This window comes from Magnolia sinica, chromosome 1, assembly GCF_029962835.1.
Source record: "Magnolia sinica isolate HGM2019 chromosome 1, MsV1, whole genome shotgun sequence".
Lineage (NCBI taxonomy): Eukaryota > Viridiplantae > Streptophyta > Magnoliopsida > Magnoliales > Magnoliaceae > Magnolia > Magnolia sinica.
Genome location: NC_080573.1, coordinates 122,552,582 through 122,624,670, shown reverse-complemented (window position 1 = coordinate 122,624,670; position 72,089 = coordinate 122,552,582). Strand labels below are relative to the sequence as shown.

The 72,089-nt window shown below is 38.2% G+C and overlaps 1 protein-coding gene and 2 long non-coding RNA genes across 4 annotated transcripts; 1 reads left to right on the top strand and 2 right to left on the bottom strand.

Moving 5' to 3' along the window:
* Positions 1–19,770: 19,770 nt before the first annotated feature.
* LOC131217436 (uncharacterized) lies at positions 19,771–29,530 on the bottom strand. 2 transcript variants are annotated; one of them, XR_009157254.1, is made up of 4 exons: positions 29,380–29,530; positions 28,105–28,291; positions 23,668–24,160; positions 19,771–19,920 (listed from the first exon to the last, which is right to left on the bottom strand). It is a non-coding gene; the product is annotated as an uncharacterized LOC131217436 (long non-coding RNA). The 2 variants fall into 2 exon arrangements; XR_009157261.1 differs by having other exon boundaries at positions 23,668–24,082.
* A 14,311-nt stretch (positions 29,531–43,841) lies between these two features.
* LOC131256563 (axial regulator YABBY 5-like) lies at positions 43,842–50,399 on the bottom strand. The gene is made up of 7 exons (XM_058257443.1): positions 50,126–50,399; positions 49,057–49,176; positions 47,036–47,156; positions 46,905–46,953; positions 46,724–46,799; positions 46,548–46,616; positions 43,842–44,181 (listed from the first exon to the last, which is right to left on the bottom strand). The coding sequence occupies exons 1-7, from the start codon at positions 50,198–50,200 to the stop codon at positions 44,134–44,136; spliced, it is 558 nt and encodes a 185-aa protein (XP_058113426.1). The 5' UTR covers positions 50,201–50,399; the 3' UTR covers positions 43,842–44,133.
* An 18,658-nt stretch (positions 50,400–69,057) lies between these two features.
* Positions 69,058–71,732, top strand: LOC131217383 (uncharacterized). Its single transcript, XR_009157250.1, has 4 exons — positions 69,058–69,143; positions 69,526–69,609; positions 71,383–71,442; positions 71,600–71,732. It is a non-coding gene; the product is annotated as an uncharacterized LOC131217383 (long non-coding RNA).
* The last annotated feature ends 357 nt before the right edge of the window (positions 71,733–72,089 follow it).

Sequence of the window (72,089 nt, the reverse complement as noted above, 5' to 3'; positions counted from 1 at the left end):
TGGCACACGAAACAATGGTGTGGGCCCACTTTGATTTATAAATTGTATATCCATATGGTCCATTTGTTAGGTGGATGATTTCTTAAGGATGTATAGGCTATTTTGTAGAATAACTAGAGGCTTAGATCCTGTTTCTCAAATATTTAAGCAAAATGATGAGATTTTTGGCACTTTTTCATTTTGATAGACACACACACAAGAAAGATATCATATGAATGCATGGTGGAATGGGCATTCTCATTCCTTTGTTAGCAAGGATACTTACATGCATTCTCATTCCTTTGGCATCCGAAAGGTCTCTGATAGCTACAGAAATTACGTTTCTTTCTTTTCTTTTCTTTTTTTTTTTTTTTTTTTTGTTTTTGTTTTGTTTTTAATGCATTGAAGGAATTTCATTAAAAAGACAAGCTCGAATCCAAGGTTACTTCAAACATGAGGAATTTTAATTCAGAAAAATATGGTTGCTTTGTGATTTTCTAAGTTTTGAATCAAATCTTAGTACAAAATGTCTTTAATATAATGGAATATCAGAGAAATGAAAAGATGACTATAGAAATTGTGAACTTCTCTGTCCTTCTGCATATGCCACTGCAGTCTCCTTCCTACTTCTGTATTTCCTTTTAAAATAACGCAAAACATATAGAAAGATAGAGCATATATACATAAGAGGAATTAGGGAAAAAAATAGAAAATAAATAAATAAATAAATACTGCTTTCAGTATTAATTTTAAGTTTTACTTGTACCAATGTAATTAGTCAACTTAGGAGTTGAACTATTGAATTAACAATGATAGACTCTCATAAGGTACTCAAATGCCCTATCATCAAATTAGTGACAGACATGAATCAATTAGTGATGGAAGGTAATGTCTAGTGGGCAGGGACGTTTTTAGAACTCTTGCCAATCTACCACTTAAAAGTCAACCTGAAATCGCTAGGAGAAAAGGCTAAGATGACAATGATGATTATGACTTTTCTTCTTCTTCTTCCACCTTTTTTACATTCTTTCAATATGGAAATCAAAGAAAGATAAGTACATGTCCAAAGAAATGAAGAATTTAGAAAGAAAAATACATTCGATATGAGTTTTGAATTTTAAACTATGCTACTCAACTCCAAAGTTAATTGTTTATGCTATAATTGTTTACTTCCTTTCTTTCTTTTCTTACTCAAGAATCATTAACATCCTTTCTTTCTTTTCTTACTCCATTTTTAGCATTGCTTTCAAGAGGTAATTGCTTGTGAGAGAACCTCATGTTAAAATCCAAGTTACCTCATTTAGTGTATGGAAACATGAAATCTAATTTTACTTTGGGTTTAAACTGAAATTACATGTATTGATAATGAAAATTGAGTGGTTATCAGATTTTTATTGGGAAATAATGCAGTGGAAAGGAACTGCAGTGTATTTCCAAGAGCAGGGGTTTCATACTATCCTTGCCCTATTCTTTCATTGGAGACCCTGGTTTTTTTGTTGTGTCCTTACATTACATTGTATAGAGCATGTTCTACTATAGGTTCCCGTCCTTCCTAACTTAAGTGTTTATTTTAGCTTTATAGATACAATGAAAGGTGGTGTGTGCTCCTACATTCTTCGAAAAAGCAAAGAAAGGAAGGAATTGTAAATTTGAAGCTCTCATGTTTGTGTTTTCTCTTAATTCATATCTTTTTGATATTCTGAACATGTTAGATGCCAAATAAATGGTACAGTGGGCCTTACGAGGATTTAAATGATGGATATCCAATCACTATTGTTTTCATGTGGTGTGGTCCACCTAATATTTATATACCTCTCATTTTTTGGGCCCCACCATGATGTATGTTTTATATCCGAACGCCCTACTCACGCACGCTCTCTCTCTCTCTCTCTGAAGCTCAGTTGAAGGCTAGCTCATTCACGATCGTGAGGAATTTCTCTCTCTCTCTCTCTCTCTCTCTCTCTCTCCCTCTTTCAATCTCTCTCAATCTCAATGCCGATTTAGGGATTTAGTAATTTGTGGATTCCTGATTCGATGTGGACCCTCATTTAGGGATTTGGAGATTCTTACAAATTTGAATGTGGACCCCGAATTGGGGTTTTTCTGATTTTACAAATTAGGGATTTTAGAATTTTGCACATGTGAGGCATTTGGTGAAATGGAAACCACATTTCCAAGAAATTTACAAAAACAAACGAAGTCCTTAATTTATATTTCAGCAAATCCAAACAGGCCCAAAATTTCAGTGGCATATAGTGATGACCCAGCACTCCAAAGACACATTTCCACTTTGTCCAATTGCCTCTGATTCAGTTGGAAACATCCTAATTTAATGATGATGATTACATTGAACTGTAATATGTCAATGTGGGTGATAATGGATAGATCTTTGATAAATGTATGATCTTTATGTTGTGTTATTAGTATATGGCTGTCTATGAATGTTCATATTTTCTACATCTTAGCTTATAAGATTTGTATGTGAAGAAGACACTCCCATCAAGCTCTTCATGCATTTGAATCTCCGTGTAAGCATTCTTCTTTCATTTTTTTTTTCCAAGGCTTTTAAATATGAGCTTAAAGACGAGCATCAAGTGAGATTTTATGAGGTATAGATCATTTTATGATATGAGAGAAAAAAAAATGAGGTATATCTAAATCTCAAGTGGACCACATTACAGGAAAAAGTGTTGGATGAACGTTGACCATTAAAAACGTTTTGGGGGCCATAAAAGTTTTGGATCAAGCTGATATTTATTATTTCCCTTCATCCTGGTCTTTATGACCTAATCAACATATTAGATTTCAAAAAAACACTATAGTGGGCCTTAGGAGGATTTTAATAGTGGATATCCAATCATTATTGATTTCCTGTGGTGTGGTCCACCTTAGATTTATATACACATCATTTTTTGTATAAAGCCCTAAAATGATCTCTAAAAATAGATGAACGGAATGGATGAAACACATACATCATGGTGGGGCTCACAGATGTACCCACCACCAGTAGCCAATCCGTCTCCCAAATTTGGGCGTGTGCTCAAAACAGAGCCACACCTAAAAAGGGGGTTATCTCTCTCTCTCTTTCTCTCTCTCTCTCTCTCTCTCTCTCTCTCTCTCTCTCTCTCTCTCTCTCTCTCTCTCTCCGTTCCTTGATCTCTCCGTTCCCTAATCCTCTCTCTCCCTCCTGATCTCTGCTCCATCTCTCTCATTCTCCTCCCTACAAAAGCTACGACGGAGACTGTTGATGCAGTAAGAACCGGAGCAGCTGCAATGAAAGCTATGCAGAAATCCACGTGAGTAGCTTCATTCTTTCTTTATCTTCAATGATTAATAAATATGCATTTGGAGATTCTTAGTTTTCCCGGATTCAGATTTACAAGGAATCCCTGATTCCGCTTAAGGTGAAGCGTGTTGCCTGCAAACCCTTTTTAAAGTTCGAATAGACCCTTCAAACCAATAAAGAAAACTTATGTTTTTAAACATATGAAGTTTTCTGATTTAGAATGTTGGCCACACATCTGTATGCGTTGAAAATAAACAGCGGTTGCCTTCCAAAATGAGGGATTTAAATAGCAACCAGGTAATCATGATCTGAACGCAATAGAAGGTAAAAGATGTGTGTGTGGTAGCATGAGATTTGATGGTAGCATGGATCTATGTACGGTGTATATAAGAAATGTTCAAACTTGGATGAGTTTAACTTTGTTAAAGTTTTTGTGGTTATTTAGGTATACGTAGGCATTGTTTTAATTTAAATAACTTATTGGTATTGTCCTAGAGGAATTTGTCTATGACAATGAAACTTAGGTGGCAATAGGTTACAAGTCAATGGGAATGGGAAAGTAGCATTATAGAATTCTACTCTTTGGAAAGCTTACTAAACACATAGAGTAGAAAGGATGGTTCATTTACTAGGGCAGAAGAAGAGAGTAGACAAGTACCAATTGTCTCTTTCAATCTCCATTGAAGGTATGTTCTATGTGTATATTAATTCAAGTATGCTTAGATGTATATTTAATTTGATTTTGCTTTGGCTTGTCAAGTGTAAACTCTTTCATGACATCTACTCTGTCCATTACTTGTGGCAACTCATGTTTAAATGTGAGCCCAAAAATCAGGTAGATCTAAAACTAAGTTGGCTACACCATAGGAAGCTACCGGGATGAAGATGCCCATCATTAAAACCTTTTGGGGCCTATTGAAGTTTTTTGGTAAGGCTAATATTTATATTTCCCCTTCATCCATGTGGAGCTCATTATTAAATAACTTTTTCCTTGCACACATTTATACTCCACACAGCCACGCATTCACATAACATTTGGATTTCACCACAATGGGTACTCAAACCCATGACCTCATGTTGAAACTATTGTGAGTCAACCATGAACCTATTAAATGGCTAAAAAGCTTCAAGAAGGTTTTAAAGGTGAGTGTTCCAACCATGGTTAAATACTCTTTCATGACGTCCACTCTGTCCATCAATTTTGCAAACTCATGCTTGAATACATGCCTAAAAATCAAGCAATTCCATAGGTCAAGTTGGCTATACCATGGGAAATAGTGGGAAGAGGGATGCCCACACCAAAAGCTTCTTGGGCCTCATGAAAGTTTGCAGTTAGGATGATATTTGTATTTTCCCTTACTCCATGTGAGACTATCTTAAGAATCGGTTGGATGGCATATAAACACAGCCCCTTTTCCCACCATGGCTAAAAAGACTCGGCCATTTAGACCCACTCATTCAGCCCTGTGTCGAGTCAAAACTTACCTGAACTGGGGCTAAATTGAGTCATGAGGGTGACTCATGGTAATGAACCTAATCGGGTCTAATCAAGCACGAGTCTACTTATGCAAGTCCATTATATTCGTCCTAATCTTAAAACCATAGTCCCCATCCCCTATTTCCTCCATTGTCCCCTTGAGTTTTGGATTTACTTAATTTTTTGGCGCACACAGTAATATGAATTGAAATAAGCATCCACTCTGGTACGAATACATTGTGTAAAAAATTACATGAGCAAAATCCTAAAAAGAAGCCTTTCAACATCCATAGAGAGAGAGAGAGAAAAAAAAGAAAAAAGAAAAAAAAGAGAGAGTTTAGAAAGGAAAAAACTAAAAGACAAAAACTACTTTATTTAAAAATAAGCAAAAGAAATGAGAAAATGCTTTTTACAAGTACTGTGCAGCTAAGCTTTTCTATACGAGAATGCTCCTTATTTACTAATTCTACTAACCTTACAATTTTAAGAAGTATTTATTTATTTATTTTTAATTTTTTTTAAATTTTTTTTTTTTTCCCACTTCTAGGCACATACTCACACACATCAGAATATGTGCTCCAACCCATGACCTTAGTGTTGACACTCTTATGAATAGGGACCCAAACTTTAAGATGTAAATTTACTAATTAATCACTTTTTATTTTGAGGCAACCAAAACATATTTAATAACTAAGTAATATAATTAAATTAGGACTTTTGCAGTAATTTTTAACATATGGAGCCACGGTAAGATGTATGTGGCGAAGCTTTCATGACCACAAGTACAAATCAATTGCTTCAATTGCTTCATAAGTGGGAAACAGGCCAAGACAGACCGTTCATCCTAGGATGAAATAGCGTCAACAAGTCAAACAAGGGTGGCAGAATGCTCAGTCCAAGGCGACTTTAGGTAACGTCACATTGGGAAGAATGGGGGAGAACGAACGACCTTGGCAAGAAGTTTGGCCACGTTCTTCTACGACTCCCGCACTCTCTATTTTTGAGTGGCCAACTCTGCGACTTTGTGATCAGCCAACAGACTTATCCGTTTGCACAATCCATGGTGGGTGGCCTTCCTGGAACCGATGGCTAGTGAGGAGAGAAGAGTTAGTGTGATATTGAAGCTGGGATTCCATTCTTCCTTCTCCAACGTGGAGGCTGGGGGTAAAATCTAGTTCTTTTATAGGTCCTTTTTAAATGTCTCAGTTCTCCATACATCCTCCCAGATGATTTCTTTTTCTGTGAAAGTTAACAACACTCCCATGCAATTCTATCTCTCCATAATTTATGCTAAATGTTCTAAGTTGCAGAGAAGAACACTGTAGACAGATATCTCGGTTTTATCTAGCACTCTCTTAGGTCCTTGGGTTATTGGAGGCGACTTCAACGTGGTCCTTTCAATCTCTGAAAGAAGAGGTAGCAAAACTTTTGACCAAAGGAGCTCTCTCGAATTCTCAGATGTCATTGAAAACGCGGCCCTCCTGGATGCGGGTTTCAATGGAAATAGATTTTCTTGGAGCAACAATGAGGTAGGCAACGCCCGTGTTTAGGCTAGGCTAGATAGATTTTTCTGTAATGGTGACTAGGTATCCAGATTCCCTCGCTTTCAGGTTGATCATCTGCCTCGGATTAACTCCGATCATGCTCCCTTACAGCTGAATTTTCCCAAAACCTATCCATCGATTGCAAAACCTTTTCACTTTCAGCGAATGTGGATGCTTCACCAAGGGTACAATCAACTGATCTATGACGCGGGCTAAGAACATCGCTGAGCAGCCTATGATCAACCTCCTCCTTAAGCTTCGAAAGCTGAAAGGTTGCTTGAAGGAGTAGAACAAAAACGTTTTCGAGAATGTGTTCAAGAATCTCAGAGCTGCCAAAGACAACCTATTACGGTTGGAAAATCAGGTTCAGCTAGGTTCGGCTGAGATCAGTCAGGCCTCTCTTGCTGAAGTTACCTCCATTTGGCGTAGATGGAGCTAGCAGAGGAAGTCTTCTGGAAGCAAAAAGCTCGAAACAACTAGCTAATTGATGGAGACTGCAACACTAAGTACTTATATTTCTCAGCCACGGAGAGATCCAGGCGGGCAAAAATCAGAGAGATTCAGCAGGATTCTGGCTCCTCCATCTTAGATTTAGCACAGATCAAGGAAGCAGCAGTGGAGTTCTTCCCCAATCTTTTTCAAGCAAAAAATCAGGCTCAATCAGATCATCTATTGACGTCCATTCCTTGTTTGATTTCTACTAAAGATAATAACGCTCTGATGAACTCCCCTTCCCTGGAGGAGGTCAGGGATGCGGTTTTAGCTATGTCCAAGGATGGGGTCCCTGGCTCGGACGGTTTCTCGGGAGCTTTCTTCACGGGCAGCTGGGAAATATTCGGAGCCGACATTCTCAGGGTAGTAAATCACCTTTTCCAGGGGGCATGTTTCCTAGAGGTTTTACCACCACTCTGATCTGTCTGATCCCAAAAGTGGAAGCCCCCAAGAAATTCTTTGATTTTAAGCCCGTTAGTCTTTACAATTACGTGTACAAGATCTTCGCAAAAGTTATCGCCTCCAGGCTTGCTCGTTTACTCCCAAAATTAATCTCCTTAGAATAAGGGGCGTTCGTGAAAGGGAGATACATTGCCGAGAGTATTGCGTTGGGCCAAGAGATTTTCAGAGATGTTAATTGCAAGGTTCGTGGAGGAAACATTATCCTCAAAATTAACACGGAGAAGGCATATGATAGAATCAATTCGGGCTTTCTCAAGAAAGTATTACATCATTTTGGATTCAGTTTGTCTTGGATCGGAATGGTCGAGAAATGCTGGAACAATAATTGGTTTTCTGTCTTGATAAACGGTGAAGGGGCTGGTTTCTTCAAGTCTTATCGAGGGTTACATCAGGGGGATCCACTGTCCCCGAGCTTATTTATCTTAGCCACAGAGGTCCTTAGCAGAGGTTTCTCAGATCTGATAGCTAACGATCGCTGTTCTCCCTACAAGCTAAAACTGGGTTGTAAACCAGTCTCACACCTTCTATATGTGGATGACATGGTCCTTTTTTCTCAACAGAGGTCGAGGTTCTGTTACTGCGGTGGCGGATTTCCTATCCTCATATCAAGTCGCATCAGGTTAGAAAATCAACCACTCAAAGAGCAGTTTCCATCACTCATCCTCCCTTTTCGTTAGCCGCATAAGAACAATAGAAAGAATACTAGCCATCCCCAGTTCTGCGTCTTCATTTACTTACCTTGGTGTTCCTCTCATTAGAGGCAGGTCCAGGAATGCTATCTTCCAACCGTTGATTGAAAAAATTGAAGTAAGGATCCTTGGCTGGAAGGCCAGGTATCTATCCCAGGTGGGTAAGCACACTCTGATAAATCATGTGCTATGTGGAATCCCGATTCATTCAATGGCGGCAGCTATGATCCCATCTCAACTCTTAGCGGTGATTGAATAAAAAATGGCAAATTTTTTCTAGGGGAGCATGAAGGTAGGAAAAAACTGCACTGATTGAAAAGGAACAGGATCGCCTTGCCTAGGGGGGAAGGTGGGCTTGACGTCAGAAGGCTGAAGGACGTGTTGAAAGCCCTTAGACTGAAGAAGGCTTGGTTAGTGCTTATTCGTGATGACTCTAGTCTATGGGCTGATTTTATGGTCTCCAAATATGGCCCTACTCGATTTGATGGAGCAGGTAACGTTTAGCCAGTGTGCGCATCCCCTCTATGGAAGCAGATAGTGAGGTTACATCCTGTTGTTGTCAGCAATGCCCAATGGCACGTTGAGCAAGGGGACATGAATTTCTGGCAATGTAACTGGACCGCAATTGGTCCTTTAGCAGCGTGCGTCTCGCTCCAGATCCCCCCAGATTTCCTTCGGCTCAAAGTTCAGGACGTGTTGCATAGCGAGGGCTTAAATCCGACTTCCCCAGCGATCTGCTTCCTTCCCAATGATGTAATAGATCATATCAGAGCAGGTGGTTTTTGCACGTCGTCTAGTCCAGACTATCTGTTCTGGCCACTCAATTAGACGGGTAATTTTTCGGTTAAGTTCGCTTGGAGTCTTTGCAGATCGAGAGGTATGGATACTCCTGGGGCGATCAAGATTTGAAATGATTTTTTCCCCCGAAAATTTCAATCTTCATCTGGCGGTTGGTTCATGGGACTATCCCTGTCGATGACAAGATCCCGAGCAAGGGCATTAGTCTAGCTTCTAAGTGTGTCTGTTGTGATACAGATGATTCCTTTTTCCCCCAGACTAAATCTATCTCACACCTTTTCATTAACGGAGCTTTAGTAGAAAAGGTTTGGACAATCTTCAAAGGCATCTTTAATTTTCACATTCTCCCCATCAGGGATCCATCATCGAGAGGCTACATTCATGGTGGAATATTCAGCTCCCATGTGACGGGTCTTCTAGCCTTCGGTGTCTTGCTCCTTGTTTAATTTTTTGGGAATTATGGCAGGCCAGGAACGCTGCTAGACATGATGGTATGAGTCCATCGGTGGATAGGGTAGTGGGCCGTATCAAATGGTGGCTGTCAAAATTAGGGAGTGCAATCCCTGGACCAAGGCCCAATAGCCGATCTGAGAGCGCATTGTTCCTCTGCCTAGGCATTCCAGCTCAGCCTATCAAACTGAAATCGGTGAAGATTATTTATTGGTCCAGACCAAGCATTGGTTGGGTGAAAGTGAATGTGGACGGCTCTGCGTTGGGCAATCCAGGTCCATCGGGCGGAGGCGAGATTTGCAAAGATTGTTCGGGCTCTTTTCTATTTGCATTCTTCTCTGGATATGGGGCTGGCTCAAACAACAGAGTTGAGTTATGGGCATTGTATGAAGCCATGACGCTTTGTGTGGGTCAAGGGTATGTTCAGGTCCAACTGGAATCCGATTCAAAATGTGTGGTGGACGCATTCAATGGGAAGTCCTCCCTTGCTTGGAAATGGAGATATTGGTGGTCTAGAATCACCTTCCTGAAAAATAGGGGAAGATTCACCATATCTTTAATCCCGAGAGAAGGGAACAGCCTCGCTGATGGCCTAGCGAAAATTGGTGCGGAGAATCAAACTCACTCGCTATTTCACTCTGTGAGGGACCTTCCGCTGGGCATCAGGGGCATGTATACATTAGACAAGATTGGAATGGGTGCTATTAGAGGAACCGTTACCAATTCTTAGTAGTGGGTTTTCCTTTCTTTTTTTTTTGGTTTTCATGTTGGGTTACGATAGGCTTTCCGGGGTGGATTTTGTTTCCTGGGTAGCCCGAATCATTGTACAAAATAGATAGCTCAGTCCTTATAATTCTCCCCACATGAAATGAAATTACAGATTCCAAAAAAAAAAAGGTAACTTCACATTATTTCCCTTGATGCCAAGGGTTACATTCTTGTGTTTGAAAATTTCCCCTTTCTTTTTCTGCATTTTTGGCAGCTGTTACATGTGTAACTCTTTAAAGTTTAAGCATGTCCCTTCTTTTAACTCCTAAATGTATAAAGCATGCTGTCTTTTTTTGTTCTTGCAGAAAGTGATTCTCATTGTCAGAGTGTGAAATATGCAATTTTTTTCATTGTAGGGCCTATCTTCGCAAGACCGAAGAAAAATTTTATTGGACATTACTGATGCCCTGGATGCAAATGAGAAGTTGATCACTGTTGAGAATGAAGCCGATGTTGCAGCTGCACAGCAGGCTGGATATGACAAATCATTACTATCGCGCTTGACTTTGAAGCCAGGAAAGGCAAGGCATATCAAAATTATTGAAGTTTGTCCAATGGATGACTTTTATATTTTGGATCCTATTACTCATGTCTAGATTTTCTCCTACATTGAAAAAATTTAATATTCTAATTTTTAAATTTGTTCCGTGTGGATGTTGTTCTAGAATGGTAATATTCTCTTTGTTTCTTGAAAGCTTTCTAGGTCATTTGGCTTTTTAAAGGATTGTGTTCTTTTCATCGAGTCCAATCTATATAAGTTTATTCTTTTGCAGATCTCAAGTCTGTCAAAATCCATCCGTGTACTTGTAGACATGGAAGAGCTTATTGGTTATGTTTTGAAGAGAATAGAGGTAAGGGGAATGGTTTGTTTAATCTTTCCTTCTCAATGTTATAAGTTTTGTGTCTCTTGATTGGCATTCTTCTAGAGTGAGGCTGCTTTAGAAACTACAAAATGGTTATAATCTAGATTAGCTCATATCCTTCTTCTTTTTTGCACTGGCCACCATTCTCTTTAAAATTCTCAAGTATAGCTTTGTATCCAGATTGTAGATGGGCTCGTATTAGAGAAGACATCATGTCCCTTGGGCGTTCTCCTGATTGTTTTTGAGTCTCGACCTGATGCACTTGTTCAGGTATGAAGATATGACTTGTTTTCAGTAGTTGAGCACTATAAGAATCCCACTCTTGCCCAAAAATTCTTCCATATGCTCCCAGTTGAGCTTTTCATTGTTTGTCTTTCCTGCTAAAAACATTTATTATTTATCTTTTGGCATGCTCTGTGCTTATTATAACTTGTAGGTTGAATAAGAGTTCAGACAAACTGATGGTCATCAACAGGACAGTCAGGACTGTTAGAGTGTGACTTGGCCTTGCTACATCCATAATGGGGTGTTCATGGAAATCCACACCCTATCAGTCATATGCCCCATCAAGGGTGATTCATATCCGAAAATCACACTAATTAGACAAATGTTAACCATCTGATTTTGCTCACTCAGTTTGACTTCTATCATTTTATCTGATGGCCATCGTAGGATGGTTAGGACTGGTCGAAATGTCATTCACATTAAGAGACTTGGCTCCTGATTGTAATTGTTTTACTCTTAAAGTTGGATTTGAACATGGAAGATATGTTTTATTTGAGGCTACTTGCTCAATATGAGTACTCAGAAACAACAGTAGGTTTTGTCATTTCTTCCTGATTAAACTCAATGTTCACAATACAATTCACATGTGCATCCAAACATGCATATGAGTTTAGAAGCTAAACAAATCTGTTTAAAATAGAAAGATGATTGATCATGTTCTTGCTTGCATGTATCCATATTGGTTGCTCTTAAAATTGAGTTTTGCTGTCATGGAGTCTTCATTGTTGTTATCTACTTTATGTGCCTCATGTCACTTTATGCAACCAATGGTGGTTTCCAATAGTTGAAAGCCTTTATTTAGGGTGCCACTTCTGTTTCAAAATTTCATGTTTTTGAGGAAATTCCATATGTAAATTTGCTTATCTTTGTTTTTTAGCTATCACTATCAGGCATTGTTGGTAAATAATGGGTTTACTCACATATGGATTGTAGGGTGGCGCTGAAAGGGAGTAAGGTCTACTTCAAATACTAACTAAGATGGATGGGTTCAAAGTTTCAACATCACAGGTATGCAATAAGAGCTATCCTTTAAGTTCTAGAGTAAATATAATCAAAATTTCTTTTAGAATGGTCGTTTTGACAAGATTATAAGGGTTGGTTTACCATCCAGGGATGGAAGGCTGGCCATATTACAGGTATCCTGTCGTGGGAGTTGGTAGTACAATTCACCATGTCATAGGGATGTAATATGAACAAATAATGACATGCCTTAAGGCATCTATCCCAACATCTTAGTCATAATCAACTCAAAATCAACCTAGTACATAGAAGGAATATAGATACACTAGTAATTCCCCTCAATATCTTCATATGAATGTTTCTTGCTTTACTTACCTTTATGTTCTTTTTAAATGTATTAGCTCGAAATTGATGGAGCAGACCCGGATGTGCGTCGGAGCTATCCGGATGTTGAGCAGGGGTCCCTGGAAGGTGGGAACCACTGTTATGACCATGATGAAGCTGTCCATTTTCTATGGATAGCATTGGAGTGACCTGACCATTTGGACAGGCCGTGTTTATGTATTTGCTCGAAATTGATGGAGCAGACATGGCTGTGCGTCGGAGCTATCCGGATATTGAGCGGGGGTCTCTTGAAAGTGGAAACCGTTGTTATGACCATGATGAAGCTGTCCATTTCCTATGGACAGCATTGGAGTGGCCTTACCATTTAGAAAGACCGTGTTTATGTATTAGCTCGTCCATGTTTATGTGTTTATGTATTGCAGACCCTAGTATAACCCTAAATCTAAACCTATACTTAAAACTAATACCTGAAACTAAACATCATGGTGGGGACAGTGCCCTCGACTGTTGATTCCTTCTTGGGACCCACCATGGTGGTTATTTGAGATTCAACCTATTGGTAAGTTCACACAGACCTAGACCTGAAGAAGGTATAACACAAATATCAGCTTGATCAAAAACTTTTGTGGCCCCAATTCGTTTCGAGGTCAACTTGAGCTTTGGATCTACCCTAAAACCTAAACCTATAACCTAAACCTTAACCTATAACCTATAACCTATAACCTAAACCTATAACCTTACCTAAAACTAAAACCTAAACCTAAACATATAAACCTAAATGTTAACCTATAACCTAAACCTAAACCTATAACTTAAACCTATTCTTAAATCCCTAAAACTATAACCTAAACCAAAACCTATAACCTTTAACTTATAACCTAAACCTATAACCTATAACCAAAACCCAAACCTAAACCTATAACCTTAACCTAAACCTATAACCTAAACCTAAACCTAAACCTTAACCTAAACCTATAACCTATAACCTATAACCTAAACCTAAACCTAAACCTAAAACCTAAACGTATTCTCAAATCCCTAAACCTAAACCTACACTTAATCCTAATCTCAACTCCCTAACCTAAACCTAAACTTGAAAACCCAAACCTAAACCCGAACCCAAATCTGAATCCCTAAACCCTTAGCTTAAACCTAAACCTAAACATAAACCTATAACCTAAACTTAATTCACTTAACTTAAACCTACACCTTAACCCAAACATATAACCCGAACCCGAACCCGAACCTGAACCCGAATTCCTAAACCTAAACCTAAACCTTAACGTATAACCTTAACCTAAACCTATAACCTATAACCTAACCTAAACCTAAACCTAAACCTATAACATAAACCTATTCTCAAATCCCTAAATCTAAACCTAAACCTATAATCTAAACCTATTCTCAAATCCCTAAACCTATAACCTAAACCTGAACCTTTAACCTATAACCTAAACCTATAACCTATACTACAAGAAAAACTGGCAAAGGCTACGGTCAAAAACCATAGCAAAAGCCCTTTTGCTACAGATATGATCCGTAGCACGTCCGTCGCTATTGGTGGGGTAGCTAAAGGTATAGCTTCGAACTATATCCGTAGCAATAGATACCAATCACTACGGATTATATCCATAGCAATAGATACTAATAGCTACGGACTATATCCGTAGCAATTGATACCAATAGCTACGGACTATATCCGTAGCAATAGATGCCAATAGCTACGGACGAAAGCCGTAGCTATAACTACGGATTATTTTCGCAGCTATTTTTTTTTAAATTATAATAATTTGACCTGTTTCCATTGCAAGAACCTGTTGTGATTGATAACTCATCTAAGCTTAATGTTGATAAAAATAGTACATAAAATGCAATCAGAAAAAAATGATGCATTTATTACAAATAACAATCAAATCATACAATGCATCCTGCATTCACATTTTTAAATAAACAATACTTCACTTTGCTTAACCTATCATAAGAATTACAACTAAGGTGTGCCCTCATGTACAAGAAACAAATACACTCCAACATAGTAAATACCCTCCATATGCATTCAATAATGCTCACATTTTTACAGAATTTTCTTCCTTCAGACGGTCAATTTCAGCAAATGTAGAAGATAGAGCTTCTTCTTTCCTTGAAACTGTAGATGTAACTTCTGTGGACTTCGACACAAGATCACTTTCAAGTTCTAAAACACTTCCCTTAAGAAAATGAATTTCATCCTTCATTGACTTCTTTAGTTTGTTAGCCTATATAAAACAACATTTGTAGACACAATCAAACAAACATGCCTTTGTACACATCTCAAAAGGAAGAAAGACAAAAAAAATACTTATATATGAAGAAATAAAAAAATGAACCTACAAATCTTCTAAACTATGGCAAAATCCAACATGAGTAATGTGTTCAAACCTAGGGTGGACTTCTAAACTCAAAACCTAAGTTTAGGTTAAGTTTATAGGTTTAGATTTAGATTTAGGTTTAGGTTTTAGGTTTAGGTTAAGGTTATAGGTTTAGGAAATTGGGTTCAGGTTCGGGATCGGGTTTAGGTTTGGGTTTTCAAGTTAGGTTTAGGTTTAGGTTAGGGAGTTGAGATTAGGATTAGGTGTAGGTTTAGGTTTAGCGATTTGAGAATACATTTAGGTTTTAAGTTTAGGTTTAGGTTTTAGGTTATAGGTTTAGGTTATGTGTTTAGGTTTAGGTTTTAGGTTTAGGTTTAGGTTAAGGTTAGGTTATAGGTTATAAGTTTAGGTTATAGGTTATAGGTTATAGGTTAAGGTTTAGGTTTTAGGTTTTGGTTTAGGTTTAGGTTAAGGTTTAGGTTTAGGTTATAGGTTTAGGTTAAGGTTAAGGTTTAGGTTATAGGTTATAGGTTAAAGCTTTAGGGAATTGAGAATAGGTTAAGGTTTAGGTTTAGGAAATCGGGTTCGGGTTTGAGATCAGGTTTAGTTTGGATTTTCAAGTTTAGGTTTAGGTTAAGGAGTTGAGATTAGGATTAGGTGTTGGTTTAGGTTTAAGGATTTAAGAATACATTTAGGTTTTAGGTTTAGGTTAAGGTTATAGGTTTAGGTTAGGTTTAGGTATAGGTTATAGGTTATAGGTTATAACTTTAGGGAATTGAGAATAGGTTAAGGTTTAGGTTTAGGAAATCAGGTTCGGGTTCGAGATCGGGTTTAGGTTTGGGTTTTCAAGTTTAGGTTTAGGTTTAGGTTAAAGAATTGAGATTAGGATTAGGTGTAGGTTTAGGTTTAGGGATTTGAGAATATATTTAGGTTTAGGTTTAGGTTTAGGTTTTAGGTTATAGGTTTAGGTTTAGGTTTTAGGTCTAGGTTAAGGTTAGGTTATCGGTTATAAGTTTAGGTTATAGGTTATAGGTTAAGGTTTAGGTTATAGGATTTGGTTTAGGTTAAGGTTATAGGTTTAGGTTTAGGTTAAGGTTTAGGTTTAGGTTATAGGTTTAGGTTAAGGTTAAGGTTTAGGTTATAGGTTATAGGTTATAGGTTATAGGTTAAAGCTTTAGGGAATTGAGAATAGGTTAAGGTTTAGGTTTAGGAAATCGGGTTCAGGTTTGAGATCGGGTTTAGTTTGGGTTTTCAAGTTTAGGTTTAGGTTAAGGAGTTGAGATTAGGATTAGGTTTAGGTTTAGGTTTAAGGATTTGAGAATACGTTTAGGTTTTAGGTTTAGGTTTAGGTTTTAGGTTTAGGTTAAGGTTATAGGTTTAGGTTAGGTTTAGGTGTAGGTTATAAGTTATAAGTTATAGGTTATAACTTTACGGAATTGAAAATAGGTAAGGTTTAGGTTTAGGAAATCAGGTTCGGGTTCGGGATCGGGTTTAGGTTTGGGTTTTCAAGTTTAGGTTTAGGTTTAGGTTAGGGAGTTGAGATTAGGATTAGGTGTAGGTTTAAGTTTAGGCATTTGAGAATACATTTAGGTTTTAGGTTTAGGTTTAGGTTTAGGTTTTAGCTTATAGGTTTAGGTTTAGGTTTTAGGTTTAGGTTATCGGTTATAAGTTTAGGTTAGAGGTTATAGGTTAGGTTATAGGTTATAGGTTATAGGTTATATGTTAAAGCTTTAGGGAATTATGAATAGGTTAAGGTTTAGGTTTAGGAAATCGGGTTCGGGTTTGAGATCGGGTTTAGTTTAGGTTTTCAAGTTTAGGTTTAGGTTAAGGAGTTGAGATTAGGATTAGGTGTAGGTTTAGGTTTAAGGATTTGAGAATACATTTAGGTTTTAGATTTAAGTTTAGGTTAAGGTTATAGGTTTAGGTTAGGTTATAGCTTATAGCTTCAGGGAATTGAGAATAGGTTAAGGTTTAAGTTTAGGAAATCAGGTTCAGGTTTGGGTTCGGGATCAAGTTTAGGTTTGGGTTTTCAAGTTTAGGTTTAGGTTTAGGTTAGGGAGTTGAGATTAGGATTAGTTGTAGGTTTATGTAGGTTTAGGTTATCGGTTATAAGTTTAGGTTATAGGTTAAGGTTTAGTTTATAGGTTTTGGTTTAGGTTAAGGTTATAGGTTTAGGTTTAGGTCAAGGTTTAGGTCAAGGTTTAGGTTTAGGTGATAGGTTTAAGTTAAGGTTTAGGTTTAGGTTATATGTTATAGGTCATAGGTTATAAGTTATAGCTTTAAGGAATTGAGAATAGGTTAAGGTTTAGGTTTAGGAAATCGGGTTCGGGTTCAGGATCGGGTTTAAGTTTGGGTTTTCAAGTTTAGGTTTAGGTGTAAGTTTAGGTTTAGGGATTTGAGAATACATTTAGGTTTTACGTTTAGATTTAGGATTTAGTTTATAGGTTTAGGTTATAGGTTTAGGTTTAGGTTTTAGGTTTAGGTTAAGGTTAGGTGATAGGTTATAAGTTTAGGTTGTAGGTTATAGGTCATAGGTTAAGGTTTAGGTTATAGGTTTTGGTTTTGGTTAAGGTTATAGGTTTTGGTTTAGGTTTAGGTTTAGGTTTTAGGTTTAGGTTAGGTTTAGGTTATAGGTTTAGGTTAGGTTTAGGTTTAGGTTATAGGTTATAGGTTATAGGTTATAGCTTTAAGGAATTGAGAATAGGTTAAAGTTTAGGTTTAGGAAATCGGGTTTGGGTTTGAGATCAGGTTTAGGTTTGGGTTTTCAAGTTTAAGTTTAGGTTGAGGAGTTGAGATTAGGATTAGGTGTAGCTTTAGGTTTAAGGATTTGAGAATACATTTAGGTTTTAGGTTTAGGTTTAGGTTTTAGGTTTTAGGTTAAGGTTATAGGTTTAGGTTAGGTTTAGGTGTAGGTTATAGGTTATAGGTTATAGCTTTAGGGAATTGAGAATAGGTTAAGGTTTAGGTTTAGGAAATCAGGTTCAGGTTCAGGATCAGGTTTAGGTTTGGGTTTTCAAGTTTAAGTTTGAGTTTAGGTTAGGGAGTTGAGATTAGAATTAAGTGTAGGTTTATGTTTATGTTTGGGAGTTGAGATTAGGATTAGGTGTAGGTTTAGGTTTAAGGATTTGAGAATACATTTAGGTTTTAGGTTTAGGTTTATGTTTTAGGTTATAGGTTTAGGTTTAGGTTTAGGTTAGGTTATAGGTTATAAGTTTAGGTTATAGGTTATAGGTTATAGGTTAAGTTTTTTATAGGTTTTGGTTTAGGTTAAGGTTATAGGTTTAGGTTTAGGTTAAGGTTTATGTTTAGGTGATAGGTTTAGGTTAAGGTTTAGGTTTAGGTTATATGTTATATGTTATAGGTTATAGGTTATAGCTTTAAGGAATTAAGAATAGGTTAAGGTTTAGGTTTAGGAAATCAGGTTCTGGTTCGGGATCGGGTTTAGAATCGGGTTTAGGTTATAGGTTTAGGTTTAGGTTATAGGTTACAAGTTTAGGTTTAGGTTTAAGTTAGGTTATAAGTTATAGGTTTAGGTGTAGGTTATAGGTTATAGGTTAAAGTTTAGGTTATAGGTTAAGGTTTTGGTTTAGGTTATAGGTTTTGGGTGTGGTTTAGGTTATGGGTGTGGTCCCTCTAAATATAGATATAAACCTGGCCTGCTCCAATTGGCCAGGCCCTTCCAATGTTGTCCATAGGAAATAGACAGCTTCATCATGGTCATAACAGCGGTTCCCACCTTCTAGGGACCCCCTCTCAACACCCGGATAGCTCCGACACACATCCGGATCTAGTTCATCAATTTCGAGATAATATATAAACCTGGGCCTGTCCAAGTGGCTAGGCCACCCATATTGTTGTCCATCGGAAATGGACAGCTTCGTCATGGTCATAGACGCACATCCGGATCCACTTCATCAATTTCAAGATAATATATAAACATGGGCCTGTCCAAATGGCCAGGCTACTTTATCAATGAATCATATAGTATGAAGGAAAGAAGACTCACCAATTTAGCAAGCAAGGAGAGAAAGTGTGAGTGCTTGGAATGTCGCCCTTTCTTTGAATAATGGATGCATATTCCACAATACAATCTGAGAATGAGTAAGTTTTTTAGTTTCTCCAACAATGCATATGGGCACAAATTTACAAATAAATAAAATAATAAATAAAATTTAAATCTGCCTTCTAAATTATACTTACCGATAGTTGGAATTGTGGTAACAATCTCCCCCAACTTGAGCTTGAGTCTGTTTTCTATTACAATTAGCGAAATCAATACGAACTTACAACAATAGGTACCAGGTCTTTGGTCCAGGGGTGATCCACAATAAAAGGTACCATTCACCATGAACTAAAACCATATATTATCCATACCTTAATTGGACTCACTACAAGGGTAATCTTTCAGTGATGGTCCACTGCTTCTGATAATCACTACAGGGGTAAGAAAATTACAAATAGTAAGACTCATGAGAGGACATATGTACAAATAGTGACAAGACTAGCTGGTAATGATAAGAGGCTAAGACATCAAATTATTTATGAAGAACAGGAAAAAATAAAGATAAAATAAACAGTTAAAAACTTTACCATTTCAATATTAAACCTTGTAGTGGCAACATTGATCTGTGGGGCTAAAAATACATCAGCCTGCATATAAAAATCTCAAGTTAGTTCGGCCTTTGAGGTTCTCAAATGATAGTAGAAGAAGCTAGAAAACTATTGAAATTAACCATCAAGCATTTTAAAAATCCCTCTTAGAAAATGAAGGAAAAGTACACAACTTACCTTGATGCCTATTCTCCCTTCTCCTTTACCGAGGCTTGGGATCGGCAATGCAAGGAGTTGCATTGGCAGAGTTAAAAAGGGGCTTAAGCTCCATTTGGTTTGTAACGACCAAATGGAGTCTAATATGTTTAAATATAGAGTATAAAATTCATTCAAAATTACAAAAACCAAACCAAACTCACATATCTTTTTATGATAGCCAAATCAGGAGAAATGATACGTACTTCAAAGGACATGGCTCTAATTAGCAATGGAGGAAAACCTTGTTCCTCTTGAAAAGAACCATAAAGAACAATGTTAGCCATTAATAACACACTATTAACATCAACATCCATACCATAGTGGCTTACAGAACCATCAGGAAAGCCCAGATGTGAAGCAATTTCCTGTACAAAAAATGTAATGAAGCAATTTATCTTCTCATATCTAAGAACATCAATAACTTATATAGACTGCAGGACCATCACTGTCCAACATCAATATAACAGATGACAAATACCAAACTATTGCAGTCTACTCAAAATCTAAGTATCTTATGCACACCCTCGGTCAAGGATCTCATAATTCATCATCCAATAAAGTGATTTTAAACATGAGGAATAGTAATTCTGTATGTACATTTGTAGCAAAAAAAAAAATAAAGAAAAAGACAATGAAAATCTCTAACCCAATTACAAAAATCAGCAATGAAAGAAAACTAAATAGTTTGTTTTCAAGAATATTACATTTTCCAAAGTTACTGAATCAATACATTCTTCAAAGGTGAGTCAGGGTAGCAGCTTAGTTGGCAAGTCCCTAAACGTGTGGCCCACCATGATGTATGTGTAGGATTGCATGTGCCCCTAGGCAAAGAGATATCTCTGTGGGGTCCACATCCACTCTATTCATCTATTTTGAAAGACAACAGTGGGACAGGATTCTAAAAATCTGGCAGATTCAAAACTCAGGTGGCTGTACTAACAAAATAGTGGGAACAACCACGTACATCGTTGAAACCTTTTTGGAGTTGACCATAATGTTTATATGACATCCAAACCGTTTATAGAATTATTATCTCTCAAATAAACAGTAGGAACAAATATTATCATGATACAAAACTTTTGTCATTGCTAGGCGTTCAATCAACTCAGGTGGCAGGTTTCTCTAGTGCATTTTTCAATCATCTCTCATATTTTCCATGGTAGGGCCATCCCACGAGCCATCAATGCCACTCTAATTTGCCTCATTCCTAAAGTCTCTTCCCCATCCAACTTCTCTCAATCCAGACCTATAAGCCTGTGTAACTACCTGTACAAAATCTTGGCCAAGATTATAACATTGAGGCTGACCTCAATCCTCCCGGTCATCATCTCCCCTGAACAGGGGGCGTTCATCCAAGGCCGCCCTATTGCTGAACATATTGCGCTGGCTCAGGAAGTTTTCAGAGATATAAATAGAAAATCCAGGGGTGGGAATATTCTCATGAAAGTCGACATGGAAAAAGCATATGACAAAGTTGATTGGTCGTTCCTCAATAAAGTGTTGCTGAGGTTTGGATTTAGCCAGACGTGGGTTCGGCTGGCCGAATGTTGTTGGTCTAACACCTGGTTCTTTGTTCTTATTAAAAGCGAAGCTTCGGGTTTCTTCAAATCTTCTAGGGGTCTCAGACAGGGTGACCCGCTCTCCCCAGCCCTTTTCATCATTGTTGTTGAAGTGCCGAGTAGAAATATGAAATTGTAGATAACTGACCAGGCAATCCTTCCTTTCAAGATGACTAGAAACTGCCCGTACATTTCCCATTTACTATATGCTGATGACACCTTGCTCTTCCTCAACGGCTCCATCTCCTCGGTCAAGGCACTAAAGAAATTCCTTGATGATTACCAAACAGCTTCTGGCCAATCCATCAACCTGGCTAAAAGCTCGTTTGTTTGTGCCTCCTCGCTCGCGCAAACAAGAATTAGATCGATAGAATGGCTAAGCGGTATCTCAAATGTCTTCGCCCCTTTCCTTTACCTTGGGGTCCCTCTCGTGAGTGGCAGGTTGAAGGCGACGACATTTCAACCCCTGCTAGATAAAATTACGGGCTGGAGTTTTAGATGGCAAGCCAGATTTCTCTCCCATGCTGGTAGAATGGTTCTGATTCACCACGTTCTGGGAAGTATCCCTATGCACTCTTTGGCTGCCACCCATCTTCCGCTCCAGGTGTTATCATCCCTAGAAAAACAATTCACCAACTTCTTCTGTGGCTGGTTAGAAGGTAAACGCAAACTATATTGGTGAAGTTGGAGATTCATCTCCCAACCTAAAGAAGAGGGCGGGCTAGGAATGTGGAAGTTAGCTGACATTATGGCGGCATTCAGATTTAAAATGGCTTGGTCTATCAAAGATGAGTCCAACCGTGGCCTATGGAGTGCTTTTATGAAAGAAAAATATAATCCCACTGACAATGCCCCTCGCCCTCTTCCCCGCCTGGCCTCTCCGATCTGGAAGAAGATCATCCATTTGTGCCTGTGAGTGGATCAATCGGGGAAGCTTAAAATCGGTGCAGGGGACAGTAACATCTGGGCCACCAATTGGACCGGATTAGGTCCCTTAAATCGCATTACTTCCATTCAGATCCCCCCCCCTTTTGAGCCACATGATGATCAATCAATTCCTGGGCATCGCTGGCCCCCTCCCTCCGTCGGCGGTCCTTGCCATCCTTCCACAACACATTGCAGATTTTATTTTCCAAGCGGGTTTCTACCTTTCCCCTCGTCCTAACGAACTGTTCTAGCCTTTCACCCCCTTGGGCAGTTTCTCAGTTCGAACTGCATGGGACCTTTGCAGAATCAGCCAACCCCACAAACCATGGTCCAAATGGGTTTGGCATTCTTCCCTCCCCCCAAAAAATCTCCACTCTTGTCTGGAAAATCCTTTCGAAAGCAATCCCGGTCGAGGCCCAAATCTAATCTAAGGGCATCTAGATGGCGCTTAGATGCGTATGCTGCTCTATGTCATCCTCCTTGAACCAGCTCTCTCAAGCATCTGAATCCATCCACACCTTTTTCTGGAAGGGGGACTTGCCATTTCAGGGTGGAATTTGGTGGCCTCTATGTTTGGAATTACCTTGCAGAATGCCTCCTCAGTGGAACATCGTCTTTACCAATGGTGGGTAGCCCATGCCACCAACAGTTCCCCCGCGAAGGCTCACAACCTGGCCCCCTGTGTCGTATTATAGGAAATTTGGTGCATGAGAAATGAGGCGATGTTTGATGCAATGACCCCCTCCTTCAGATGTCTGCACTCCTGAATTTTGTAGTGGATCGACTACATCAGGGGCGATCACATAACTGCCTTCAACATGGCCGGTAGGTCAGCTCACACCTCGACAGTGTCTAGGATCAGACGCTCCAGCCCACACCCTCATGTTCAGGTGATCAAATGGCTCCCTCCCCCCAGCGGCTGGGCCAAAATTAATGTCAACGGTTCATCTCTAGGCAACCCCAGGAGATCGGGAGGTGGTGAAATTGCAGAAACGAAGTTGGGCGTTTTCTGTTTGCTTTTTCCCATGGCTACAGCATTGGCTCTAATACCTTTGCTGAACTCAGAGCAGTTCATGACGGGATTCTCTACGGGCTTAATCATGGTCTAAACCAGATTCTCATTGAATCTGACTCAAATCTGGTGATCAAATTCCTTAATGGCGTGGCTAACCCGGGGTGGAAATAGGAATACTGGATGGCCAGAATCCGAAAATTGGCACTCTCCTATCAGCTTGTTTTTGTTCACACTCTTCGAGAAGGGAACGCGCCGGCGGATGCCCTCGCTAGGAAAGGCGGTGAATCTCAATGTAATTTTTTTACTTGCTTGTGGGAGGGCATTCCGGGCTACATTCGCGGCCTCATCTTCCTAGACAAAGTAGGTCTAGGTTCAATTAGAGTCAGTTGACATGATAAGACCCTCTAGAGTTTCTTTTTACACTCTGGGCATCCCAAAATATTTGTACATGCTAATTTTGAAGTTAATGATATCCCTTTTTGCTGAAAAAAAAGGCGTTCAATCCACATAGTTTCATGTTCAATCTAATAAAGTTCACAACCACTTTCCGAGTAAGATAAACAAATTAATGCATTAACATTAAAGTGATCAAATATACAGAGAGAGAATACCTATTTGAAAAGGAGATGAAGCCTTCTCATTTACCATACCATCATTTGAGCTTCATAACACAGCTTCTCCAATGAATATAACTCAATTTCCTTTTCAAGGTGAGTTATGTCCAACTCTAGTTGTGGATAGGCTCCTTGCCCCTGCATGGCTTTAAGGGTTGACAATGTTTCCTTACACCTAGATAAGTCCTAGAATTGATTTCACACAGTAAATAAACACTACCAAAAGAAACTCCACAATGACGAGATTCACTTTATGCAAACCATAGATTAAGTTATTTTTATTTTTAATACAAGATGCCAAACCTTGTATACTTACCTTAAACTTGATTCTTCAGAACTAGGCAGTGGATCCATTCCAGTTTAGGGGTGAGCTAACCGAAGCACAGCCAAACACAAAGGCCATGACCAATATCTTCATGGAAGAAAGAAAAGACCAACAAAAAGAGAGAAAACTCTGTAAGTGGGTAGTGGACCCCCATAAATCACAGTTCTGCATATTTTTTTTTTTAAAAAAAAATAACTCAAATCATCATAAAAGTTCAAATAGAACACACATACTAAAAAAAAGGATTCCATCACCAGACACTTCATGGGTTAAATCTCAGGGTGCTTTTCTGCCATTACTTAAACATGATGAAACATCCACCATAGTATCACATACACATCTGCCATTACTTATGATTGGTGAGTTTTGTCCGAAACAACATCATGGCTCCATGCATAGTCCACTAGACCTTGCCAGTCATGACCATCCGATGTCTCCAGATTGCCCAACTGAATTAACATGAAATTTTAGTGGCGATAATGACAAGTACTTTGGGTGAAATTTCATGAAATTTGATGCAACCAAACTCACCCTTAACAATGCCTGGGTGTAACGTCTCGAAAAAATCCGTACAAGGACCCGAGTACCACCTCAGGCAAAAATTACCCAGGACCAAAACCTTTAGAAATTAGGTTAATGCTAGCAAGTGCTAAACTAGAGTGCTTATGAAATTAGCACTAATCACTTTAAATATAATCTGCAAGATCCAAAACGTGCAGAATCATTGACGCTACATTACCTGAAAATTTAGAATCAATTCCTAAACCTGGTTGCTCTCGGGAGCACACCGAAACTTCGTATCGGACCTGGCCCGCACGTCGAAAGTTCGATAACCGCAAAATTATACAGTTATGACCGCATTACTGGACTTGACAACCCCCTCAGAAATCAAGTCCTAATTGTGTCTAGAAATGCACAACTTGAGCCCGGAGCAAAGTGTGTGAGAAACGTAAAAATATTTAGAAATAAATTTTGAATTTAAGTAATCTAAGTCGTGTCGCTTGTGGGTTAAATATAAGGATTCAGACCGTCAGAATCTGACCCAAATACACCCTCGGATCAGGAGAAATGTCCCACACATGTCGGTGTACTTGTGACCCTGATCGAGTGACCGTGACTGTTGAGCTGAAATTGGTCCACCATGGCTAATCTGTAAATTCGATCAAAACGAAAACTCAACCTGACCTAGATCCATGGTCAGGGAGCTTAAGTCCAACTGCATTGGAAAATGGGCCACCAGAAGTGCTCCGTTGGACCGGAACAGTCTATATTTGGATATAACCTAAGTATACCTTGGCCCTGGGGCCATTTTCATCAAACTTGGGCTTATATAAGGACCTTAAACACTCTCTCTCATATGACATACGAATTTTACAAACCCTAAGGGAAAGAAGAGAGAAAAGAAAAGAAGAAAGTGAGGAGGAGAGAGAGAGAGTGAGAGATAGATGTTGAGATCTTTTCCTGACGCTCCACGTGCTTAGCCACCACTCCTGTGTCACTATATGGGCGATACCAATCCCGTTCTTAGGTAGGAAAACCTAACCCTAACTTGTCTTAGGGTTTCTAACTATTGTAATAGATGAAATAGCTGACCTATTCCCTGATATAGGTTATTGTGGTGCCGTAGACAAGACTTAACTTTTAAAACTGAGTTCGCTACGAGTCTACCGGTGAAAGGTGCGGACAATAAACGTATAGGTTATGGTTTTCAAGGCTTTCAATGTCAGTTAATGGTTTATTACTGATGTGGGTGGTATTTCACATGCCAAATGCGATGTTTGTTTCGCGTTTCAGATATATATGAACTATATGGAGTTTAGGGTATTCCATGTATTTGTAGAAAGGGTCGTATACATATGGAATTTGAACGTGTATTTGCCATGCTTAATTGTCGTGTGTGTATGCTAGTTGTATGTGTAACAACTCCTTGGCGAAAGGATTTGCCCTAATACGTGCTATAACCAACATACATCATGTAGGTTGGGATATGTAGCCTAAGTGTTTGTAGAAATGTCTGAATGATCAGGCATGTAGTAAATTGTACTTTATATGGACATTGAGAAGAGATTCTCAACTACCTTAACGATGTGTATGATTTCCTCCATGTAACTTACATTCTTTGTCTGTTTTACTTAGAAACTACGTATGTGTGAATTTATGTTTAAGTTTAAATCCATCAAATGCTCATATGCTAGTATGATTGGAATTGTTGATCCATTACTGTTCTGATTAGCTTGTATGATTATTTATTATAATTGAATGTGTTTAGGACTATGAAATAGTCCAGGCAATCGGTAATAGGTTCTGATTTGGTGGCTGAGGTTGTTTCGCCACATAGGACGTGATCGATGAATCCGAGCCATACTTGGGATGTTGGCAGTGGTTAGGCCTCATGGAGTGCTTATGTACTTCATGTCGATTAACTCAACATGCGCTCATATTAGTCGAGCTCATCAAGTAATCCGATTGACCCGATGTATGTTCACCATGTATGAACGCTACTGCGTGAATCTAAGGTACCAAACTCACCAGTGAAAATCCTTTAAACCTTGGTACCTCGATCCACTAAGACTTATGAGCCGGGCATGATGGTATGGGATATGGTAGTCGAGCTGTTGGCTTACGCTGGGGTGACGAGCCTCCCCGTAGTGACCAGTGAGCAATCCAGACTTGTGAGTCGAATATGGTAGCATGGGACACTGTATTCGAGCTGTCGGCCTACACTGATAAGGTAATGAGCCCTTTGTAGTGACCTCGAGCGTACGCTAAGACTGCGTAGAGGTGACGAGCCCTTACGTAGCAACAGGAGTACACTAGGCCTACACTGATAAGGTGACGAGCCCTTTGCAGCGACCTAGAACCATATTATCGTATGAGATTTATTAGGATTGACGACCCTAGAATGGATCATCGTTTGGGAATTGATATAAGGGAGGTACCTTAGCTTCCCAATCCTGCTGTATGAAAAGGACTAATAAGAACTCGGTAATCATGTTCATGCACCGCACTGTATGTGCCATTTGGCGTAGGGTAGAGCACTGAGAAAGTGACTGACATGCACGCCATTAGATAAAGATCGCAGAGGGAGTGCAGGCGAGGGTAGCATCATTTAAACATACCATTCTTACATTAATCACAGTACTTAGGAATATTTGATTATATTGCTTCATCATTACTGCTTGACTGAATTGATAACATGTTAACCTTTACTTTATTGTTTCACTAAGTTAATCACTCACTCCCATTTTACGGGATGGTGTTGTACACACCAACCAGACTTTGTCTTAGATGTAGATGGAGACCTGACTGATGAGGTGGAGGCGGACTTTGTAGACGATGAAGATGCCTTCTCCTATATGCAGTATTCTGGCGGGTTTACCTAGACCGTTCTGATCGGCGGGGCTTCAGGGTTATGCTTATAATGGACTATTACATTTTGATATTTTGTAATTTGAATCAATAAATGTAATTATTGACCTGGCAATGCATACATACTTTGGGGACCTAAACTGGTATATAAAGTTATACATACTCGTTTCAGTCTTCTGCTTGTGTATTACAACTGTCCCTGGATTATGTTATGCTGATTTGGCTTAATCTTATTCATGTTTTATGCACTAATATAGACAACTTTTAATCATTATTAAATATGTTGCATAAGTGATGCGTTAGAACTCGGGAGTTGGACTTCTACTCGACCCCCAATTTTCAGGGCGTTACACTGGGTCTATCTGAGATGGGGAATTAATCACCTAATTTTTAGGCATTTATTGGGCCTAGAATTGGTCTATGACCACTTATCAGAGTTTTGGGTTGACCCCTACCAGAATTTAGGCATGATTAACAATTGGACACCTTACCAAATTTATTTTAGGGTGCATTTGGTTCCACCAAATATCATAAAATGCATTGGTATTTCATGATCATTCAATTAATTTGGCATAAAATATCATCCAATTTCAGTATAGAATAGTATCAACAAATAAGCAACTTTAATAAGAAGCAATAGTAAAATCTCCTTGACATGAGTGGTGAAAACAATTGAAAACTTCATATGCTTAACAGGACCACCACAATAATAATTTAAAGAAAAAAATAGCAAGAGTTACATGGCATTTGTGTGATATATAGATGCAATTTCCAGCCTGGTCTCATTTTGCATTTTCCTTGGTCAGGAAAATCTGTCCCTGAGAGAAAAACGAGCTTGTAGAATCATCAACTTGCAATTGTTCATTTCCACTACATCTATGGCTATTGTGAATGTTCTGAAGATGTCCAATCTCTGTATATAAGAACCTGCAATGATGAGGAGCAACAATTACAAGCATAATATTAGATTCAGTTGCTAAATAATGTTCTTGTTGTAATATTCTGGAAGATTAAAAAATGAACTTCCATTACTAAAATTTAACAGTAGATCTCAACAATAGAGGCTATATGATTAAGAACCAGCATAGTATGTACTAATGAAGTGAACTGAAATAATTAGTTCTGGAAGTGGAAGTGACAAAATTGCAATTACCTTGGTATTCATATTGAGTAACCAGTCTCCAAATTCCATTTATATTACCATCAGGTCAGATACAAATGGAAGTTAACTACAACTTGAGGGCTACTTCCTCTTATCATAAATACTAGGACAATTTCAGAAACATTTAAAGAACCAGACCTAGGAGATAACACTGGCTTTGCATGTACTTTGCCAGCTTGTCTCTTAGAATCAACTGTTTGTGTCTGCCAATTAATTTCAGAAGCCCATCCTGTTTGACCATTATCAGACATGGACGATTTTTGAGACATTTCTGGATGAGGCTTTTGGGGCAGCAGTTGAGGCCCCCCTCTATTTCTCAGCACCATTCCCAATTCAGTTCTTAGATTTATTACCACAGGCCTCCCATGTTCCATCTTCTGCAACATCTATGCTATGATGTGCCACTTCTTGAATCAGCTGATCAAGCTTGGGGCTGTTGTTGCCAAGGTCATTAGAACTGACATAGAAATCCTAATGCTCAGATTGAAACAACAGAAGGTTAAACTGAAAATTACTCAAAATTTGCCTGATACCAAACATCTGACAAGGGACCTTAACAATAAATGGTTTTGATTTTAATCGGAATTTGAACCACTAATAAATGATTAACACCATTTGCTTGCGATTTAGGCCATGACCATATGGATAATGAAAAGCACATAACATGAATAATGAGAAGCACATAAGAAAATCAAACCATTAAACTATAAAAGTAAATTTTTTGGGAAAGCCCTAATCCTTTTCCCATTACAGATTTTAAGAAACCCCTAATTCCAATATTGTTTCTCTATAATCTGTGGATTTATATATCTATAAACAAAAATCTACATCTCCATTTGAGAGAAATGAGTACCTATCAGGGAAGATGTGAAGGGCGGGAGCTGCTGGCTGCACCAGATTTCGAGACAATGATGGTGGCAATGGAGACGATGCGCCGAGAGGGAGAGGTAGCACAAGACGGAGAGGGAGATGGAGAAAGAGACAGAGATAGATGTAGCAGGAGATAGGGAGAGGGAGAATGGAGAATAAGAGAGGGAGAGGGAGAGGGAGATGGAGCACGAGATAGGGAGATGGGGAGGGAGATGGAGCATGAGACGGAGAGGGAGAGACAGATTGGGGAACAGAGAGAGAGAGAGAGAGAGAGAGAGAGAGAGAGAGAGAGAGAGAGAGAGAGATGAGTGAGAGCAGTGATAGGGTTAGGGAACGAAGATGGAGAAATAGAGGAGATGTTTTTGCCGTGGCTCGGTTTTGAGCGCGTGGACGGGGTAAGACAGGCCTTGGAGGCTCCGTGGGGCCCACCATGATGTATTTAGTTTATCTATTCCGTCCATTAATTTTCATAAATATTTATAGTTCTTTATCCCAAAATTAAAGTAGATTGAAGGCTCAAGTGGACCACACTATAGGAAGCACATGTGATTTAATCTTCATGTTTCCTACCATGTGGTTCACTCGAGCTTTTAATCTAGCTAATTTTTGGTTTCATGTCCTAAAATAATATTTCAAAATAGATAGACGGCTTAGATAGAATACATATATTTTTGTAGGTCCTATAATGCCCCTTACACCACCGTTAATTATTAATGGTGTGGAAACTCTTTAGCTACAGATTAAAATCATAGTAAACATAGCTACGGTTTATATCCGCAGTAAAAAGATGATGCAGTCTATATCCTTTGCCCCTTTTTTTGGTAGTGCTATAACCTAAACCCAAACCTGAACCTAAACCTTAACCTAAACCTATAACCTATAACCTAAAACCTAAACTTAAACCTAAAACCTAAAAGTATTCTCAAATCCCTCAACCTAAACCTACACCTAATCCTAATCTCAAATCCCTAAACCTAAACCTACACCTAATCCTAATCTCAACTCCTTAACCTAAACCTAAACCTAAACTTGAAAACCCAAACCTAAACCCGATCCCGAACCCGAATCTGAATCCCTAAACCGTTAGCCTAAACCTAAACCTAAACCTGTAACCTAAACTTAATTCACTTAACTTAAATCTACAACTTAACCCAAACATATAACCCGAACTCGAACCTGAACCTGAACCCGAATTCCTAAGCCTAAACCTAAACCTAAACCTATAACCTAACCTTTTTTTTTTTTTAATCAGAGAAATTTTTCATTGAAGAAGCAGGAAATTACAGAGATAGATTTTGGGCCTCCCCTGGAAAAAAGGACCCAGGGAGACCTATCATGTGAAAAAAAAATACAAAGCAAGAGGCGCCAAACAAAATGCAAAAAACGGAACCACCGACGGGCTAAATTCCTCTAATCGACCCCATACTGACCTTGTCTAGGAAGAGGAGACTACGGATTCTGGGCAAGAGATCATAGAGCCGATCAAACAAAGCAGAGGACTGACTTTCGCTTCCCAGGTGGGCCAAAGCATCTGCCGGGGCGTTCCCTTCCCTGAAAATATGAGCGAATTCAATACAACCTCTGCTCTTCAATATCAAAATCCGCCCCAACCAAAATTTCCACTTCCAGCTCACCTGGCTTATCCCATTCAACATGTTCACCACCTGCAAGGAGTCGGACTCCAAGATGATATGACGGAACCCCAAAGACAGGACTAGGAGTAAGCCCTCGTACACTACACGCAACTCGACATAGGAATTAGAACCAATGCCATAGCCCAAAGAAAAGGCGCAAATGAATTAGCCCTTATCGCCCTTGCAAATTCCTCCTCCACTAGCTAAGCCCGGGTTGCCTCTTGAGGAGCCGTCAACATTCATTTTAACCCAATTAAAACAAGGCCTGATCCACTTGACCACCATAGGACACCTCGAAATGTGAGACGCACCTGGGAAGGGCGAGCCGAGGACCAGGTTCAGCTGTGCGCCTCTGGATGCCGAGCCAACCTTGTGGGCGCTGTGCAGAGAGTCGTGGATGGTGGACGCCCACCAAGCAACTCTCGCCATCAGCACTCTCAGCGGAACAATCTTCCCCTCAAACCGAGTCGTGTTTCTCGCTTTCCAAAGCTCCTATAACTAACAACTAGGAATGAGCTTGCAGATCAGCGGGGAGCTTCTCGAAATTGTCGTGGCGGCCCACCATTGAGCCAATCTAAATTCCATTGACAAGGCTGGTTGGATGCTGATCTGAAACCGAGCTCCCAAACTGAACCAGGCGAGCTTAGCCAACTTACTGTCGAGAAAAATGTGATGAATGGACTCCACTGCTGCACCAGCATCAGAAGCATGCGAGCAACAGTCGCATCTGGAGGCTAGTTGAATAGCCCGGGTTTGGATTAATGCATCGACCGGAATGGCGCCATTCAAGAGTCTCTAAAGGAAAATAGAACTTTTAGGCAGCATCTTCTCATGCCACACCTAGGCAGCCCAATTTTTCCTGACGCTACTGGCTCTACTGATGGACCAAGCCGAGCTAACCGAGAAGCCACCGGACGGGGTGAGAGGCCAGATCGGAAGTTCAGGGCCCTCAAAAATACAGAATCCCTGCTGAAAGATATAATCTATCGCGTCCTGAGGCAAATAGCAAAAGACCACAGAGGGAGGAAGAGGGTCGTTTGGTCCCAGCAAGTTATGTACCTGTAAATTTTGCAGATGGGTAGGAATTGGATCCGAGACCAGGTGTTCGAGAGGGCCCAAGCCCGTCCAATTTACACTCCAGAGATTGCAATTGCCAGCACCAATTTTCCATTGCACCACAGAGTCGATGAAGGGGAAGAGATTTTTAATTTTTTTCCGCATCGGCGACTGAGAACTAAAAGATCTCACGCTAGAGTGTTCGTCAAATCAGATCTATATTTTGTTGCCATGTAAGCTGCCACATGGTTGAGCCCGCTTGGAAATGGATGGTCCATGCCAGCACCTATAACCTAACCTAAACCTAAACCTATAACCTTAACCTAAACTTATAACCTATAACCTAACCTAAACCTAAACCTAAACCTATAACCTAAACCTATTCTCAAACCCCTAAACCTATAACTTAAACCTAAACCTAAACTTAAACCTATAACATAAACCTATTCTCAAATCCCTAAACCTATAACCTAAACCTAAACCTTTAACCTATAACCTAAACCTATAAACTATAACCTAAACCCAAACCTAAACATATAACCTTAACCTAAACCTAAACCTAAACCTAAACCTAAACCTTAACCTAAAACCTATAACCTAAAACCTAAACCCAAACCTAAACTCGATCCCTAACCCAAACCCGATTTCCTAAACCTAAACCTTAACCTATTCTCAATTCCCTAAAGCTATAACCTATAACCTAAACCTATAACCTTAACCTAAACCTAAAACCTAAACGTAAACCTAAAACCTAAATGTATTCTCAAATCCCTAAACCTAAACCTACACCTAAGCCTAATCTCAACTCCTTAACCTAAACCTAAACTTGAAAACCCAAACCTAAACCTAAACCCGAACCTGATTTCCTAAACCTAAACCTTAACCTATTCTCAATTCCTTAAACCTATAACTTACACTTATAACCTAAACCTAAACCTGTAACCTTAACCTAAACGTAAAACCTAAACCTAAACCTAAAACCTAAATGTATTCTCAAATCCCTAAACCTAAACCTAAACCTATAACCTACAACATTAACATAAACTTATAACCTAAACCTATAACCTACAACATTAACCTAAACCTATTCTCAAATTCCAAAACCTATAACCTAAACCTAAACCTTAACATAAACCTAAACCTATAACCTAAACCTTAACCTATAACCTAAACCTTAACCTATAACCTATAACCCATAACCTAAACCTATAACCTATAACCTAAACTCAATTCCCTAAACCTTAACCTGTAACCTAACCTAAACCTAAACCTATAACCTTAACCTAAATGTAAAACCTAAACCTAAACCTAAAACGTAAATGTATTCTCAAATCCCTAAACCTAAACCTAAACCTATAACCTAAACCTACATAACCTACAACATTAACATAAACTTTTAACCTATAACATTAACCTAAACCTATACTTATAACCTAAACCTATTCTCAAATCCCAAAACCTATAACCTAAACCTTAACCTTAACCTAAACCTAAACCTAAACCTTAACCTATAACCTAAACCTTAACCTATAACGTATAACTTATAACCTAAACCTATAACCTATAACCTAAACTCAATTCCCTAAACCTTAACCTATAACCTAACCTAAACCTAAACCTATAACCTACACTTATAACCCAAACCTAAACCTATAACCTAAACCTAAACCTAAAACCTAAACCTAAATGTATTCTCAAATCCCTAAACCTAAACCTATACGTAATCCTAATCTCAACTCCTTAACCTAAACTTAAACCTAAACTTGAAAACCCAAACCTAAACCCGATCACGAACTCGAACCCGATTTCCTAAACCTAAACCTTAACCTATTCTCAATTCCTTAAAGCTATAACCTACAACCTTATAACCTATAACCTATAAACTAAACTTAAACCTTAACCTAAACCTACAACCTTAACCTTAACCAAAACCTATAACCTAAACCTTAACCTATAACCTATAACCTAAACTTATAACTTATAACCTAACATTAACCTAAACCTAAACCTATAACCTAAACCCAAACCTATAACCTAAATGTATTCTCAAATCCCTAAACCTAAACCTACACCTAATCCTAATCTTAACTCCCTAACTTAAACCTAAACCTAAACTTGAAAACCCAAACCTAAACCCGATCCTGAACCCGAACTCGATGTAATAATATAGCTCAATTACATGGCAACAAACAAAAAAATCTTGCTTTGTTGGCAAGCATACTCGAACTTAAGCATCACAATGCATCTATTTCCATCTCCACTATCTCTTATAGCATAGATTATTTGAGATTTGGATTTATCTCATTTTTAGAGTCATGTCCCAACACAATATGATAATATTAATAGACAAGGTGGATTTGTCACCAACATTATTCCAAGACCCATATAACTTCTCCTTATAGGAAGTTGGGTAGGGCACATGCAGCTTCAATCCATCAAAGGAGATAAGGATCACCTCTCATAAGTTCTCTCTCTTTTCATTTGTTTTTTTCCATAGGATTGTTTATTTTGTGGTGTCTACTCACGTAGAACATTTTATCATGTTAATATAATTATAAGTGGCCTAATCTCACCTTTCTAAAAACAACTAATAATAATTTCTACCTAATGAGAAATCACCAAGTATCATTGGGCTAAACCCAAAAAGATAAATTAGCATTTTCTTTCTTTCTTTTTCTTTTAACACACACTCACACACCAGAGTCGCTTACGGCCTTAATGGGTACTTGAACTCATAACCTTGTATTGAAACTATTTTGAATCTACCATGAAAGCATGAGTAAGGACCTAGGTGTGTGTGCACAGTCGGCGATGTGTTGACCACACTGAATTTTGTGAGCCCCACCTGGAAATATGCTATGAATAATTTTTTGTATTTTATTTATGATGTTAAACTTATATGTATTTATGCGTGGATGAATGTGATGTGGATACGATTGTTTGCGTTTGGATGGATGTAGTTTATGTTTAGATGAATATATTTATGTTTGGATGGATTCACGAAGTTTGGGTTTAAATGGATGTGAATATGATGAAATATATTGTAACAGGTGTATAGTAGGAAGTTAAAAAAAAAGAGACTTTTACCTACGAAATATTTCGTAGGTAAAAGTCACGTTTTTTACCTACAAATGTAAAAGTTTTGTAAATATTTTTAACTAAGGTTTATAAATATTTTTAGCTACGAATATATTCGTAGGTAAAGGTTTTGTAAATATTTTTACTACGAATATATTTGTAGGTAAAAGTTTTATAAATATTTTTAGCTAAGAAAATAATTGTAGGTAAAAGTTTTGTAAATATTTGTACCTCAAAAAATATTCGTAGGTAAAAGTTTTGTAAATATTTTTACCTATGAAAATATTCATAAGCAAAAAGTTTTGTAAATAGTTTTAGCTACGAAAATATTCGTAGGTAAAAGTTTTGTAAATATTTTTAGCTACGAAAATATTTATAGGTAAAAGTTTTGTAAATAGTTTTAGCTACGAAAATATTCGTAGGAAAAAGTTTTGTAAATATGTTTACCTACGAAAATATTCGCAGGTAAAAGTTTTGTAAATAATTTTCGCTACAAAAATATTCGTAGGTAAAAGTTTTAAAATAATAAAAGTTTTGTAAATATTTTTACCTACGAAAAAAAGTGACGATAACAGTTTTTACCGACGAAAAAATTTGTCGGTAAAAGTCTTACCTTTGCTAATGAAAATTTTTTTTCGTTGGTAAAAAACTTTTCCGACGGTCTTTTACTGACGATTTACCAATGAAAATTTTCATTAGTAAAACTTTTTGCCTACGAAAAATAAGCTTTTACCGACGAAAATTTTCATTGGTAAAAGTGTGTTTTCTTGTAGTGGCAATCCACCAACAGCTGAGGCTCCATAAGGTTGTGGTCGAATCGGATTAAAAAATGGTGGTGTCATTCTTAATTGGTGACTCCCACCCTAGTTGGAAATAGAAATACTAACAACAGAGGATCGACAGGGTAAGGAAAAACATGTTTTTAGCTATGTTCTCAGGGAAGGCAACGGGCCGGTGGATGGTATGGCCCGTAGGAGGTCGGAACTCCAAAGTTCCGTTTGCACCAGTAATGTAGTCGATCTGCCCTCCTCGGTCAGGGATCTTTTATTCCTTGATAGGGTCAGGCTAGGAATCATTAGGCAAGTCCGTTCGGGCAGTTCAGAGGGGCTGGATAGTGGCATACATGTACATAGTTTACGATAGGCTTAGCCAAGGTTTTTTCTCCCTAGTCAAGCCCGAATGGTGGGATGAGTTGTACGAGTTTTCCTAATTAATATACATCCAGTTTAACTAAAAAAAACCGTTTACAATAAAAAAAAATTTTAAAGCAGAGTTTGTATTCAACAACATGATGAACCACTCGACAGGGAAGTCTCAGTTCCAGATTGTTTATGGTCGAGTGCCCTGCCACATATTTGACTTGGTCCTTTTGCCCAAACTTCCGAACATGAGCATTATAGCAGAACATATGGCGAATTGAATTGTGGGCATTCATATGAATATGCAAGCCAAGTTGCATACCTCGAACAACAAGTACAAGGAGCAAGCTGACAAGCATTGGCAACAAAAGGTGTTCGAGGTGGGCGACATGTTATAGTCCATTTGTACAAGGAGAGATTCCGACTGGAGCTACAACAAATTGAAAAATAAGAAGATTGGACTGGTACCGATCCTTCAAAAGATCAATGACAACACTTACATTGTTGATCTTCCGGATGACATGGAGATCTCGCATACTTTCAACGTTACAAATTTGACCAAGTATCATGAACCGAAGTGGGATGAGAACTCGAGGAAAGTTCTTTTCAAGTGGAGGGGAGTGTTGTAGAGTGGGTCATAGGCACTTTCATGGCCAAGATGGACCAGATAAGGCCTAATCGGAGGCAGAAGTGATCAAGATCGTCAGAACCTTAAAACAGTCGTATCTCGCGAACTAGAATGAATTTTTTGACATACCATATGTGATTTTAGGGTAGGAGAAGCTACTTTATCCAACCAACCTTTTATGCTAGGTTTCCCATGCCATATTTTCCAGATTCCATCAGATCGATCGTCGAAAGTCCATTTTATTTTCATCTATAAATAATAAAGTTTTAATTCGATCATAACTTTTGATCATTTGAGTTTTAGAAGTCTTTCCCAACATGAAAAGGGCTTAGTAAAATTAGGAGAATAACGTGGTTAGTCCAAATTGGACACTTACTAATTTTGGCCAAAAACTGAGAAGTCTAATAGGAATCATAATCATTAATAAATAATAAGTTTACTGTTTATAGTAAGTCACATTTTTTGGGAGTTTGAGTCTGAAACTCTATCCTAAGTTTGAGTTCATTACTTAAAGGATTTTGATTTTGTTTTTTTTAATTAATCAATTTATTTCGAATTATTAGATATTATTTCTATTTTCTTCCCTCGTGGATTAATTTGAGGAATCTTTGTGAGGAGTCTAAAGAAGCTCCGTAGATTCAGAGTAGTTATCCTTGAGGAAGATGGTGATCAACCTCATCATGTCCTTCGCTGCATCAACCCTCCAGCTTGAGGGGGTGTTAGAAGAAAGGACTTCAACTTGTCTCCACATGTCTTTATGAGACACGTGCAGATGAGGCAAACCAAGCTCTGGATGAGAAGCTCATGTGTGCACAACAAGTGTGTAGAGTCTCAGCTCATGCAAGTGGATAACAAACGTATGGTGTTTCCTCCCTCTCCTCAAATTCATATGGATGAAGGATTCTCTGATGGAGTCTTGATGTAGAGCTGTGTATTGTCATTTTCATTCCCAATCAAAGCAATCAATTTTTTTTTTTCCCCGTTTCTTGTTTGTGTCTATTTTTCCTTTCTTGTGTTTTAGATAAGCATAAAGTCTCCTTCCCCTTCTATGATTCTTCTTCCTCTTATAATCCCTCAATAAAGCAACATGGATTGGACTAGGGTTCACATGCTTGAATGATGATCCCTCTCCTTCCTCTCTTCTCTCTTCTCCCTCTACTCCTCTTTGGGTTTTATGGGGCATCTTTAATACCATGGCCCAACTCATTTACACTTGTTGTCAATGCATAACATGGGATTTTTTTTTTACCAATAGTTGTTGGGGTTTTCGCCTGCAAAATCACACAGATTTGGATCTAGGATAGCAGTCCAAGAGCACCAAGCAATCATAAGAAACACAGAGATTTAACGTGGAAAACCCTTGCGGGAAAAAACCACGACACAAAGTGACAGAAAATTTCACTATGAAAGCACATATTACAAAGATAGAGAACTTACTCGGCTTGAGCAATCCTCAAACCTCACCTTTTCTCCACCTCTTGAAACCCTGGAGTCCCTTTAGAAACCCTAGAACTCTTTTAGAAATACTTAGACCTCTTAGAATAGCTCCTAGTCCCGTATACATGCCTATTTATAGGTTTAGAAAGAAACCTAAGCAAAATCGAAAACAAAATTCACAAAATCTACGTTTCCGGAAATGAATCTTTGTAAACCTAGTTCGATGTCATCGAAGAAAGACTAAAACTGTCAAGCGTCCAGGGCTAAAAATCCAAAAAAAAAAAGTCGATGGCATGGATCGGCTTCAATGTCATCAAATTGGCTTCTATGACATCAAAGTTGGTTCGATGTCATTGAACCGCCATGTCTGACAGATTTAAGATATCTATTATCAACAATCTCTAGCATGTCTTCAATCTTCAGATGTGAAGCTTCTTGTCTTCTTCTCTTATCTTCGTCTCACATCGTAGTTTCATCAATGCTTCTTGTGCATAGTCCGTCCTCCTTTTACGTCATTGCCAAGCCTAGAGAAATTGCACATAACTTGAACTTCTTCGAAGGAATGATCTTAGTGAGCATGTTTGCCGGATCTGAATCCATGTGCCGAACCACCTTTTCTCCTGTCTTCTCAAAAATAAGACGTAGTCTTCTGTACCTCATATGTATCAAAGTAACCATCTCACCACCATCCAATGTTGTTAGTAGGGGTATTTGATCACAACACTGATAGCTTATGAAATAATCGGTCTAAATACAGACCATGGCATGCACTGCCAAGCATTTGAATAAGGCTCATGAGACATATCCTACCTTTCCTCATCTATTTTTAGGACATGACTTGAGGAAAACTTGAAGTGAGTTGCGTAGGGAACGCTCACTGGCTTTGCTTGGTTCATCACATCCTTGATCAATACCTATACAAGATATTCTACCTGTGATTACCAAAACTTGCTCCTCTTCCAATCTCTATGAATATCACCACTGAGAACCTTCTTTACAGCCTCCCGATCCTTTATCTCGAATATCCCACTTAACCGAGTGTTTAGTATGTTGATTTCAGACATGTCATAATTGGTGATCTACATATCATCAGCATACAATACCTAACTCACCATAAAAGAATCAAATTTTATACTACTGCCTAGGTGACAGGTCATGCAACAACTGCCTACAAACTTTTTTCTTAGCCCCTTTAAACTTCAAAGCCCTCTGGTTGCTTTATGTAGATCTTCTTTTCTAATTTTCCTTGTAGAAGTTCAGACTCCACATCCATCCTTTCCATCTCAAGATCGCATTGGCAACCAGCGTTAATATGAATCTTATAGATACCCGCTATACCGCTGGTGTGAATATCTCTAAGAAGCTGATCCCTTCTCTATGAACATAACCTTTCACTACCAACCTTGTTATGTATCTATACTGTATCCCCTTGAAGATCCACCTGCATCCAAGCACTTTTTGACCCATTGGAAGCTCCACCAGCTCCCATGTGCTGATCTGGTACAAGGAGTTCATCACATTGCCCATAGTCACCTTCCACTTCTCAGTATCAGGCTCACCTAGAACCATTTGAATAGAAGACCGATCCCCTACGATATTGGAATCGTCCATGTACCTTGTCGATATCCTGCAATTATGCTGTGTAATTCTTCTCATAGGTGGCTGCTCCACCTGCTATGTATCTCTATCTGCGCATCTTAGCCTTCATGTGGCTATGCCCAACATGCCACACACGTACAGAGATGGAATTCGTTATAGCCACTGTAGCTCCACCTTTTGAAGTGCTCCCGATCAGCCTGTAAATATTATCGAGTCGTTGAGCTTTTATGATCACCCATGCCCCCTTAGACACTTGAAGGACATCATCAATACTTATGAACCCACACCCTATAGCCTCAAGTGCACCAAGAGAAATCGATCTCTTCTTCACATCAGGAACTTGCCTAACCCCAGTCAGGGTACGATCTGTCTCATCAAACATCTTAACATGCACCGTACCAACAGGCATAACATTACAGGCACTATCGTTGCCCATAAATACCTATCCAACATTGTACTCCCTATGGCTGGTGAACCAACTTCGATAAGGGGTCATGTGAAAAGATGTCCCTATGTCCAGAATCCACTCGCTCTTATGATCATCGTATGATTGTCTGATCGTAGACACAAACAAGACATCACCATCACATCTACTCTATCCATCTGACGTGGTAGTGTTGGCCTCCCTGTATGAAGCATGAGATTCTTCTCTCTTAGATTTAAGACTTGTACAATCCTTCTTCACATGTCCTTCCATCTCATAGATCCAGCACTTTAACTTACCTTTGCCTTTGCCCTTTTATTTGGAACTAGAGCTCAAAGATCCTGTACCTTACTCAAAATTTCTATCCCTCGTAATCAGTGCATTGGAAGATGTCCCCATGTCGCTGTAACGCTTTCTCATGGCCTTCCCTTGAAGAGTTGAGATAACGGTGTCAATACTCAGTGTTTTATTTACAGTGCACATCGTGCCCTTAAATGACTCATATGATGCCTAAAGAGAATTCAACAACATACATGCTTGTTCTTCATCCTTGATCACTTCCTCCATATCTAGTAATTTGCAAACCAATTTATTAAAGTTGTTGATGTGGGCTTCCAGATTTTCACCCTCTGCCATCTTGAAGGTATACCACTATTACTTCAATTGTAGGCGATTTTCAGAGGATTTTTTCGCATAGACATCCTCTAACTTTGCGCACAACTTAGCTGCAGTTTTCTCTCTCATGACATTGTAGAGAACCTCATCTGTAAGACATAAGCGGATGGAAGCTAAAACATTACTATCAAGAGTCTCCATTTTCATCTTTCATAATCGGTTTCTGCTCCTCAAGAGCCTTAACTTCGTCTTACTTGGTTAATAGACTAACCATCTTAATCTTCCATAACTCGAAGTTATTTTTACCTGAGTACTTCTCAATATCAAACTTGGTGTTTCTCATTATACTAATCCTGCAGATTCAGATCTATGCTCTAACGATTGCTCTGATACCACTTGTTGGGGTTTTGGCCTACAAAATCACACAAATTTGGATCTAGGATAGCAATCCAAGAGCATCAAGCAATCACAAGAAACATAGAGATTTAATGTGGAAAACCCTTGTAGGAAAAAACCACGACACAAAGCAATAGAAAATTCCACTATGAAAGCACAAATTACAAAGATAGAGGACTTACCTGGCTTAAGCAATCCTCAAACCTCACATTTTCTCCACCATTTGAAACACTAAAGCCTCTTTAGAAACCCTGAAACTCTGTTAGAAATACTTAGACCTCTTAGAATAGCTTCTAGTCCTGTATACATGCCTATTTATAGGTTTAGAAAGAAACCTAAACAAAATCGGAAACAAAATTCACAGAATTTGCGTTTTCGCAAACAAATCTGCGTAAACCTTCGATGACATCAAACCGTCATCAAAGAAGGACCAAAACTATTCAGCGACCGGGCCTAAAAATCCCCAAACAAAAAAGTTGATGACATCGACCGGCTTCGATGTCAAAGCTAGTTTGATGTCATCAAACCACCATGTCTGACAGATTTAAGACATTTGTTATCAACAATAGTCAAAGAAATTCTATTTCAGTGTAATCTAAAATTTATGTCTATCTTCTTTTTTTTCCTTCTTTTTTTTTGGAAACAAAATTTTATATCATGACGGGAAAGATACAGCCAGTATTTCGAGCCACCTCTAAAGACAAAAAGGACTAGGGGCAGCCTATTGTGAAAGAAAAGAAACTATACAAGAATACCCCCAATCTAAACTAACTCCTGAGTTTGACCAACCCCACTCTATCCAAGAAGATGAGCCCCTTCACTTCTCTAGGAATAGATCCAAAATCGCTAAAGAAAGAGGACGCCGACTCCCCATTTTGGCGATCCTATCTGCCGGCTCATTCCCCTCTCTGAACGTGTGCTGGAAAATCATCTCAGCGGAATCCTTCAAACCATTGATTCTACCTATCCAATACATCTATTTTTGAATAATGGTGGTTGATTAAAAGTTATAAAGCTGAACTTTCAAAAGGCATAAAGAGTCCACATTCGAAGAAACGGACGAGTCTTCCGTGGTTTAGCAAATGTGTTTTGGAGGATGCATTGCACATATTGGGAAAGCTCTACAGAAGATGACAATGCTTGTTGGAGATCTTCCACATCCTCATTCAATCCAATGGCAATGAATTTCAAGAGCGTGAGCCGTGATCATGACACCTATGATTAGGAAAGACTTGTCCATACCGTGCCTCAATGGTAGAAAGTGTGTTTCCACATTGATGTCCCGGCCGGTTACTTAGCTGTAAAAGCAAAATAAAATAAACACCTTGTCCATTCCTTGAAGGGTATCTGATTAATTTGTCACTCATCTCTCTCTCTCTCAGCCATTGAAAATTTTTAATTGCTACAAAGAATAGATAATACGAACCCGTGTTTTGGGCCCTCCAATTTATAGCTTAGTTCCTGCTTCACCCAACCAACAAAGAGACTTTTAAGTGCATCTATATTTAAGTTATTTTACGAAAAATGAGACACTCCAGAAGAGCTAATGTATTCACTCCAATAAGCAGTGGCAAATAATGGAAGGGATAATTGCAAGCTAAGACAACCACATATGCACATATACACTAGACTCTGTTTGTTATCTTTATTCTTCATGTTCTTCTTCTTCTGTCTATCATTATTGGATGGAACTGCAATCACTTCAATAAGAAGATACGACGGAATTGTAATAAAACTAATATATATATATATATATATATATATATATATATATATATTTATATATAAGGTAGCTACATTGCAATTTATTTATTTTTCCGAATATTGCAATTTCATTCACCTTCTTTTTTTTTCTTTTTTTCTTTCTTTTTTTTCTTTTTTCTTTCTTTATTATTATTATTATTATTACTGTTATTATTATTATTATTATTATTATTATTATTATTATTATTATACTGAATATTGAAATTTAAATCAACAGTACATTGAGTCTCAGCCTTTTTTTCTTTTTCTTTTTCTTTTTTTTTTAGGACCACCTTTTTTTTTCTTTTTCTTTTTTTTTTTTTCGGGCCCCTACAGGATTAAAAGAGCCTAATAGGTACCTATCGTAAATGGAGAATACACGGAGATCATGTACAGAGGATGGCTTATTACATAGCAATTAGAGGACTGAGGGACTTTCGGACTGAGTTAGCCTGGACTGAACCTGTCTGGGGCCAACCGAACTGAACCGAGGCCAACTTTGTCAAGGAAAATGCTGCCCCTGACCCAGAGAGGGAGGAGGGCGAAATCCTTGATTAGAGGACTGAGTCAGCCTTAGCCTTCATAAATGACTTTAAACTTCCATTGTCGGCACACATACATGCAATCAAGCTTTAGCATCGAGACCACATCAATGACTTGCCTGTACTCAACCCTACCTACAAACACTCCAAAGAATGCATTGATGGCATTCCCATGAAATCCAGTGATGAGAATCATTTGGATCATCTCATTCTTAACAGCAATGAACTTGGTAGAAGCAACATGATACTAACTTTAATACAATTAATGAACATAATTCAGTGCTACTTATAACAATACATTTAAGACAAGCCAAAGTTTTCATCTCCTTTCTTTTTCCACCTCCTTCGACAACACATGAGCACATGGAAGAACTAAGGCCTCGTTGTACTCCTTTCGACGGAAGATCTGGATATGATTGAGTGTCACCCCAAGTGGTGAAATTTTATCATTTGTTGTATATTGCTGCCTTTGTCATCAGATGCTTCTCAGAACTCTGCACAAATACAATTAAATTAGCTGAAACAATAGCATGCTGTCAAACACTTAGAACTCCAATTATAACCTTCATACTCTAGGAAAAACTCATTGGATGTGGTATCAATAGGCTTGCAGTCATCTTATTTTCTTCTTCTTTTCTTTTTCATTTTTTTCTTTGTTCTTTTTTCTTTTTTCTTTTTGGGAAGGGCAGAATGATTTCATTACTAAATTTGATCCATTTAGTAAGTGGCCCTTAGGGTCTGATCTTTTTTTCTTTTTTCTTTCTGTCTTATCTATTACTCCATATAGGATTCTTCTTTGATTTTCCTTTTCCTCATCTTCATCATCATCAGCATCATCGTCATCTTCTTCAATTTTATTTTTTTTTAATTTTTGTTTTTATTTTTATTTATTTATTTGATGTGTTGCCCTGTGGAGATTAAAAAGGGCTAATGGTTTCCTGGGCTTTTGAGAGGTGCCTTCCCGTTGTTTTCTGTGGGGTTCATGTCCCTAGAGTATATGATAGGTGGGGTGGCTGATGTTTTTGTGGCTCCCACCCGAATCTCTGTGCTGTAAATTTCTGGTTTATATATATATATTATCAGCTCTTTCCCGGGAAAACAAATGAAAAAAGACCCATGTCTGCATCTACAAAAAGGAATAATTTCATGGTATGTCACTATGAAATGTTAATGAGATGGAAAATCTTAATTTTTTAAAGTCACATACTTCTAAAAGAGAATCTAGTTCAATCTTTCTTTATTTTGATTATTATTATTATTATTATTATTATTATTATTTATTTTGCTAGGAGAATCTCCTTCTATCCAAACTGGAGAAGGAGAGCACTCAACCAAGACCTTCAGACATTACCATAAAGCTAAGACTTCTGCATCAACTGTGCTGAAGCCTGCTAGAACATATAGGACTTTTCATACATTAAATAATAAAATAATTAGATGAATTGGCTATTTTATAATGCTTTATAGTTGTTATATCTTTTTCATACTTTAGAAATGATCCAATCCAAAATAATCTTAACTTATGTTGTGGAAATTTTCTTTCTGAGATCCAGGTGAGCCCTGTGAAGATAACTAATGACCATTAGTGAGGGTTTCACATTCAAAATGCTCATTTCCCAAAAAAACACCATGATCAGATGATCAAAGCAATTCAGTCAAAGGCACGCAAATTGGACAGTAAGTGTAACAAGCTTAGTGTTCATTTTGCAGGCCCTGAGTGGAATGGCACTGATCATCCTGTCATAGTGATTTTGAAGGCATAAGCAATCCACAGTGGGGCCCTCCAATCGAATGGTCCACCATGGTCAGGAATAAGATAAGAAAAATTTGTATTGGATCATTAATCATTGTTACTAAACCAATTGCTTGCTTGATGACATTTTTGTAGTAATGTTTCTTCTAGTTCAGTTTGTGTTCTGTTCAATGGTACATTTAGTGATAAATCTCATTTTCAGGAATTTCTTGGCATAGGAATTTTTTGGGAGATTTTCAAAATGTGAGATTTTCTTGGGATATTATTAGGAAAACTCACTAAAATAAAATTTTAAAAATATTTATTATAAACTAATAAATAGTTTTAAGATTTTAGATAGAAAATTATTAATGAGGTAACTGAAATTCTAAATAATTTCCACATTAATATATATCAGGATACTATCATGATAAAATCGCAAAATTTTTTTTTTTTTTTTTTAAATAATAATAATAATAACTGCCAATATTTTTAAAAATCTTGTTCTATTATTGCAATAACATCAGTTCATTAATTTTTCACAAAAACATAGTAACATTTTCAAAATCTCAGATATTCATCACATTGATGGTAAAAGAAGGTTTAACTGTCTCCATAATGAATTGAAACTCAACCTATTAATTTCCTGCATCTTCTTTGTAATATTCTTAATGGTTTTATACAAGTTCATGTAAACATTTATTTATCTGGGTAATAGCCTATAAACTGCTTCGAGTTTATGGCTCTTCATTTTATATCTATAAATCATCTAAGATCAATTCGGACCAGAAACATTTTAATCTTAGATGGAAAAAGCATTAAGTGGGACTGGATTCCCAATCAATGGTGAAAATTGGTGGCAATTGAAGCTATTTCCGTCTAGGAAATGCTAGCTATTAATTCTCAGTTCAAAAAGCAGTTGTAGTGTCAAACATCCGTGAATAATTTTGATTGATATACATCTAGTTGGTATATCGCTATAAAATCACAAATGATACATAGAGTGTTCATCATTGATTATTAAATGCAAGAATGAAATTTTATTTTCGCTGGAAAAATGAATTCGCTCCTTCTCAGTTGAAAGATCTTGAAAGAACGAAAATAAAAATGGAAAATGCCTCTTCTTACCTCGTCTAGTTTAGGTTGATTGTTGGTCTCCAGCATCAACCCAAAATGAATGTGTGGGAAGTGAGCCCACTAACAAAGAAAGGAAAGGTTTCAATTAAAACACCAATCTAGAGGATACAAGATGAGATATAAAGGAAACTCGTCAAACACTGCAAATGTAGAGAGGGTCTACTTACATTCTTAGCTGCCGTACTGAATGCTTCCCTGTGGGTGATCTCAGGGTTGTTGGCCTTGATCCTCTGAATCTCTTCCCTGATATCCACATTTATACGCAAGAGAGAAGTAAATTCCAGATAGGCCTTTTATCACAAAAGCCTGTTTTAGAAAGATACAACAGGCTGAGAACGGATTTAATACTTGATGAATTGATTGTAGGCAGAAGGAACTCGCTGCCTCTTCTCTGGGGCTGCATGAAGAGATATCAGCTCAAGTTAGAGGGCAATTGTTTCTAAGAGTAACTACTGATCTTGTGAGAGAAGAAGACTCACGTCGGTTGACGATAACCGTACTTTCTTCGTTAATCGAGGGTGGGGATCGCATCGTGGCCTTGTTGCATCTGGAAGAAGAGGCCAGGTCTATTCTGAAATCTGGAGAAATGAAGCTTGGGTTCTGGAAGATTGGAAAAACAGAAAAGAGGGAAAGGAAAGGTTATTCAAGTTCCTTAACATGACCTTCGTATTGTTATTCAAGTATACCGTTTTAAAAGCGTAAAAAGAAGGAAAGATGAAAATGAGGACAAAAGCAATGGCAGGGGGAAAGGAGCTTCTTTATTTTATTATTTTATTATTTATTTTTGTTGCGAGGACCATTATCCATTGGGTGCCAACATGTCTACCACTTTGTAATACAACCAGCCATATGAGCTTCATGGATTACACCTTAGGCCATGTTTGGGCAAGTGCATTAGGGTGGATTACGCGGGTTAGAATTGTAAAATCCACCCCATTTCTATCCCTTGCACGGTTGGGCAATGCTGCATCCTTCCCATCTTTCACACCTTCGGGCGATCTGGCGTTGGAACGCCCGTGGGAACTTCCTCGCCGAAACTTCCCAGCTCGGCGACTCTAACCAAATCTGAGCCATTCAATCCTCAAAAAGGGAGGATCCAACTCCTATCAAAACTCCCGGAAAAGGTGGGTGAATCCCCACAATGTTGGGAGTGCCGAAGAAGACGATTTTGGATAAAAACTGCTTGGAGAGCGGAAAAATATGCACATTCTCGCTGGACCCATCAAAGAAGCAATCTGGACCATCCATCTGATGACTCCCCAAGCTCCCTGTGATAAATCCAACCCCTCTGGAAGAACCAGTTCAAGGAGATCGGGGCTGGGGAGGTATTCACCATGGGAGCGAAGACCGTCTTCCTTGAGAAGACGCTGAACCAGTTCAAGTTTATGTATTTTATTTTCTTGTACTTTAATATGTTAATGGGTTCTTATTAGAAAAAAAAAAAAAAAAAAAAAAAAAAAAAAAGAAGAAGAAAAGAACCTATATAAACTACACCTATCATAGATCCCAACCACACCAATGATGGCCCACTTGAATGCCTTCAATTCCCCCAAAATAATAGCTAAATAAACCCAGTCGTATCCCATGAACAATCTAAACAGCCTCACTCAGATATCCCATGTGATGGAAGCAATCCCATGGAATCCAAACATAATGACGATCGATCCTAGGATAGATGTGTATACCACTATACGCCGACAATCAACTGCAAGTCATAAATGTGGCTGTCGCTGTAATTCCATCCCATGTATTTCACCCTAACACAATTGCCCAGACACGGCCTTAGCATGCTAGAGGTATTAGAGAGAGAAAGAGAGCTATCGGGAGAGAGATATGAAATGGATGGAAAACACAACCTGCCCAAAAGAAGAAAAAGCTAAAAACTTGAGAGCTGCAATGAGAAAGCGCCTAAGAACCCAAATGAGAGGAAACCCAACATGCAATTTTTCACTTGAAAGAGAGAAAAAGAGAAGCATTTGAAGGGACGGAATTGGTTACAATGTGGTTTTATGAAACAAAAGTCCCGACTGACACATGATTAGAACACTCTCTCTCTCCCTCGCTCTCTCTCATATGAGACGTGTTCCCGCTGCGGAGGACAATGACTGATAGGAGAGAAACCTAACAAAACCTTCGAGAGCTTGCATGCCTGCCAATCAAATCAAATCGAAAGGAATATATATATATATATATATATATAGAGAGAGAGAGAGAGAGAGAGAGAGAGAGAGAGAGAGAGAGAGAGAGAAGAAAAGCGAGCTAATAACCCTAGGAAATGCTATCAAAAGGGAGGTCACGGCCTGACCCATTTACATCTGTGGCCGGAAATTCCATCTATAAACAGGAAACATAGGTTTCTCATGGCGGCTCCCAAGGTTCCACTTTACTCTCTCTCTCTCTCTCAAAAGAAGGCAACCCCAGAAACTCTAGATTTCAGAAGCTAGAGATAGATGGGTGGCTAGAGTCATCATATCTCATGGAAACCCTAGTTTCATTATACCTGGATCTCCTGCCGCGACAGCGACTGAAAAGCGGCTGCCATGTTCACAGACCATAGATTGGTGCAATGCCCGCATCGAACGGTCACGATGTCGAACAAGCTGCTGCATGGAACGCTCACCTGAAAACAAAACAAAAAAAAATAAAGGGTAAAATTTAAAATAAAATAAAATAAAAACAAGAAGCAAATTAAAGGAACAAGGAAGAAAATCTATAGGAAAAAAAAAAAACGAAAAACGAAAGAATAGAAGTGGGTTAAAAGCCTCGAAAGCTCTTCAGGTTCTTCCTTTTCTTCTGTTCAATCTCTGTAAATGATATTTTCTTTAGATTTAGAAATTTTTAATGGAAGGAAAGAAATTTGTAGAGAAAGGAAACAAAAAAAAAAATAAAAAAATAAAAAAAATCGATTTAGATTTATATTAGATCTCTGGAAAAATGCTTTTTTCCATAAATGGGATTTTAGATGCCCATTTCTTCCTATTTTTTAGGCAACATGAAAACTGCGAAGATTAGCAAACTATTTTTATTTTTATTTTTATTTTTTTGTTTCTCTTATCATCACCAAGTGCAACCAGGTTTTTATTTACAGCAAAAATCTTTTTTTTTTTAGAAAACCCATTTATCCCTCTTCCTACATATGAGAATATGGAAAATAAATCAGTTTTATTATTGTTTTTTCTCTGTATGTTGGCTGTGTACTCCAAGTGCTACTTTTGATAGTAGCCACTATCCTTTTTTCGGTAAAGAAAGGGATGACACAGCAACAAATCCAGTGATTTGGCACTTGTCATCGTCATTTCTTCCCATGTTTAACGTGCAATGGTCTCTCTCTCTCTCTCTCTCTCTCTCTCTCTCTCTCTCTCTCTCTCTCTCTCTCTCTCACATTAAAAAAATAAAATAAAATTACAATAACCCAAATCCCAAACTCAAAGAACCAGAGCTATTCTCATTATCTAAGAATCTTGTTTTCTTATATTATTGCGTAGGAAAAAAAGAAGAAGAAGAAGAAGAGAAAAAAAAAAAAAGCGAAATAGGAAAAAGAGGGTGGGTGCTTTGGATTGTTTGTATACCGCGAGAATGATGTTGCAGAAGTTACAGGGGATGTAGCAAACTTGCTCGGAAGCAACATCGATGCAGCTCGACATGTCTTTCTCACCCTATCTGAATTCGTCTCTGAGAAAAGAGAGAAGAGCTTCTTTCACAGCAGAGAGAGAGAGAGAGAGAGAGAGAGAGAGAGAGAGAGAGAGAGAGAGAGAGAGAGGAGAAGAGTGAGAGTGAAAGGGAAAGAAAGGAATATAAAGCGAGCTTGTGTTCTCCTTTCTCGTCCCCTCTTTAGGTGATGTTTCTCAGTCTTTAAAAAGGGGAGAGAGAGAGAGAGAGAGAGAGAGAGAGAGAGAGAGAGAGAGAGAGAAGCGAAACCCTGACGGGAGAAAGTTAGCATAAGCTAAGTCTTGCTGGTGCACGGATGACGGTTTAGGAGTGCCTACGGGAAGCAGCCAGAAACCGCAATAATAAATTAATAAAATGGTGAAATGATATCAAACAAACTACTGTACATGAACTTTTACTTACAACCCCATCTTTCTGCCAACATCTTGCGCGTGTAGAGCATCTGAGGCATGAAAAAGGTGGGCCACACCATGAAGATATTTGGGACCCTAACATCAGGTTCGTATTCTCATCAGTCGTTTCACATCTCAAAATCAATGGATAGCCTAGGTTAGCGATTGGATGGCATGATTTTCACGCTAGGTGATCGTAATATGTTCTAAGCTTATGATACGTTGAATGGAAAAGACTGTTGCAGGGAAAGTTGACATACAATGGTTGGACGTGATCATTCCTCAACAAAAGGAACTGATGTTTACACAAACCATGGTAGTAATTTTGGTAAGACAACCGTACAATTACAAAGGATGGGATGGTAAAATTCCTTGATATGCCAAACAAGCCAAGCGGACCGGATGAATTTGTCCCAGATATAGCAAACCCATGGATCTTAAACCAATCCACTGACATCACCATCATTACCTTAATATTGATCCCATCCTCCTAGTCCCGTTAAATCAAAGTAAAATCCCGGGATACGCCGGCGTGCCAAATAGACACGGTGAACTTGCCCCGGGATATAGCAATCCCAAGGATCTTAAACCAATCCACTGACACCACCATCATTACCTTAAAATCCATCCCATCCCTCCTAATCTCATGGGATCCGTCCGGCCAAATAGGTAGGGCTGTACACAAGCTAAGCTAGCTCGAAAAGCTCGCTCGGCTTGGCTCGACCTAGCTCAATTTGACTCAACTCGAACGATGAATCAAAGCGAGCCAAGCTTTATATGACCCAGCTCGTTTTAAAAACAAGCCAAGTTCAAACATAGTCGAGTTTGACTCGACTCGACTCGAACTCGGCTTCGCTCGAAGTTCGAGCTCAGCTCGACTCGAATACATATATATATATGTATATAATATTATATTTAAAAATTTTAAAATAATAAAATATAAACCTTGTCGTACCCATCTGTCCCTTTCTTTCTCTCTCTCTCTCTCTCTCGCTCGAGCTTGACTCAGCATCTACCTGGCTTGTCTCAGCCGTACGGCCTACACTCACCTGAGCTCTCCTCTCTCTCTCTCTCTCTCTCTCTCTCTCTCTCTCTCTTTCAATATTAACAACAAAGTACCATCTATGGTTTTATCTAATATTATATATATATATATATATGTGTGTGTGTGTGTGTGTGTGTGTGTGTGTGTGTTATTAATTAAATATTTGATTTAGGGATTGGGTCGGGTGGTTGGGTTAAGTCAGGTGCGGCTTGTGGGTTGGGTCAGGTATGGAGCAAGCTTGACTTTCTTCGAGGTAAGCTCGCCTCGACTCGATCCATTAGCTCACCTCGAGCTTGACTCGAAAGTTTTGGCAAACAAGTCAAGCTTCAATAGTAAGCTCGAGCTCAAACTCGAGAAGAGTACGGACAAGCCAAGCCAAGCTTGGCCCACCTCGACTCGACTTGACTCGATGTACAACCCTACAAACAGGCCCTTAGATTTTTGTCACCTGAGTTACGGTCTATGACCCATATAGTAGGTTGATGAAGAGTAATACACAAACACTTCCCGGCCAAAGATTTACCAGAGATGGCGAGCGAAGGCTGTCCAAACAGATTCTTCTCCTCCTGTGCTGAGCTTCTTAGGATAATCAGAGGGTCCCTGGTCCTTGACAACGTCGGGCTTGGGAGCTTTCGAGTGTAGTGGGGTTCCTGCCTCTAGCCGTTGTATGAGCTTCTATATGATAGGCCTGGCCCGTACCTTTTTGTCGGGGCTGGCCTAAAAGGCTGTACAATCCGTTCTTATTGAATATATTTTGGTGGCATGCCCCAACTTTAAAAAAATAAATAAATAACTAAAGATTTACCAGAGAAGGCCCGATTAGAGGTGAAAGTGATTAGGACCGTCAAAACCTTAAAACAGTCGCATCTCACGAATTATAATTAAGTTTATTATTATTTTTTTTATTTTTTTTTACGTATCATATATGATTTTGGGGAAGAAGAACCTACTTTAGCCAACCATCCCGCTATGCTATATTGCCCATGCCGGATTTGCAAGATTCCATCAGATCGGTGGTCAAAAGTCCATTTTATTTTCATTTTTACTATAAATAATAAGTTTTAATTCGATCATAACCTGAGGACGATCGCTCGAGTACGAGGACCCGATGGTTACGTCATGAAGTAAAACTATCATTTATCTAATTGCCAACACATGTTATAACATCGAGACATAGTCATTGTATAAACTAATGAAAGGAGTTTAACATACATGAATAAAAGTAAGAAGTAATGCAAGATCCCATAGCAGGAGATTTTTAATTACAAATTTCAAACTAAAACAAAAGGAAAGAAAGCTCAAGTGCAGATTGAAAGTCTACAACAAACATGTATATGGGAATGTTTTTCAGAATCTCAAGGCTACCGAACAGTAATTAGCCCTCTTGGAAAGTCAGGCGCAACTTGCCCCCACCGAAATCAGTCAGTCCTCTCTCTCGGAAGTTAAGATTCACTTGGCGAACATGGAGCTTGCGGAAGAGGTCTTCTGGAAGCAGAAATCCCGCAATAACTGGTTGTCAGAAGGGGACCAAAACACCAAATATTTTCATTTACAAGCCACTGAGAGAACCAGACGGGCAATCATAAATGAAATTCAGCTTGATTCAAGTTCATGCACGTCAGACTCTGCCTAGATCAAGTTCGATGCGATTGAGTATTTCTCAAAGCTCTTCCAGTCCGAGTATCACCCTCAGGATGATCACCTTCTGGCTAACACTCCAACCTTACTGAGATCAGCAAACAATGACTTCCTAATGCACCATCCCTCCATGGAAAAGTTAAAGAACGCCGTCATGGCCATCCCAACTGACGGGGCCCCGGGCTCGGATGGCCTCTCTAGTGCATTCTTTGCTGGTAGCTAGGATATCGTGGGTTCAGATATCCTCCAAGCTGTCACCAACTTATTTCAGGGGGGCAATTTCCTGCGAGCTTTCACCACAACTCTCATTTGTTTGATCCCAAAGGTGGCAGCCCCAAAGAAATTCTCAGATTTTAGACCAATTAGCCTATGCAACTGTGTCTATAAAATCTTCGCTAAGGTCATTGCAACTGGGCTTGCCACTCTGCTCCCCAAGTTAATTTCAATGGAACAAGGGGCTTTTATTAAAGGCTGATCGATTACTGAAAGTATCACTTTGGCTTAGGAGATCTATCGGGATATCAGTCGCAAAGTTCGAGGGGGTAACATTATTCTAAAGCTTGACATGGAAAAGGCTTACGATAGAATTGAATGAGATTTTCTAAAGCGGGTTCTAGAACGGTTCGGATTCGGGAACTCTTGGATACGTATGGTGGAGAAGTGTTAGCACAACGTATGGATGACAGTCTTAATCAACGGAGAAAGTGCTGGTTTCTTCAAATCTTCCTAGTGACTGCGCCAGGGAGACTCACTATTCCCTAGCCTCTTCATCTTATCTGCGGAAGTCCTTGGCAGAGGTTTCTCACATCTGGTATCTAGTGGTGCTTGCTCCCCTTTCAAACTAAAGCGATGATGTAGACAAGTTACTCATCTTCTTTATGCGGATGATACGGTGCTCTTCCTAAACGGTGAAAGATCCTCAATTTCAGCTACGGGTAGATTCCTCTCCTCCTACCAATCTATTTCTACCTGTTGAGGGTCGAATATCACATATCAGACCCTAGTTATTGCTAGGATTTACAAACATAGTACTGTTTATCGGCCTGATTTAATCATGTTTGTGATGCAGGGCGTATTTACGAGCCTGGACTGGGAAAAGGTACTAAAAGCATGGATTTAACGGTCTGAAATCACCAAGGCAAGCGACGGACCCCAGGAGACCAAGATCGACGGATGTGCACGTCAGGGATTCAAGAAAATCGAGAAACTGAAGCTCAAGTGGCCCGAAGGACATCCAGAATGCAAGATCATAGGGTTCCCACCATCCGTTCAGCTCGAAAATTCATACATCGATCGAGGAACATAAATTAACCGTACACGTCAAATTTCATCCGTTCAATCCCTGTGCAAGTGTCCCAACGGACAGATCAACCCATAAACCCTTGATTTAGGGCCCACATGCTATCTGGATATGCTTAAAGTTGGTATCTACGCGTTAAATGAGTTGACAAAATGGATGGATGGATTGGATTTTGCATATACATTAAGGTGGGGTCCATTGTATGCGAGTGGCGTACAGAGGAATCATGCACTCGCTGTGCATCGAACAGACGGAGTCGGTCAGCAGGCGCTGACCCGACGTCCGTGTTTAACAAGGAAACAGAGACGCTGATTCGCAACAAGCTTTGCAGGTGGGCCAATATCAGCGTGCTTTTTCATGATCTGCACCGTTCAATGTGATCAGGAGGTCAAACCGACCGCACACTGATCTACGGTCCGATTTTCACGGAAGCAATGCATATACAGGGAGTCCAAACACCAGTCGGATGACAGAAGAACAGAGTCAGTGGGCCGCAGTATCGGAAGTAAAAATCATCTCCCTCTACACCGAAATTCGACTGCAAACCCAATGGACGGAGTGGATTTCCCAAAACAGAAGCTATGTGGGCCCCACCATCAGACAGTGTAAGTGCGTAACGCACTCTGTTTCGCAACCGGACGTTGTCCGGTTTTCACGGCGAGCTGTGCGCTCGTGGGGGCTATCGGACGGCTGATCTGAGCCGTTCATCATGTAGGTCTGCCACAAATCTCCCAGAGGACGTTGTCCTTTTGGAAGGGAAGCAAGTAGAAAATTTGGAGTCTGCTGATTTCTCACGCAAGACAGCAGCAACACCTGGGAGGCACTTTCGTAAATCGTCCAATCAAACAAGACCGTCCAATCAACAGTTTAAGAATAATTTGCTGGTGGGCCACCAGACATCAGATGGCCAACAATCTGAAAGGTCTTGATGGTGGAAAATCCCATGATATCCGACTAAAATCGGATCAATCGCAACCCAAGGTTTCGCAGAACTGCTACTGCGGAAGTCTCTTTGCGTAAACAAATCTTACGCAGGGGAGTGCGTAATCTGGAACCAACACTCAGCCGACTGAGGCTGGCTATAAGAGACAACGGAAGGGAATCGGCTGCTGGAAGGAGGAAGGCAAGAAAGAGAGAAAGGAGAGGAGTTTTGTTGGAGGCCGAGGGAGCTCAGTTGGGGTTTTGGCTGGAACGAGAGAGAGAGACTTGGCTGGAACAGGGGGCTTTTTTTTGCTGGACGTCAGGGAAGATCCAAAGGGATTGGTTTTGGAGATGAGAAAGGATTGAGAAGGAAGACGGACGTGGAGCAAGGCTTGGGCTAGACCTGGACCTGGTTTTTTTCCTATTTCCTTTCTCCTTCTTTTGTTGTTGATTTTGAATTTAGCCCATTCATGTGTGGCTAAACCTCTTAGCTAGGGCTAAGAGGTGAAGCCTATAGCGAGATGGGAGATTTTACTTTATGCCTTTAATTCATAAACTGAACTTGATTTAGTTGATTATTAAAGGAATATTTTTCTTAGTCTTTTATGGTCTGTTGTGACTGAAATTACAATGGGTTTGCAATGGCTTTGAGTATTTTTTTTTTCCTTTTTATGTTTATGAAGTTAGGAACCCCTGTTGTTCATCATTGTCCCATGGGCATGGTAGGATGACAGTACCCTTCCTAACTTTCATGCACTATTGATTGGTTGGTAATTAGTTTAATCCTGTTGTTTGCTTTGTCTCCTGGGCATGGTTAGATGATGGAATCCATTCTAATTCATACACCTTTCATCTCTTGAAAACCAGATCAAGTAAGTTCAGTTTAAATTTAATAATTCTTGATGCAGGCATAAGATCTCCCTGATCTTTACAAGTGGATCCTCTGAATCCCTAGTTTCCTTCCTCTGAATTCCTTAAGTTTTACATTAATCTCTCACCATTATTCATCAATTTATATTTGATTTAGATTGCATCTTAGGCTAGTTCTATTTCTACCTAGTCTCAGGAAACGTACAAGTTTCAGTCCCTGTGGATTCGACCTCGGTCTTACCGAGTTTATTACTACATCACAACCCTATACTTGGGGAGTGAACACTACCATGCTCGCTCTCTCCCTTCTTGTAGAGTAAGACAGATTGAAATAATCCTCGGTATTTGTGGATCGTCAGCCCCCTTCACTTATCTTGGCGTCCCTTTAATTATTGGTAGAAACAGATACTCTTTCTTTCAACCCTTGATTGCTAAGATTGAGTCCAGAATCCTCGGATGGTCTACATGCTATCTGTCCCAGGCTGACAGATATACGCTGATTAATCATGTCCTTGGCTGCATCCTGATTCACTTAATGGCTGTAACAACCCTAAATTTTGGTACATTATAAAAAAACTAAATTAAATATTTAAAGATTTTATTTTTAAATAAAAAATAAAAACAAGTTAATAGTTGAGTTGGTAGTGAAATTCTTAATTGAGAGAGAGGTTTAGGGATCGATTCTTGAAGTAGTAATAATAATTTTTTTATTAAATATCATAAAAAAATTCAAATTCAAGATAAAGGAGGATGTGCTCATCCTATCTTATGAGAATTTTCTTTAAAAAGGGATACGGAAGGTTTCTGCATTTAAAAAAAAAGGAGATAGGAAGCCCTAAAGTAAAAGGAAGAGAAAATTCTAAGAAGGCTTGATTAGGTATGTTCTAATCATTAGATCTTTTTAACTTTTTATTATGTTGTTAATTTCTTCTTGATCTATACAATGGATGGCGTGGAACATCCACACCATCATTGTATAGGTGTGTAGAGTCAATTTTAATAAAGTGATATTTTTATGATTTCGGTCTAATTAGTAATATTTTAGGAATAAATTAAATGGATGGAATCTGATTGTGCTAAGATAGATCTGTACGGATCATATGATCCTTAAGGCCAAAATATACAAGGGCCATAATTTTTAGATCAATCTAACAGTTAGATAGGCCACATTAGTCAGATATAAAAGTGTTTAATAAAGAAATCTTAGATTTTTGCGTAAGTGTTAGTATCACTTGGCATAAAAAGTCGAAATAGGCCATCGATGTATGTGTGGTTAGATCCACATCATCCATCTAATGTGTAGAGGCAAAACATGATAATACCTCAAAAATCTGGATGATCCAATCATTCGGTGGACCACCCCGATTAATTATTTGACATTCAATTTCAGGATATTAAAAAGAAAATCTAAATCTTGATAATTAAATTTATATAAACATGTAATTTTAATTATTTGATTATTTTAGATTTAGCTACTTAGAATGTTAATCAAAGGTCCACCATGTAATACAAATAAATGAATAATAATATCGTTGATATAATTGATAGGACCCCAGAATTCAAATCAACCTAATTACATTGCAGAGTCAATACTACCAAACTCAGGTGAGTAACCCAACTTGTCTCACAATTCATTAAAATTAAAATAAATCATTATGATTGATTGATTGATTTACTGGTTTGAATATTTTTATATGATAATTGTACGATAAATTTATATGTGAATATTTTAATCGAGACAACTATTCTAAATATGAAAAATATGCATTTACATATCATCCCTCATTCATTGCATTGCATAATGCATGGTCGATCCTAAGGGCCCTCTCTGGAAGAAATGTCGATCCTAGTAGAGCGTTAACAAATGCGGGCTATGCCCAAGCCTACCGAAAGGTGGAAGCCTACCCAACGGGTGGATGCAGGTTGACGACCTCCAACCCAAGCAGATGGACGATCATCCCATCTGGTGTATTCATACATCATTTTACATTCATATCATTATATATGTATTTATGTATTATTTTAATTGCTATGATTATGAACCATTCTGGGTTATATCACTAAGCCTGACCAGCTTATATTTTTATTGATGAAAAAACCGTACAGAGGAGCTATTAGCAGATGATGTGATGCAAGAACTGGAAGGATCTATTGTACCTGAACACGACCCACCTGAAACATGGGCATACTTATCTGAAGATGAAATGGCGGCATCTGAAGATGAAATGGCGGCATTAGACAATTTTTGATTATATGTTTTATTTTGTTAGTATAGTTTGATAATGCATACTAGTATTTATTTTGAGACTTTAAGTAATTATTTAGATTCATTTCTTTGAAATAATGTTAGCATGAAATAAATATCATTATAGTATAATGGTATAATAAGTGAATGATTTTAAGGTTCATTTTATTTTAAGGGTTGTCAAGATTTATATATGTTTAGTTGATTGGTGCTAAGTATTATGTATGTGTGATTGAGATTATGGTGGACCTTATATTAAATATAATTATCATCTCTGATTAAACTGATTAAGGAATTAAATTAGTACACTTTGTGTACGAGTTATGAACTGAAACTCGGGTCTGAGGGTGCACACTCTGTACCCAAATTTTGGGGCATGACAGAATGGTATCAGAGCGAGGTCTTTTCTAAAACTTAGAGTGACCTGTAAGTTATGTACCCAATTAAATTTTATAAATTGTAGACCCTTGAAATTAGAAACATTTCATTAGGATATCCCTCTTGATTGATGTATGGATTGATGAACTTAGAGACCCAAATCTCAGTTCCTATTAATTTTTGTGAAATATAAAAATAAAAATTTAGATTCCTTACACTCTTATTTGAATATAATTTAAATTCAGATGGATTAATATAATGAAAATGAATTTTAAAGATATTTTAATTTATAAAATTTTGCTGGATAGCAATGGGCAGCAAGAATTACCCAACTTGTAAAATTCATAACTTTAAAAGTACTACTCCAATTGAGGTGATTTGAAAGCCTAATCGTAGATAGATAAGTCTAAATTAAGATAAAAATAATAATAAAATTTTAATCTCATATTCACTATACTGATCCAGTGCGTTAATAAAGACTGGTCATAAATCATCAAATTATAAACAGGACTGACTGCAGGAATTTAAAAAAAAAATGTGGATGAAATTTTTACTAAGATTTTACAAAAACATAGTAAACTTATGATAAGATCTCTAGAAAAAAAATTTAACCTAATCTGAAATTTTAAAGTATAATAAAATATGATAGAAACAATGGTCATCAAACCGAGAATCAATCTGCGCATACTCACTTTCTATAGATTTAAATTAACAGAATTTTTCATTTTGATAATTACCTTTAGTTAAATAAATATTTTTATTTGAAGTACTTAATTTAAAGAAAAAATATATTAAGTATTATCAAACTCACTAGAACCTTTTTTCAGGTATATGACAATGTCCTCCCCAAATTTCAAGGTATAAAAAAAATTTCTAATTTTCTAACAAATTTCAACATTATACAGTGAAAATATGAACTAGTTTAGTATCCCTGATCAAACTAGATAAAATTATCGTTCAAAATAATTCCTAAATATTTTTTTGAGTCATATACATACCCCTAGACAACTCTATAAAATTTTATGATGATTCAAATTGTAAAGAAATTATAAACATTTAAGCACTAGGCTGTAAACGATAAAAACGACTGTTGGATAGTAGAACTTTTCACCCTTAGTAGCGATAAAAACCCTAGTAAAAGTAATAATTTTAATATAATTTTTTTCTTTTTTATCATATAGTTAATGACATATTTTTCAAATTTCAAGTCATTTTGACTTTTGATTTGAATGTTAAAATTTTGTAAATAACATTGTGTCTGTGAGTCCAAATTTAAAATATTCCGTTGGTTATTTTGAGTGATGCAATACATAAGATCATTGATTATTATGGTATCTGAAACTTAGAAACCCAACTTAAGACCCCATAATATTTAAAAGAAAAATTTGCTCCTTATATTTTGTTAAATAATGAAAATCACCTGATTTGAGAAACTCATAACTAATTAAGTACGAGTCCAATTAAGGTGATTCAAAGGCTACATCGTAGATTAATAAATCAAGTTCAAAAGAAAATAATTAAGAAAATAAAATTTTAATTTTTTTTTAAACCAAATCTTATTTTTAACTGGAAAAAAATGTTTATTTTTAGACAACCCTCACTGTCTGAATTTTTGAATCTTCTATAAACCATAGTTTTGGACAAAATTTTACATATTTATAAATTCACTATTACAAAAACTAAAAGACCAATCCAGTGTATAAAACCATCCATAACATAAGTGTGACTAATGCCATTAAAAGCAAAATAAAAAATAAAAAATAAAAAGTTTGAAATGTTAGTTTATAAATCTCGACGACGAGATTTTATTTTAAGGGGGGTAGAATGTAACAACCCTAAATTTTGGTACATTATAAAAAAACTAAATTAAATATTTAAAGATTTTATTTTTAAATAAAAAATAAAAACAAGTCAATAGTTGAGTTGGTATCGAAATTCTTAATTGAGAGAGAGGTTTAGGGATCGATTCTTGAAGTAGTAATAATAATTTTTTTATTAAATATCATAAAAAAATTCAAATTTAGGATAAGGGAGGATGTGCTTGAGAATTTTCTTTAAAAAGGGATACGAAGGTTTCTGCATTAAAAAAAAGAGATAGGAAACCCTAAAGTGAAAGGAAGAGAAAATTTTAAGAAGGCTCGATCAAGTAAGTTCTAATCGTTAGATCTTTTTAACTTTTTATTATGTTGTTAATTTCTTCTTGATCTATACAATAGATGGCGTGAATCATCAACACCATCATTGTATAGGTGTGTAGATTCAATTTTAATAAAGTAATGTTTTTATAATTTCGATCTAATTAGTAATATTTTAGGAATAAATTAAATAGATGGAATCTGATTGTGCTAGGATAGATCTGTACGGATCATATGATTCTTAAGGCCAAAAGTATACAAGGGCCATAATTTTTAAATCAATCTAACAATTAGATAGGCCACATTAATCAGATCTAAAAGTGTTTAATAAAGGAATCTTAGATTTTTGTGTAAGTGTTAGTATCACTTGGCGTAGAAGGTCGAGATGGGCCATCGGTGTATATGTGGTTTGATCCACACCATCCATCTAATGTGTAGAGGCAAAACATGATAATACCTCAAGAATCTGGATGATCTAATCATCCGGTGGGCCACCCCAATTAATTATTTGATATTCAATTTCAGGATCTTAAAACGAAAATATAAATCTTGATAATTAAATTTACATAAACATATAATTTTAATTATTTGATTATTTTAGATTTGGCCACTTAGAATGTCAATCAAAGGTAGACCCCACCATGTAATATAAATAAATGAATAATAATATCGTTGATATAATTGATAGGAGCCCAGAATTCAAATCAACCTAATTATATTGCAGAGTTAGTACTACCAAAATCATGTGAGTAACCCAACTTGTCTCATAATTCATTAAAATTAAAATAGATCATTGTGATTGTTTGATTGATTTACTGGTTTGAATATTTTGATATGATAATTGTACGATAAATTTATATGTGAATATTTTAATCGAGATAACTTTGTCAAATATGAAAAATATGCATTTACATATCATCCCTCATTCATTGCATTGCATAATGCATGGTTGATTATAGGGGTCCTCCTTAGAAGAAATGTCGATCCTGGTAGAGTGTTACTAGATGCAGGATATGCCCAAGCCTACCGAAAGGTGGAAGCCTACCCAACGGGTAGATGCGGGTTGACGACCTCCAACCCAAGCAGATGAGCGATCATCCCATCTGATGCATTCATACATCATTTTACATTCATATCATTGTATATGTATTTATGTATTATTTTAATTGCTAAAATTATGAACTATGTTGGATTATACCACTAAGCCTGGCCAGCTTATATTTTTATTAATGGAAAAATCATATAGAGGAGCTATTAGTAAATGATGTGACGCAAGAACCGGAAGGATTTACTCTACCTGAACACAACCCACCTGAAACATGGGCACACTTATCTAAAGATGAAGTGGCGGCATTAGACAATTTTTGATTATATGCTTTATTTTATTAGCATAGTTTGATAATACATACTAGTATTTATTTTGAGACTTTAAGTAATTATTTGGATTTATTTCTTTGAAATAATGTTAGGATGGAATAAATATCATTATAGTATAATGGTATAATAAGTGAATGATTTTAAGGTTCATTTTATTTTAAGGGTCGTCAAGATTTACATATGTTTAGTTGATTGGTGCGAAGTATTATGTATGTGTGATTGAGATTATGGTAGACCTTATATTGAATATAATTATCATCTCTAATTAAACTAATTAAGGAATTAAATTAATATACTTTGTGTACAAGTTACGAACTGAAACTCGGGTCTGAGGGTGCACACTCTGTACCCGAATTTTGGGGTGTGACAATGGCGGCAGCTTCTATCCCCTCCCAGGTTCTTGACAAGATTGAAGCAAAAATGGTAGATTTTTTCTAGGATTGGCAGGATGGTAAAAAGAAACTTCATTGGCTGAAATGGAACAAGATTGCTTTACCGAAAGAGGAGGGAGGACTGGGTATCTGCAAGCTCAAGGATCTTAAAGCTTTGAGACTAAAGTTGGCTTGGACGCTACTGTGTAGCAAAAGCTCCAACATCTGGGCAGATTTTGTTCTTTCAAAATATGGCCTACCGCGGACTGAAGAAGCTAGACACACCCACTGGTATGGCACCTCCCCGTTATGGAAGCAGGTAGCTAAAATGACCCAGCTGATTGAGAATGCTTCTCAATGGTATGTTGGGCTGGGGGAGATAAATCTCTGGAGTTGTAATTGGTCAGGCCTTGGCCCCATGGGAAACTTCACTCTCCAATCGATCCCCACGGACATTCTTCCTCTTAGAGTCAATGAGATCCTCACTCATGATGGTCCTCAAATTTCAAATCTCGTCTCCAATCTTCTTTCAAAGGAGGTCATTCACCACATTAACGCAAGTGGTTTCTACACATCGATTGACCTGGATGCGCGTTTCTGGCCCTACGACTGTACGAGTGTCTTTTTAGTTAAGTCTGGGTGGATCCTTTGCAGATCAAGAAACCAAGAAATGGAATGGGCCAACAAATTATAGAACCCCCTTCTTCCCCTTAAAATCTCAGTGTTCGTTTGGAGATTAATTCAGGGGGCGGTCCCAACTGATGATAGAATTCAGAGGAGAGGCGTCAGCTTAGCGTCAAAATGTTGCTGCTATGGCCACGATCAATCTCCTTCTTCTCCTCAACTTGAATCCATCAACCACCTCTTTATCACTGGGCCCCTTACAGAAAGAGTGTGGGAGAGCTTCAAATGCATTTTCAACCTTCATTTTGCACACCAAGAATCGGTCTGGGAGAGACTTACAGCTTGGTGGAGCATCCAGCCCCCTCGTAGGAGTCCATCTCGTATCCAGTTTGTCATTCCCTGTCTAATCATACGGGAACTATGGAAAGTGAGAAACACCGCTCGCTTTGAAAATGTTTGTCCCACCGTGAATAACGTTGTGAACCGTATCAAGTGGTGGCTAGCAAGTCTCAGCTGTGAGCGCCCTGGGACCAGGACCTTTAGCCGATCAGACCTACGTGTCCTCCAAAGTCTAAATATTTGGGAGCAGCTCCCTAAAGCAAAATCTTTTCAGGTTGTGAATTGGTCTAGACCACAAGCAGGATGGATAAAGGTAAACGTCGATGGTGCCACTACGGGAAATCCGGGTTCATCTGGGGGAGGCGGGATTGGAAGGGACTCCTCTGGCTCCTTCCTCTTTGCTTTCTCCTTTGGCTATGGAATAGGCACAAATAATAGAGCGGAGCTCCGGGCCCTCCATGATGCTATGTTAATTTTTGTTAGCCGGGGTTATAATCAGATTATTCTAGAATCTGATTCTAAATGTGTGGTGGACGCCTTCATTGGCAAATCTTCCCCAGCTTGGAAATGGAGATATTGGTGGACGAGGATCAGAAATTTGAGGAATAGGGGTTGTTTTGTGATTATCCATATTCCGAGAGAAGGTAATGGCCCTGCTAATGAGTTGGCTAAGGACGCAGCAATGTCCCAATGTCAATTGACGTATCTCTCTTTTTCAGAACTCTTGATTATTGTAAGGGGTCTTTATAGACTAGATAAGATGGGTCTAGGCTTCTTAAGGGCAAACTAAGGGCTCGGCCCTCTCTGGTGGTCTTTTATACAGGGTGTCCTCGCTCTCCTAGCCCCCTTTTGTCCCCAGGAGTCCCTTCTGACGGTAAAATCAGAGAGTAATTAGATTAGTTAGTTGATACTCGGTAGGTGTGGCCCGTCTCTTTTTGTTAGGACCTACCTCGTAGGGCTGTATATTTTGAAAAAAAAAAAGAAAACTATCTAATTGGTGGCCTCTCAAAAATAATTAGTAAAAGGCTTTGATCAACCCAAAAAAAAGGAAATAGTGTCTGAAGTATGAAAGTAAATAAGTCCTAAACTATCAGTTGAGCTCCAATGGCTCAACCATATCGGTGTACGGTCCTTCCTCACCATACTCCTCGTTGGTCACACCAGGAGTCCCATCATGAGCACCATCTTCCTCCATCATACCTGTATCTATTTGGTACAACCGCACTATTGGGTGAGTGAAAACTCAGTGGAAATTTCCTGCAAGGATTCATGCATTTCATATCATTCCAAAACAGTTTAAATCAATATATTTAAATTACAAGAAGACAAATCACGAAATTATGAATGAATGTATGGGTGTTTGAATGTATATACAAGTCATAGATCTGGGGATGCACATCTAGCTGTCAAAATAAAAGGTCGCCCAAGGCGAACTAGTCACCTGGGAAAATACTCATAGGTACGCCCAAGGAGAACTAGCCACCCAGAAAAGACCATGCAGACCGCCCGTGGTAGATTATCTGCCTAGAAAAAGCCATGTAAGTGAGCGCGCCCAAGGATATCTCCTGGAAAAATACACGGGGTACGCTCGAGGATTGTCTAATCCCGAAAAAGCCTCATGTAAAGAAAGAATGTCCAAAGTGGCACAAAAGCATATGCTCTGTGAGTTTTACTAAAGTGATAGGACTTTCAGTACATCGAGCAGAGTGTGGCTTACATTGAGCACTCGGAAAAGCTCATATGTCATGCGTGGATGTCATGCACTATGATACTCATGCACATTCCATAAGATTAATAAGATTACTCTCATAAGCATGATTAAGACTTGTGGTCCTTTAATAGGTTATCTAGCATTCAAATATTAGCTCAATATAATTCCCATTTGCTTTCTTTAGGTACAAGTGAGGACCCATAAATGCAACAGTTCAAGCATACTAAATTAGCAACAACCACTCTTCTTAAAGAAAGGTGGTAGTCTACCCTTGGCATTCTTTGCATCATTTATGAGATAAAAGAGATGGAAGCATCATGTCCCTTTATATCTAAATCAAACCATTACTAGGAAAACATAGAGAATGTAAAGCTAACTCCTAAACATATAGTTATTTATTGTAGGACAATTATAGGACATGAATAATAGAAGTTGATGTAATAACTCACATTTATCTCATACAAATAAGAAATCAAGGACTAACTTAATATTTTAACATTCTAAGACTAATCTAACATGGATAAAAGGGTAATGTAGCAATTTATCGTTTGAATGAAAACAAGACCTCTTACCTCTTAATGTAACTAGTGTAAGTATACATCGACACAAGCAATTTCAAGTGTAGCATAATAAGTGTCACCTAATTCTTATAAGATGGATTAGAGTCACATGATTTAAGGTATTCTCACGTGATCATCAATGTAAATTTAAAAGAAATATAACTACTATTCACATGATTATAATATCACTATACATTTAAATTTAAACTGTCTTAGAATTTTATGAAACGAGGAAGCTATGTGGGATATCCCTCACCTTAAGGTAATTTCTCTGATTTGTAATGTTCCTATGAAGCGAGTTTGATGATTCTAAAATTCAATCAAATGTAAGTTCCAACTTCTAATCTCAACTCACTTACAACTTAATAGTTAAATAGAATATAACTTCCACTTACTAGTTTAGATGGATTGAAGGATAGAGTGTCCTCCAAGGTAACTAGTTGCTGGTTGTGTAAGACCCGTATCTTACCCCGTACCGTTCCATATGCTTCTGCGGTCCTCCCAGTCAAATTTCAGCAATCAGCGAACTTTTATCAGCAATTGCGCATGACCCTAAGTCGTATCCCGTATTCCAGAGTCGGCTCGACCCGAGACTTATACCAATGTGACCGCGCCATTGCCACGGTTCCAACGCCGCGTCTCGCGCGCTGAGGTGATACCCAGGCCAAGAGATGTGGGCCCACGTTCAGTTCAAGGAAATGTCGCGCATTTACAATCCCAAGAGAATCTCTACAACATGTCAAATCAATCCCATCAATCAATCAAAGTACAATCCATCACTCCATCCCATCCCCAAGTACATAAGCCATTCCCCAAGTCAACTCTCTCTTACATGTCAAGTACATGTCCATCACCCATCACTCACTCCCCATCACTCCATCACTCACACCCATCCCTCTCTCTCTTACAACATCTCTCTCTCTCTCTCTCTCATTCTCTCTCATTCTCCAAGAAACTCCAACGTCTCAACCCCTCCATGAGAGAAAGCTTGGTGTGGCCCACCTCCCAGCTCCCATCTCCACCATCTAAAGATCATCTCAACTATTAAAAATGCGCCCTTGGAGCTTTAGATCACATCGGTGGAAAGAAGAGTCTAAGATCTAACGGTGGGTGTTTTAGAGTAGATCTTAACCTTTGATGCATCTCCACCATCTAAAGATCATCTCAACTGTTAAAAATGCGCCCTTGGAGCTCTAGATCACATCGGTGGAAAGAAGTGTTTAAGATCTAACGGTGGGTGTTTTAAAGTAGATCTTAACCTTTGATGTTTAGGACAAGTGGGACCCATTTCATGTATGTGTTGTGATCATATGAGGGACCCATAGTGGCGGGGTCCCTCCACCATCCAATCTCTCTCTCTCTCTCTATCTCTTTCTCTCTTTGTGTGATGATTGTGTGGCCCACTGTGATGTACTCATGTCATCCAGCCATCCATTTGGACGTGCCAGGTAGGGCCAACCATTGATGTATGGTTATATCCAATACCGTCTATCCAAAGGAGCCCCACGTGGTGTGTATATATACTTTGCATCCAGGCCGGCCGTCCAGTGCACCTGGACGCTGGAGATATATATAATACATATTATTATATTGTAATATTCGGTGGGTCCTGATGCACATGGGACACACTGTAAGTAGATTGGCTGGAGCACTGTACTAGCTGCATAGCCGCTGTATTGAAACAACAGTTCTATGGGTTCCACCGGCTATCCACATCGTCCAAATGACTGGACGGTGGGACCCACCTCTAGTCCTATGGCCCCACACCATCCATCTGGGTCATGTGGACCCCAGCCGCCATCAGTAGATCTATGGAGCCCACCTTGATGTATTTATTTGCACCATCCATTTGGACGGTGCTGTCCAGGGCCACTGTGATGTATCTGTTCTATCTGCGCCATCCATCATTTGGACGGTGGGCCATCCCACCCAGATACGCCATCCAGATCTGTGGATCCCAACATGAGGTATGTTTTTATTCAAAACCACCTGTCTGCTGCTAGACAGCTACCGTGGGACCCACACGTACGTGGAAACCAACACTACCAAAAAAAGGGGCAAAAGCTACAAACTACATCAGTTTTTTGCTACGGATATAAACCGTAGCTAATATTGCTACAGTTTTAATCCGTAACTAAAATGTTGCTTCACCATTCCTAATTAACAGTGGTGTAAGGGGCCCTATAGGGCTTATATATATATATATATATATATATATATATATATATATATATATATATATATATATATATATATATATATATATATGTTATATCTAAGTAGTCCATCTATTTTGAAATATTATTTTAGGATAGGAAATAAAAACTCAGGTAGATCAAAGGCTCAAGTGGACCACACGGTAGGAAACATGGAGATTAAATCACATTTGCTTCCTATGGTGTGGTCCACTTGGGTGTTCAATCTACTTTAAGTTTGGGATCATCAACTAAAATAATTTATTAAAATTAATGATCGGAATGGATGACCCAAATACATCATGGTGGACCCCACAGAGCTCTTGATAGGACTGTCCAGGTCCGTCTCATGAAAGGACGCCCAAAATTAGGCGCGTGCTAAAAAACGGAGCCGCGCCCAATACTCTTATCTCTCTCTCTCTCTCTCTCTCTCTCTCTCTCTCTCTCTCTCTCTCCGTTCCCTAATCCTCTGTCCCTCCATTCCCCGATCCTCTCTCTCCCTCCCGGTCTCTGCTCCATCTTCTCATTCTCCTCGCTCTCTCTCCAACGCATCTCCGCCCTCTCTATCTCTCTCTCCCACTCTCCTTCTCAACCCAAACCCAAACCCTCCTCTCCCAACATCCATGTCCTGGGATGGCGCTCTCTCCTCTGTCCGATTGATAGTCCAAGGCAAAAATCATGTCCAGAGATCGGGAAAGGCCCGAAGCTCCGCAGGTGCGAGGTGCGTGTAGTGGTATTTCTGTAGTTCTTATTCTGGGCGTGTCATTTTCCGATGGAAATTAGGGTTTCGAGGGAGTGATCGGCGGTAAAAAATCAGGTATATTGTTCTTCCTTCATTTCCTTTCTTGTAATCTATGTTGAATTGAGATTTGATCGGAATTAGGTTTATCTTTGTTAAATTCCTTGTTCTGCTTTTTGAAATGTTGATTTATGGTTTTAGTGGAGAGATCATTGATTGTAGAAGTGAGTCCTTTTTGGTTATGAGATCATTAAGGATAGAAGCTTCTTTAATGATCTGATTTGCATGATTTTTGGTTCTTATATTTACAATAATGATGCCAACTGTGGTAGCATTGATGATGCCTTGAGGTTGTTTGGTAAAATGCCTGAGAGAAGGTATTTATAGCTTTTCCACAGCTTCTGAAGTACTCAAGCTCATGGGTTAATGTTTGTTTCTTTTGACTTTAAATATTGGACAGGTAAATGACAGTAAGTTCAGGCAAGAGTATAAAAAAGTGTCATTTCTTCCCCATTTGTGGTAAGCTCCAATAAGAACATGTAGGGTCAGATTTACTTTTCAAGTTACTGTACAAACCTAATTAGTATATCAAATATAAATGGTTCAAGAAGCTTCGTTGCATGACTGACAAACCTAAAGTCTGCTTATGTTAAAATTCTAAGCTTCCCTAGAAAAATGAGAATGCTTATATGCTTCTTCCTATAAATAATCTGGTTAATGACTGAACTTTACTTTTTAAACTAAAAAATGGATTAAAGAAGCTCAGGCTATTCAGCTATGAATGTTTTACTCCTTGCTCAATCTTAGATATGATGGTTGACTAATTGGTGTTCTAACATTTGCAAGGTAAGTTGTTGTTCATGGATATTACTACGTTAATGTATGGTTTATTAGTATTCATGTGTAATTCTTATGGACCATGCCTGATATCTGTTGTTTCGAGACCATCTATCTTACCCAAGGCCATGGTTTATGGTTGAGTTTAGAAGTTAGGAACTCAAGAAAAGGTGCGGGAAGGCAATTATTTATGATTCCATAGAAATGGAGAAATAAAAAAGTTTTTCTTATTCTTCCTTCCCCTGTTGTTGCAGGAATTGGTCAAATGAGATCTAGACATTGCTTATGGTTTTATTTTGAAATATAAAATATCTTAGAAAATGATATTTTTGGACGTTTTTAGGTTCCCTCTCTTAAATTATAGAATAAATGGCTTGAATTATTCAGGATGTTTTCTGAATTAAGAATAGTCCACAATTTAAAAATCGATGAATCTGGCATCATTATTTGTTTTGGAGCCAATTTCTTATAGAGAACCCAACCATAACCATCTTTGTCATATGATGTATTAAACAAAAGTGCTAACTTCTATAACTCAATCAGATCAATCAGAAATTGTGCCTATTTTTATTCAATGTATCTTCTTCCAGAAGTTGCACCTGTATGTGGGAAGGTTCTCTTTTTCTGTTTGTAACATTATTTTGATGTGATCATTTCTATATGTATATTTACTTTTGGAAAGTCAATTTTGAGTTTTTAAACCATGAAATAAAAGATAATAGAATTTCTAGCGGGCAACAGAGAATTACATTATTCAAAAAGTTGGGAACTCACTACTTGAGTATTATTGCAATGAAGAAAATGAGTGTACAGAGAGGGGTTCCTCATGTGACTGAAGTGGAAACAAACTACATAACCATTATAAATAACAAGCCCACCAATGAAATGATACAACCAGACCACCACCTTACACTGGACCTTGGATACATACCAAGCATAACAACAGCCATCCAAACCGCCAACTCAGACTAACCATAAAGCATACCATTTTGCAGCAGGAAGACATCAAAAGCTGGTTTTTACACAATCATCTGTAATAAAATTCTTCTCACTGCATAACATCAAGAAACTTCTGCAGAATCTAGAAAAACAAATTACACCAACATCTCCAAATAGGGATCTTCACATACAAATTTTTGAAAACAAAGGACACAAATTAAATTATCTCCTTATTGTACAAATAGGAAAATTTTCTGTCTAACCAAACAAGAACCCACACAACAAGCTAAATGGAGCCTAAGCCCCTTTTTAACTTCGCCAATGCAACTCCTTGCATTGCTGTTCCCAAGCCCAGGTAAAGGAGGAGGGAGAATGGGCATCAAGGTGAGTTGTGTACTTTTCATTCCTTTTCCGAGAGACATTTTTAAAATGCTTGATGGTTAATTTCAAGAGTTTTCTTATAAAACGTATTAGCAATGACTTCTTCTACTACCATCTGAGGACCTCAAAGGCCCAACTAACTTGAGATTTTTATATGTAGGCTGATGTATTTTCAGCCCCACAGATCAATGTTTCCATTGCAAGGTTCAATATTGAAATGGTAAAGTTTTTAACTATTCATTTTATCTTTGTTTTTTCCTGTTCTTCATAAATAATTTGATGTCTTAGCCTCCTGTCATTACTAGCTAGTTTCGTCACTATTTGTACATATGTCAATCTCATGAGTCTTACTTTTTGTAATTTTCTTACCCTTGTAGTGATTATCAGAAGCAGTGGGCCATCATTGAAAGATTACCCTTGTAGTGAGTCTAGGTACATGTTTTCTTCCCTTCTATTGGTATTTTCTTCTACCTTTACATTTGAAGACTCGCCTGAGTCTTTGTTTGGCTTGACTCGATATTTAAGAAATGGCTTGAGTGACATTGTAGTGCAATATGTTTCTATGATCTAGGTCTTCTCAGTTTTTTTGAAAATCTGCCATCTTTATGTTTTTTTTTTCGCCTGATTCTATCTTCTGCTGATTGTATTAAAATGCAAGATGAGAGAGGACACGGATCTTTCAGTTATGACGAACGTGGATTTGCAAAAGCTGTTCCCAGGCAAGAAGGTAAGAGAATAATACACCCAGGTGAACTTGAATCATATGCATGACATGTCACGTATCACAACATTGGCAACATGTCCATCTAATTTAAGACATGCGCTGTAAATGCATTTTGGCTGAAAAGATACTTTCTTTCACATTGA

Excerpts from the sequence above, each read along its gene's own strand:
- LOC131256563 (XM_058257443.1), bottom strand. The coding sequence starts at position 50,200 with ATGTCGAGCTGCATCGATGTTGCTTCCGAGCAAGTTTGCTACATCCCC. Across the intron at positions 46,617-46,723 it reads TCAGTACGGCAGCTAAGAAT|TGGGCTCACTTCCCACACAT; the intron begins GTAAGTAGACCC and ends TTTCTTTGTTAG. Across the intron at positions 44,182-46,547 it reads ATCAACCTAAACTAGACGAG|AGTTCTGAGAAGCATCTGAT; the intron begins GTAAGAAGAGGC and ends GTATTTGTGCAG.